The sequence below is a fragment of the Rhinolophus sinicus genome, linkage group LG04 (genome assembly GCF_036562045.2).
Source record: "Rhinolophus sinicus isolate RSC01 linkage group LG04, ASM3656204v1, whole genome shotgun sequence".
Taxonomy (NCBI): domain Eukaryota; kingdom Metazoa; phylum Chordata; class Mammalia; order Chiroptera; family Rhinolophidae; genus Rhinolophus; species Rhinolophus sinicus.
In genome coordinates this window covers 99,876,113-99,936,481 of record NC_133754.1, presented here as the reverse complement: position 1 = coordinate 99,936,481, position 60,369 = coordinate 99,876,113, and the positions used below count along the sequence as shown (strand labels likewise).

General features: G+C 39.7%; 2 protein-coding genes and 1 long non-coding RNA gene across 9 annotated transcripts in view; 2 read left to right on the top strand and 1 right to left on the bottom strand.

The window, feature by feature from the left end:
- The window catches only part of SLC46A3 (solute carrier family 46 member 3), a 22,261-nt gene extending 13,989 nt beyond the window's left edge, over positions 1-8,272 (top strand). For 5 of the 6 annotated variants that reach the window (XM_019736564.2, XM_019736565.2, XM_019736567.2 and 2 more), the window contains exons 5-6: positions 4,521-4,677; positions 7,024-8,272. In XM_019736564.2, coding sequence (XP_019592123.1) covers positions 4,521-4,677; positions 7,024-7,108 — 242 coding nt within the window. In that variant the 3' untranslated portion in view covers positions 7,109-8,272. Of the gene's footprint in view, positions 1-61; positions 192-4,520; positions 4,678-7,023 lie in introns of those variants that run through there. The other variant, XM_074330064.1, reaches the window with a different exon arrangement.
- Positions 8,273-22,739: 14,467 nt separating this feature from the next.
- POMP (proteasome maturation protein) lies at positions 22,740-38,712 on the bottom strand. The gene is made up of 6 exons (XM_019736574.2): positions 38,579-38,712; positions 36,016-36,113; positions 34,011-34,071; positions 30,650-30,751; positions 27,314-27,407; positions 22,740-23,544 (listed from the first exon to the last, which is right to left on the bottom strand). Exons 1-6 carry the CDS (start codon positions 38,579-38,581, stop codon positions 23,477-23,479), a joined length of 426 nt encoding a protein of 141 aa, XP_019592133.2. The 5' UTR covers positions 38,582-38,712; the 3' UTR covers positions 22,740-23,476.
- Positions 38,713-39,888: 1,176 nt separating this feature from the next.
- On the top strand, positions 39,889-58,539 carry LOC109449871 (uncharacterized). 2 transcript variants are annotated; one of them, XR_002137766.2, is made up of 4 exons: positions 39,889-41,482; positions 44,114-44,231; positions 51,815-51,977; positions 52,777-58,539. It is a non-coding gene; the product is annotated as an uncharacterized LOC109449871 (long non-coding RNA). The 2 variants fall into 2 exon arrangements; XR_012495598.1 differs by having other exon boundaries at positions 39,889-41,486.
- The last annotated feature ends 1,830 nt before the right edge of the window (positions 58,540-60,369 follow it).

Sequence of the window (60,369 nt, the reverse complement as noted above, 5' to 3'; positions counted from 1 at the left end):
AGGGAGAGAGCAGAGAAGAAACACCACAACCTTTCTCTCCTCTTTCATCCCATTGGCCAAGTGCAACAGGAAGTCAGACCATCAAGGAAGACCAAGTCATATAATTGGTGGGGTCAGAGCCTCCCAAACACAGAGCAAGCTGAGAGAAACAAACAGCTGAAGGAGAAGACAGCAAATCACCAGTACAAAAGGTAAACAAAAATTAGCTTTCTAGGGGCAGCCTGTTAGCTCAGTTGGTTAGAGCGTGGTGCCCTTAACAAGAGGTTGCCGGTTCGATCCCCACATGGGTCACTGTGAGCTGCGCCCTCCACAACTAGACTGAAACAACTACTTGACTTGGAGCTGATGGGTCCTGGAAAAACACACTTAAATAAATTTTTAAAAGTTTGAAAACAAAAATTGGCTTTCTAATTAGACCTAGTTACTAGTTAGATATCAGGCACATGGGGTCATCTGCCTTCCCCTTTGTAGCACAGGAGTATCATTAGACTTTGGAGCTTTCTTTGTTGCATATCTGAGCCTGGTGCAAATGTTCATGTTAATTGTTTATGAATAATTCATAGTTATGCTGTTCTATTTATGGCAGTATAGTCAACACTGGGGCAGACTGCATAATTCAGTAAATTAAAAAATATATTTCTTGATTCTTTTCCACTCATAAGATGTAGCTGTATATTCACACAACTGTTTATAGATTATGTGGTGATGATTAACTGGAAAACCACTTAGGAATATAAAACTGTGTAAGTATAGTATGTAAAAATGTACTTGCTTCCTTGGATTATGCAGTGACACCAAAAGCACAACAAAAGAAAAAATAGGTAAGTTAGACTTTATCCAAATTGAAAACTTTTGTGCTTCAAAGGACACCATCAAGAGATTGAAAAGACACCCACAGAGTGGGAGAATATATTTGTAAATCATACATCTGATAAGGAACTTGTATCCAGAACATATGAGAACTCATAAAACTCAACAGCAAAAAGACAACCTAATTAAAAAATGGCAGAGGATCTGTATAGACATTTCTCCAAAGAAGGTGTACAAATGGCCAATAAGCACAGGAAAAGATGGTCAACATCTTAGGCATCAGGGAAATGCAAATCAAAACCACAATGAGACCCACTAGGATGGCTAAAATGAAAAAGGTAGTGTTGGTGAGGATGTGAAGAAATTGGAACCCTCATACACTGCTGGTGGGAATCTAAAATGATGCAGCCATTTTGCAAAACCGGTTTGGCAGTTCCTCAGAAAGTTAAATAGAGTTACCTTATGACTTAGCAATTCCATTCCTAGGTGTGTACCTAAGAGTAATGAAAACATATGTCCACACAAATCTTGTACACAGTGATCATAGCAGCATTATTTATAATAGCCAAAAAATAGAAACAATACAAATGTCCGTGAACTGATGAATGGATAAACAAAATGTGGTCTGTGGAATACTATTTGGCAATAAAAAGAAAGAAAGTACCGATAGATGCTACAACATGGATGAATCTTGACATCATTATGCTAAATGGAAGAAGTCAGTCACAGAGGCCACTTATTATAAAATGATTCCATTTATATGAAATGTTCAGAAAAGGCAAATCCATAGAGACAGACATTAGACTAGTGTTTTCCACGGGCTGGGGAGAAAGGGACTGATTGCTATTGGGTACAGAGTTTCTTTTTGGGGTGACGAAAATGTTCTAAAATTAGTGGTGACTGTTGCCCAACGTGAACATACTAAGAGCCACTGAGTTGTACAATTTAAAAGAGTTTTATGGTATGTGAATTATATTTCAAGCTGTTTGGGGAAGAAAGAAAAATCTATCTGCTTTGACTTAAGAGTTAAAATAGATGTGTCAGAAGGTATTGTTTATTTTTGTTTACATTTGGTTTCATTTATGTATAAAGGCTTTTAAAAAGTTGTTTCATGCTGTTAAATGTAGTGACACTTTAAAATGTTTCGTTTACATTTTGGCATTTCCTATTCCAAATTGTGATAACTTTATGAATTGTGATTCCATTGTTCTAGGAGAGTATAATTACTTTGTTCTTAACTGCAAACTAAGAAATCCTTTTATGGTGTTGACATTTCCATAAGTGAATATATTTCCATCTTTTGTTATTTGTTTAAAATGGGATATTTTTGTGAAAATATTATGCTCTTTAAAACAATCAGAGAAGGGAAACCTGCAGAGGTTCTCACATGCCTCTCACTATCGCTATTATCTTAAATAAGAAAGGGAAGAAAACTGCATTGGGGTAATTCTTTTGAAATCTCTGTGCTCCATACAGCTGTGAGACTCGTATCTAATGCCATCTGTACTGCCTCTACCATCACCTGTGTATTTCATGCAATTGTCATTAGAACACAGTAAAAACAGATTTGACATTTGAGGTCCTTTGGACTAAAGAGAAGCTTAGCAAATACACTAAATTGCACTTCTTATTTAATCCAGTGTACCGCTGCCAACTATTAAACACTGAATTGTTCAGGGCAGTCCCACAACAAGCTAACGCTACTTCACAATAACATGGTTGTCGGTGTCAGGACAGACATGGCACTGCCTCACCAATTTTCTATCAACAATGGATTTGAGCTATTTGCATAATTGGACCAGGACTATGCAGTCCTCTGTGGCGCTATGCTTAACTGTAGCAAGAGACCAGAACTGTGAAAAAAATCATAAAGTAGTTAGACAAGTAGGACGACTCCCTCCTTATTAAGCTGACCTAACATATCCCCCAATCATGAAGGCAGCAAGTCTCTGTGCTACTTGGTGATTGATACCTGGGCCCTTGAGTTAAGCTTTTACTCATTCATTTGACAAATACATATTAAATGTGTACCGTGTGAAGGACAGCTGGGCCCTGGGGACACAGTAAACAGAGTCGCTTTGCATTTGACACTGACAAAGGAAGGCGTACACAAAAACACAATATTCTGCAGAGATATATTTATGTTTTAGGAACGTGTGTCTCACCATTCAATGAAGAATTTGAAGCAATGTGTGAGAAAATGTATATTGGGGCAAAGAGTTTAAGTAGATAAAAATCAATGCACAGTCTAAACAATCAAGACCTGGGGGGAATTAGAAATAGACACATAAACTATAAGCCAGTTATGAAAGGTGAGCCTCAAACTTGCTTTTCTTATCCATCCAATCAAACACAATTTTTTTACATAATGTGCACCATTTATAAGAAAAATGCGTTACACTTTATCTTGAAAAAGTAAACTTGACAAACAGAGTAGGGGACAGCACGATGGCTTCATGACAGGGTCTGCAGACACGACATGGGAACTTAACACTGAGGAAATCATGGAGGGCTGAAAATGGTCACAGGCTTTTTTAATGTGCTGATGCACAATTTGACAAAGAGGGAAAAAGATGCACCAAGATGACCAGCCTGACTTCCAGAAGTTTACCTCTTCCGTCAGTACGGTCTTGGATTCCAGACAAAATGAAAAATTGGTAGCATAATGGCCATTTCTCTCCGATTATGCACGTGGACTGACCCTGCAGCCACTTTCTGCTCCTTGAACAATGCTCCATGGCCTTCCCTTTACCAAACCTCGTGTGTGGCAAGTGTGAAGGGTGGCCGAGTCCCCACTCTTCTTCATGTGGTGAGCCACCTCTGGGCGGAGGCAATTTTAAGCAGGTTAGAGGAAAAAAAGTACGTTATGAAGAATAACTTAATGTCAAACTGTAGCATAACCTTCACTAGAGCACAGAGTTACTTGATGAGTCAAACACAGACGAATCTTGTGGTGACTGAATTTTTTTGTCACTTTGGAGGGAGGGATCAAACTCAAATTGTACAACGTATGATAAGATCATCTCGGCACCTGCCACTCTCGCCCGATTGGAGGATTACCTTCCCTTTCAGAAGCCTCTGGGGATGGGGAGGATTTTGCTGCTGTGTGTCACAGATTAGCCTGGGGACAGAGTGGGATACAGCCTCTTGAACATCAGGGGTGGTTGTGGCTATGCCTGAGGCTGTGGCAGGGAGGGGAGACAGTGCAGATTTCAAATGCGTCAGTTTCCTTGCCTGTTACGTTTATCCTATTTACATTGGAACTACTATGCATTGTTCTACGTATGCCATTTTATATAAGAAACTTGAGCATTTGCAGATTTTGGTATCTGCAGGGGTCCTGGACCCAATGCTCCATGACACTGAGGGACGACTGTAGTTATATTTTGGGGGAGTCAAAAGTTAAGTTATACGTGGATTTTCGACTGCACAGGGGATCAGTGCCCCTCATCTTCATGTTGTTCAAGGGTCACCTGTATTGTTTTCAACATCTCTCACGTCAAGTCCACGAAGAACCCCTGACCTCAGCTTCTTCTCCCACAAAGTGGGTCACTGGCTTCTCAGGGATTCTGAGGGAATGGCCTTCATTCACCAAGCAGGGCCCCATGTTTGCTCTTTTCAATGAATAACAACTTTCTCCATTAGTAGTTGTTTGTTGTTGTGTAACTTAGCCTTTTCTTTTTTTCCCTCTGTACCCGGACCCCAAACAGGTACACTGTTTGCTTGCATTGCTTTCTTAGAAACACTCAGCGGAGTCACTGCAGTTTCTACTTTTAATGGAATTTATTCAGCCACTGTCGCATGGTTCCCAGGCTTCACCTTTCTGCTGTCTGCGGGTCTCTTACTGATTCCAGTGATTAGTCTGTGGTATGTACTTACTTATAATCATTTTATTGAAGGATAGCTGGGTTAAATGAATTCCTAACCTTACATAGATCTGTTGAAGTTGGCTCCAGAATGTACTTTTCTCAAGAACTTTTAGATATGAAGACATCTGTCAATACAGAGACTTAAGAAGGAAGAGGCAGTGACATGGCTGACAAGATCTACTGTGTTTCCCCCAAAATAAGACTGAGCCAGACAATCAGCTCTAATGCATCTTTTGGAGCAAAAATTAATATAAGACCTGGTATTGTATTTATATTATATTATACCGGGTATTATATTATACTATACTATACTATACTATACTATACTATACTATACTATACTATTATATTATATTATATTATATATTAAGACCAGGTCTTACGTTATAGTAAAATAAGACCGGGTCTTATACTATATTTATACTTATACTATATACTATACTATATTATAATTATAATTATAATATAAGACCCGGTATTGTATTATATTATATTATATTACATTACATTATATTATATCCGGTCTTATATTATAGTAAAATAAGACTAGATTTTATATTAATTTTTGCTCCAAAAGACACATTAGAACTGATTGTCCGGCTAGGTCTTATTTTCAGGGAAACACTGTAGGAGAAAGAACGATTGGGTTTGATAGAGACTCTGAGAAGTTGCCCTCTGTCTCTTTAAATGTGAACAAATGATTAAATTAGCATCAAGAATAAATATATAGATATTCAAACTATGATTGCCTAGAGTGTAGTATTCCCCAATGGTCAAAGACATACTTTAATATGGATTCTTAGATAAATGATAAGAGCAGATAGAAGGCACTGAGTTTAGGAATTCTTTCCAGAGAGTTGGCTTGTTTAATGACTCCCCTTTTAAATGTCAAAATCCAAATGAATGCAAAGTACAAAATTCTTTTGATGAATAGTAAGTGCATAGAATGAAGAGAGAGACCAGAGGCATAAACATAAAAGAACTATTTATTTCTCCCTTTGCCTTTCAGTTAACACAAAGTGTAAGCTAGCGAGGTAAGAGGTTGCTAAAAGGCCCAAGCAAATATCCCTGACACTGCGTGGGGACCAAGCCTCCAGCTGAGAGCTCACTCACCTGTCCCCCTGGGCGTGGCCAGTTCCACGTGATGACAGCACAACAGCGATGGGCATCAGGAGAAGGGGGGACAAGGCGGGCGGCTTCTCAGCACGGTGGGGGAGTGGGATGGCTGTGGGTGAGGGGGCTGTACCTTTGCTCACGGGCTGTACGTTGTGCCAGGGCTGTGAGGTCCCAAGGGCTGGCCCGTGTCTTACTCCTAGTGCGACCTCAGCGTATATTGTCTCAGTTCAGTTCCAATAGCTACGTCTGTGTAAGGCCGTTCCACAGTAGTAGTTACAGTTCCTCTGTGATTTTGATGAAAGGTGAGTTTTACTAGGTATCTTTCTTTCTGAGAAAGAGACTATTCAGCTATGGAATTGGCAAAGTTGAAAGTTTCTGCTGTGCTAGTGAGTGCGCGATGAGACGACGAGACACATCCTTGTGCGTTGCTGGTAGTAGTGTCCTGGGCACCGTCACTTTTGGAAAGCAACTCATAAACACGTATCAATAGCTTTTTTCAAAAGTTCATAGTATCACCTAGTAATTCCTACTAGAAACCTATCTAAGGAAATGATCAGTAATGTCAAAATTTATATATAAAGAGTTCATTATGGCAAAAAAAAAATGTCCAGCAATAGTTTAATAAAGATGGTGCATCTGTATCATGCAAAATGACTTTAATAAGAATTGCCTACATGGGGAGTAGAATAATACGTACTTTTAATTTTAGTCTTCAAATATTTATAAATATTCTGTTATGAACACATATTACTTTTGTAACTAAAAAAATAGTGCAGCTGGATAAAAGGTAGTTATCCTTTTAATAATGCTTTTAATAATGTAAATGTAGATGGCCTTCTGAGATTTTTTTTAACCCTGCACTGTTCAATATTTTTAAAATTAAAATGACATGCTATTGTAATTATTTCCAGACGGCATCTGTGCTGAATTATAGCTATTGAACACGAACTTCAGTAATAACTTTAGTTAGAACTATTTTTTGTGGCCTACAGAGTAGACAGTGGGACAGGTGGACGTTTTAGGGAAATGGAAGAGAAAGAACTTCTGTACATTTTTCATACTTTTCAGAATGCTATGCATGAGTCTGTTGGAATCAAAATACCAGTATGTTCCTTCTACGCATAATCTGCATAATTTATTAGAAGCCGTGTGACCAGAGAAAAGGTGAAATACAGATTATTTATGTATGTGTTGCCTTAATTTTAAGATGTCTTGTTTGCTTTTGCAGTGTTATCAAGTGCACCAGCTGGAGGAAGAGAAGAGAAGTACTTCTTATCCAAGAAGAATCCAGTGACGATACTTCAGACAGATAATTAATTGTGATGCCAAAAAAACAAATGCTCATATCATATACTCTGACTTCTGAGACATGCAAACTAGCTCTTAATACTTCACGAACAGTCGATGTTATGGGTTCTCTCTTCTAGGAAGGACCTAGAAGAGCCCCTGGCTCCCTCCCTGCGGTACCATGCACTTTGAGCACTTTATGAATATCGTGTGATGTGTTTCCAATACAGAGAAGAACAAATCTCAAAATGCTCCCCCTTTCGGATTTACAAAAGAAACTGAAACTTAACAGTATTGAGAGGGATTAAGAAACTGGATATGATCAAAAGCAATAATCTCCTTGACATACTCGTCTCTCACACTGAGACCAAGGAAAACTCTTTACCTCAGTTTCTTCACCTGCAAAATGGGTTTCTGACCTCTCTCGAGGATTTGGAAGGCATACCTGTTGAAAATCATGATGAATCATTCACTGATAGGAAAATAATAGAAGTTTCAAATATTTGTAGTTTTAGCTCTGCTTGGGTAATGCTTTGTTTTATAGAGCCCGTCACGGTACTATTGACAGTGAAAGTTTTTAGTAGATGCAAAATCCTTAAAATGGAAGCACTTTAAAGAATACATATTTTCACTTTTCCTAATATGTTTCATCAGTGACAGGCATGATAATATTTTGATAGGTAACAAAGGGGTGATTGGAAAAAAAATAAGGTTATAAATAAAATTGTTTCTAAAGAAATGTAACAACCGAGCAAATAGCCAATCATGAAGCAAAGCCATATTATATTAGTAGCACCAATATTTGTTCTTTATTTCTGTCAAAGGGTGTCCATTTCTTACTGCCTTATACTCATCCTGGGATCCACCCTGCTCCCTGAAAACATTCTTTCCTGCCTCCCGTCTTTTGATACATCGTTCCATTTGTCCTTCCTCCCTCATGACCCTGAAACTTCCAAGTCCTAGGCAAACACTGCTTCCTCTGTGGAGCCCTCTTGTTGCTTCTCCCCCACTCCTGCCCCTCCCCCGTGTCCTTGCAGTACCCCACAGCTCTGGTGTCTCCTGCCATCCTAGCATTTTCCATGGCCTTGTAGTGTCTGTTTCCCCTGCTTGACAGGGAGCACCTTGAGGACAGGGACAGTCTTCGATTCCTCATTATATCCTCAATAAACGTTTGTTGAACCAAATACAAAGTTTTGTTTTTATTTGTAAAAAATGTAAAGTTATCTAGTTAATGCACCAGGAGGGTAACACTGATATGATATTGTTGTTAAGACAGCCGTGCAAATAAATTGAAAACTATGCTAGGCCATGTACTTTTTAGGTCGGTTTATAGTATTTTCCCAGGTCCTCCAATATTTCCCATTTTCTAAGTTACCGTATGTAATGACACAAATGCCTTGAAGTGCAACTAGGTGACTGATGTCTTTGTCATCTCTCATATAGTTTGATGGCTTATGGTTTTTTTCTGTAAGGAAATCAATGATTGCTTGACATTTAACATACTAGGAATTCTTGTTTCCAGCACCATTCCTTTTAGGTTTGGCTCATGTCTTCTGAGCCAGGAGCCCAGGTAGAGCTGCGTGATGCTCAGAATTATTTATTTTTGTTTTCCTTCCTGTGCAACGCTCTTCCCAAACCAAAAGAACAAGTACTTTCCTGTTTACAAAGTGCTTTCTGTATCAACTAATTTTATCCACTTAATAACCCTGCGGAGTAGAGCCTCATTTTCCTCCTTTTACAGACAAGGAGGGTGCGTCCCCGAGAGACGTGACGTGACCACTAAGCAGCAGCTTTGTACGGGGATGGACCTGGCACTGCTGAGCTCCTTCATAGCTAGGCAGACAGGTGACACGTTTTAAATCCAACACCGACAGTTGCGTCCGGCTGAGTATGAGGTGCTAGCACGGTCTGTACCCAACTACACGGCCTACAATATTGCCTGTTTTGAGCTTAGAGAATATGGTCTGTGATGGTGTCTCTTCCAGCTCAGCCTTCCATGATTTTGCACATTTTATCCAAACTGAAGAGAGCACAGATGATGTTGTTGAATACACTGCAGGACTGACAGATGCCTTCTCAGTGGAGCAAAGACTATGTGAGATGCAGTTCAGTGTATCAGGGACTGGCTGGAGGTGGCCCAGGGTAAAACTATCGCCTGAGTGAGCTTAGCCTCCTCCGAAGTGACTATCCTAAAAAATGATTAGTAAATGTGATGCCGAAGAAACTAGAGAAACACACCAGCTGATAGGGGTATATGGTCAAGACAGAACTAGAAAAAAAAGAAAAAGCTACCATCTCATGTCTCATAATGTGACCCATGTATCTGATTATCTGAAGAAAGAATACTAATGGATGACTTGTTTTTATGGCGTCCATAAAAAGAGAAACAAAAAACGGAAAACATGTTCCTTTTTATGCAGCACAATACAAGGGGGGTTAGATATGCCATATCTAGTAGAAATGAATATTTTCATCACTAGAGAGGGTGTACTTCTATTTCTGTGAGACTGGACTCCAATAGGATCGTCCACAGCCTGCCTCACACAGCCTCAAGAAGTCCCTTTTCTCCAATCCTACGCTCACTAAATGATCCTCTGGCTACTCACTCACTATCCAAAACGCTTGTTAACAAGAGTATGGTGCCCTAGCTTCTGTCCTCTTTTAAAGAAATGCCTGCATATCCAGACCACCGAGGAACTTCAAGTCCTGCAGATTCTAACTCCGTCAGTCTGGAGTGGGGTTTTGGGTCTATTTTAAAAAACTCCCCAGGTGACATACACACCCAGATGTGGAAACTACTGCCCTAGATGGGTGCTTCTCAGCCCTAAATGCAACCAGAAGAGGCAGGCGGGGTGGGCAGTAACACAAACATGAGTGCCAAGCCTTATTGGAGGCCAGCGGTTCTGTCTCGGCTGCCCGTGCCCCGCTCCCAGGCCAGGCCAACTAAGCAAGATTCCTGGGAGGGGAAGGCAGATATCAGTACTTTTTCAGATATTCTCTGGTGATTCCAGTGTGTGGTCATAGCTGAGAATCACTAGATGAGCGTTGGCAAAGCCTTTCTGTAAAACGCCAGAGAGTAAAAGTTTTAAGCTTTGTGGCTACACAGTCTGTCGCAACTACTTAACTGCCATCGTAGCACAAAGCAACCACAGACCACACAAAAAGGAAGGTGCATGGCTGTCCTCTGATAAACAAGGCAGCAAGCTGAATGTGGCCCGTGGGTGGTGGTCCACCCAACCCCGGCTCCACACAGAGAACAGACTATTCTGCTTACCAGATAGGTATGCCCCTCAGTGTAAATATGGGCGTTCTAGATTACAGAATACATAAAATGGTTCAATATAAAACTCTTGGTACACTGCCTGGCTCAGTGAGGGCTTAAAAAATCAGTCTCATTTGATTAGCTCGAGACAGTCCCTTGAGACAGACAGATTCTGGCTGCACTGACAGAAGTTTCTGGACCGACATGGCCTCCAATCATTCTTTAGGGACAGCTTTCTTGGGGATAATATGTAGCTAGAATACAGTCAAGATGGGACCTAGCCCAAATGGTTTCATTGCCAAACATTTAAGGAACAAACCAATCAATTCTATGTAAGCATTTCCAGGAAATAGAAGCAAGGAACACTTTCCAACTCATTTTATGAGGTCAGCATTATCCTGATGCAAAATGAGATGAAGAAATTACAAGAAAAGTCAATGCTGTTTAAAAAAATCATTAAAGAAGACATGTTAGGTGATAGAACAACCTTGAACACACTTCGTGAAGCGGACCGTCTCCACTTGGAGAACTGCAACTAACATAGGATGGGAGGCAGGAAGCTTCTATAGGTTAAAGAATGAGGAACAAGGAGGTAAGTGTACTGCCCAGAGCCGGCGTGGCAGCTGAGGACTCGCTGACTTGATTACTGCGCTTCCGGCCCAGTGGGGCATGTACAGTGCTGTGGAAGTGATCAAAGCTTAGGTCTGCTGACATGGCACTGCCGACAGGGGCAGCTCCATCTTGGGGCTCGAAGGTTGTTTCAACACTACAAATTAATATCCCTCGTGAACATAAACAAAAAATTCACAACAAAATATTAACCAGGCAAGCAAATTATAAAAATAAAAGAGAATGCATCTGACCAAGTGGGGTTTCTCCAGAGAATGCAAGGCTGGCTCAGCATTTGGAAATCACTCCAGGTCATGCACCATGTTAACAGACTAATAGCAGCAAGGGGGAAAAAAAAAACCCACATGATTATATATCAATAGGTGCAGAAAAAAACATGTAACAAAATTCAAAATCTGTTCATGATAAAACTTTTCAAGAAACTAGGATCAAGCTGATAAAGGGCATCTACAAACGCAAAAAGAACAAAAACTCCAGTCAGCTAAAACGATGCTTAATGGTAAAAAGACTGAATGTTTTTCTTCTAAAATTGGGAATAAGGCAGGGATATCCACCGATTTAAGTAAATTATACCTCAATAACCTTCAACATAGTGGGGCTTTGAAGCCAGCACTAACGTATGTTTGAGGCCCTTGATAAGATATAGTTTCCTAGCTTCTCATGGGAATGACAGTTAGGGGGCCAGTTAGTAGGGATTTACATAGGCAAAGCCAAAGGTCCACAGTTCCTGTGTCGCAAAGTATTTGATTTCCTCCCTTTCCACCAGTGTCCTGTGCGGTCCTTGGATTGGCAGCATCACCATCGTATGAGGACTTGTTGAAACCCCTTCTCAGGCTTCCACTCAAACCTCCCGAACCACAAGCTCTGGGGGAGGGGTCCCGCAACCTGTGTTTTTAAAAGCCCTCCCATGAGTCTCATGCACAAAAATGCAAAATGTCTGACAACCCGTTCTATACTATAGGAAGGACTTGTGGCATCTCAGCTTCGTTTCCTGTGGGCCTGTGTTGTCCAACTCTGGAAGCTATTAAAACCATATCTAGCTTCTTGAGTTCAATGAATCTAGAATTACTTTGTGTCAGGGCATCGAATCGATATTCTAAAAGCCCATTCAAAATCTGTTCCTTCACACGTTCCTAAATTCTTGGAGATATAAATGAGCAAAGCCCCCAAATTCTTCCTACATGTGAGATTTCTTTGGATTTGGCCCGCAGAAGGGAACCGCTTTCTCTGGTAAGCTTGACCTCCTCGGAGGAAAAAAGTCTTCAGGAAGAAAGAAACACCCTCCTTCTGAGAGAAGAAACTTTCTCCTTCCTTGATCATATCCCCACTTACTCAGTTCTCAGCCTCCTAATCAGTGCACCAATCTTCACACACTGCATCTGGCAGGGCGGGACCATTGTACTAACCTGGAGGCTCAGACTTGCTTCGGCCAGGGGCTCTGTCTTTAAGAAACGACATTCTTTAGGCTTTCTTAGGTTGGCTTGGGGATTCTGTTATTTACTTGCTTTAGATTTCCATTGCTGTCAGAAGCGGCCACCCCACCACCCCGACTTTTTCACATTCTGCTTGTCCGGAACCTTGCTATGAGCTGGGCATGGGATCTCAGGGGACCAGGGAGGGGCTGTCTTACCACTGCCTGCGAACGTGGCTCGATTCCCTACCTAGACTTACTGCCTGGCCTACCTCGGACAGATAACGGACCCCTCGCTGTCACAATCCTCTACGGGACGTGTTTCCTAAAACACCAACGGCCTGATGCCAATGACCGCACCGTTCAGAGATCCTGACTGCAAGCACCGAAACATGCTGTTGATCGTAAGCACACTGGCTTTTCTGGAATGATAGTAGAGGCTCACAGCCTCAGTAAAGAGCCTAGGGACAGCCCAAGGAAACAGTCAGGAGCCAGGCGCCCAGAGGCAAAGCGGCAGCACACAGCAAGGACTAAGGACCCGCTGCAGAACGCTCACTGCTTCTGCAGCGATGAGTCACCTCCTTCTCCTTCTGTCCTTGCTCTGGAGGCCCAGCCCAGGAGAGAGGTCTGATTGGCTGGCCTGGGTCACGTGCCTGCCGCCGGCGGCCCGGAGCAGAGAGGCAGCCCTGTTAGGTTCCAGAGAGGGAGGCAGGCACTGTGTCCTCTCAGGACAACACAAAGTGGAGGCAAGGAGAGTCCCCTAAGGAATTCAGAGTGTAGGAAGTGAGAGTGGATGACAAATGAGCCCTCCAACGTGGAAGGTAGAATGGAGAGTAATGGAATCAAAAACACCAGAAACCCTGATTAAACAATTTGCACCTTCATTATGATACTGAAAACAAAAATGAATTGGTCACTGTTATAGACTATGAAAAAAACCAGCTTGTTATTTTGAAAATGGTTAAAAATAAAAGGAAAGAGGAAAGCATATTTTCCCTGTCTTTCCTATATCGACTCTATCCCAGAGTAACCAAATGGTAGATCACAGTGAGTTTCCTTCTAAGGAAGTATATAGGCTAAAAAATGAAGAAGGAATGACAGATTTACAGTCACCATTTTGCAACCCCAAATAAATAAATGGATCCATACACTATACATCAATGCCATCCATATTACAAATGAGAGCCCATTAGGCATTTGGTGTCTTTTTATGGAAGAACATACCACTTATGAGGTGATCTTTCCAAAAATAATGAACCTGAATCTGATCAAGTCTGTAGATTCAACTAGCAACTTATAAGAAATACAGAGGTGACAAGAACATGTTGAATTATATCACAAGGATGCAAAATCTAGACTGCAGGAAACTCTTCAACAAATAGCAAGAAAAAGAAAAGAGAATATGGAGGGAGAACACACAAATTAAGAGACAACTGGCACAAAATCCAATCACGATGTGTGTAAGTTACTTGGATCTTGATTCAAACAAAACAGCTGGGGAAAAACAGACATTTATTGGACCATCAGAAATCTGAATACCAACTGGACATTTAATTATATGGAATCATTAACTTAGGTATGATAATAATAGTATTGCACTTATGTTACCTTTATTAACTGAAATAGTTACACATAGAAATGTCTATGATTTTTTCAAAGTAATATTTAGGGGAAAAGTAGATGAAATAAGGTTGGTTGTGAGTAAATTATGAAAGTTAGATGATGGGAACATGAGATTATATTGTATTTTTCTGCGTACTTTTGGATGTTTGAAATTTTCCATAATAAAAATTTTGAAAAGAACAATGCATCTCTCTTTGGGCCTTATCAGTGCCCTTTGTCTTCTCTTAAGTTTTCATAATATAGTGCCTGCTTGTAAGCCACAGAACAGAATGGAGCAAGACTATGACTGCCCTTGCTTGTCTTGATCGCATGACTTTCTCACGTGATCGGGCAAAACATCAGTAGTATTAAGGTCAGCAGTGTTTCCTCTGTGGCTGACATAGTATTTCCTTGGTGATAACTTCTGTGATTTCAATAACCATGATAACTAATGTACTGCAAATATATTCTGTGAAATATGATTAATACCATTAATTTTTAGCATTAATACCATTAATACCATTAATGCTAAAAACTAAATTTAGCACTTTAACCCCAATGTGATTGTCTTTTCAAATTGAAAGTCTATGTAGCCATTAAAACAACTAGGTTTAGGGCATCAAAAAGAGGAATGATAGAAATGGTTATAAAACATTAAGAATTTATGAGACCATAAGGATACCTTAGAGAAAGAGAAATTGCAGGCAGACATATAGATTTACAAAAACTTGTCAGCCAATAAATGTAGAAGAAATAATGAAATATCACAGTTTTTCAGCCCTCCACTGCCCCAACGACCATGTTATAAATGATTGAGGCAAAGATTTTTCATGGGTGCTAAAACCTCTGGGTGAAAGGTTCGTGGGGAACAGGACACGCACAAGGTCTCAAATTATTACTTCACAGATTACCTACTAATTACAAAAGGAAAACTGTACTTTTACAATGGAGCGCTCTGGTGGCCACCACCTGTTAACCAAGAGACCATACTTAGCAACACCAATAAATGGGACATCCTGACATGTGTGGCTCCCGATGTGATGCAGTAAGAACTACAAGTCACCACGTTTGTAGACTTCTTGACAAAAATATGTACCCTGAATCTACTGAGGAGGAAATTACACAAGATGTTGATAATTGGTAAATTTACATGTAGGTTATTTTTGGTGTTCTTTGTATTGTTCTTTCAGTTTTTCTCTAAGTTCGAAATTTTTCAAAATAAAAAGTTGGTAAAAATATAATGTGATTTATGTTTTGCAAGATTTCTATCTACTGAAAACAAAAAGGGTGGTTTAAATCTTGAGTTAAAATCAATCCATCTCTCCAAAAGTACGTAAGCCTAGCCAAAGTTAAAGCAGAATGCCACCTGGTCCTTCAATGACCCACAGCCATATCCTCTACGTGACCTCTGTTTCATCACAGAGATGAACAATATAGCTTTTCCTGTCTCCACAAGGTCAAGACACTAAAAAGATGCAAAAAAAAAAAACAGCACAACTGACAAAGCACGTCTACTGGCTCCAGAAATAAATTCATCTGGAATCAAACACGAAATTTTCAAAACTTGAGTTTTTAATCTTTAAAAGGAGAAACATTTTAAAGTCCCTTATGTATTTTTCAATTGGGAAAAAAAAAAACTTGCTGAAATTCTATTTAAAAAACAAATGGTATGTTCTCATTCTTTAATATGATTTAAGGATCTATAATAAAACAAACTAAAAGAACAGGTTCTTAATTAAGAATTTATTATACATGAAGGAACCTGAATTTCAATTTGAAAATCATGAGCTAAACAAGTTCAGTGAAGGGTCATGGTACTTCTGGTCTTGCTTTATTGAAAGAGCAAGTCGAAATTTATACTTAGATTTCATGTGTTTGAAAAAAAAATTTAAGCACTTGTGTAGATTACAGTGAAAGATTATACACCAAGTAGTCTTGCCATTTTTCAAAGTAATCTACTTGTTCAGATCATCTTTCACACTCTTAAATGCTTGCATTCAAAGGAATAACAAAGTGCAGGAACACTGGGCCATATTCATGTGTATTCCTAACAGAGGGTAACACTCCCTGCAAAGGACAAAACTAATGAAAAACAAAAAGCCTATCATTTATATTTTGCACAGCAGGTAAGAGTGAAGACGTGTGTTTAGGGAAAGAGCCACATGTTGTGCCAAACAGTGCTCAAGTCTTTGCCAAATCCCAAACACTCCCAGACAATAAAATCCACAAATTCCCTTATTCTAATACAGGTTAAAAGTCTTAATAGAGAATTAAGTTGCACCTTCATTAGGTATTTTTCTCTTTTATTGTGAATTTTATTATCTTAGTGTTAATAAAATGAATTTTAATTAGCCACCAACCTATAAATTTCCTCTTGAACCCAAATATTAGTGTTTTACAAGCAAAATAGAGATAAGGAAAATACTAAAGTAATTCTTCAATAAAATTATAGAATCTGAAAGGACAAAAAAAAAGCCTAATTGGAGAGTTTGGCACCTAGGCAAGTAACTCAGAGATCTGCAACAGACTCTTATGAAGAAACCTGAATAATTCCCCAACTCCTGTAGATTTGAAATTTTTCAAAACAAAAAGTTGGTGAAAATATAATATGGCTTATGTTTTGTAAAATTTCAGAAATATAATACAGAAAACAAATTAAAAGGGTGGTCTAAGTCTTGAGTTAAAATCAATCCATCTCCCCAAAAGTAAGTAAGTCTCACCAAAGTCAAAGCAGAATTCCACATGGTCCTCGAATAACCCAAAACAAACACTATAGATTGCAGAGATTAACAAATATTAGTAAACCAGAAGGTACACCAGAAGAATTAATCAATGCTAAAGAATGTCACCAATATAAAATCAAAAGCAAGCAAAGAAAGCAAGCATATACATCAAAGATTCTCAACCCTGAAGAGCTTTTCAAAAGTACACTTCCTAGCCGGCCTGGTGGCTCAAGTGGTTAGAGCTCCGTGCTCCTAACTCTGAAGGCTGCTGGTTCGATTCCCACATGGGCCAGTGGACTCTCAACCACAAGGTTGCCAGTTTGATTCCTCGAGTCCCGCAAGGGATGGTGGGCTGCACCCCCTGCAACTAGCAACAGCAACTGGATCTGGAGCTGAGCTGCGCCCTCCACAACTAAGACTGAAAGGACAATTTGAAGCTGAACGACACCCTCCACAACTAAGACTGAAAGGACAACAACTTGACTTGGAAAAAAGTCCTGGAAGTACACACTGTTCCCCAATAAAGTCCTGTTCCCCTTCCCCAATAAAATCTTTAAAAAAAAAAAAAAAGTACACTTCCTGAATATTTCCAGTCAAGATGGCGGAGGTAACCACTGTGCTTACCTACTCTCAGGACCACATTAAAATTACAACTAAACTACAGAACAACTGTCATTGAAAATCGCCTGAAGTCTAGCTGAACTGAATGAACTGAAGCCCTACAACTGAGGACATACAGAAGAAGCTACCTCAAGACTGGTAGGAGGGGCGGAGACGTAGAATGGGTTAATCTCACACCTACATGTGGAGGTTAAAAATTGGGAGGGATATCTTGGCTGCAGAGGTGCCCCTAGAGGAGTGAGGCTCCCCAGCCCAGGGCTTCAGTGCCAGGAAGAAAAGTCCCCACAACTTCTAGCTGTGAAAACTAGCAGAGTTGGTGTCTGAGTAAGAACAGGGCAGCTGGAGTCCCAGGTGATCCTCTTAAAGGGTCCATGCTCGCTGATGGCTTCACTTGCTCTGAGCTCTAGCGCTGGGGCAGCAGCTTGAAATGCACCAGGAATATATAGGGAGGAATTGAGTTTTCTGGCTTCTAGGCGAGGCCTGGAGAGGCAACTTTCTCCCAGACAGAAATGCTGGAAGAAACCATTGTTCCTTTGTTGACCCTCCCCCAAGCCAGCATGCAGACACAGCTGGCTGCCACATCTGAGTCTCCATCAACCTGGCTAACACCATTTACCCCGCCCTGGTGATTCCGAGACCCCCACTCTACTCAACTTGCCGGCCCACCCAAGCTACTTCCAGTGTTTTTTCATACAAACACCTTCTCTTGTTGGCTCATGCTGAGGACTTTCCTAAAACCTCTCAAAGTTTCATAACCCCCAAGCAAGCAGCCTCTGGCCTCAGTGTGCCCTGTACCTCTTGCTAAGAAGCCCCTAGCCCGGCCATTAGTGGTAACTGGCCTCAGTTTGCAGCTTAGCCTCTCCCTGGCACCTCTAGGCCCACCACAAGTGGAGACCACTTTGTACTCATACCAAATGGCCCCAGGCAGGGCACAGGCATTGGCTGAAACTGGCCTGCAACAGAGCCCCTCCCAAAGGGCCCCAGAACCCACACACCTGGTGGCCAGCTTCAGACTACAACAGAGCACCACACGATCACCTCCACAAATAACACATCCAAAAGGCAGACTGGGCAGGCACCAGAGCCCTGCTAAAGTGAATCCTGCTCCATAGGGTCAGCACCTGCCTGACAGCTACTCCACTGTAGTCATGGCCAGTCCTCACAGCCAATCAGCCTGAGGGTCAATCTCTGCCACTGACATGCAAACAGCAACCAAGGCTCAACTACAACCCACACAATGGACATAACTGGAGCACCCAGCTTAGGTGACCAGGGAAACTGCACCACTGGGTCTGATAGGACACCAACTACATAAAGCAACTCTACTAAGACCGGGAGACATAGCAGCTCTACCTAATACATAGAAACAAACACAGGGAAGCAGCCAAAAATGGGGAAACAAAGAAACATGTCCCAAATAAAAGAACAGAACAAAACTCCAGAAAAATAACTAAACAAAATGCAGACAAGCTATCTACCAGATGCAGAGTTCCAAACATTGGTTATGAGATGCTCAACGCTCTCAGGGAGAACTTCAACAAAGAGATAGGAAACATAAAAATGGACACTGAAAACATAAAAAAGAACCAGTCAGAAATGAAGAATACAGTAACTGAAATGAAGACTACATTAGAGGGAATCAACAGATTAGATGAAGAGGAGGATTCAATCAGCAATTTAGAAGACAAGTAGCAGGAAACACCCAATCAGAACAGCAAAAAGAAAAATACCTGACACATAGGCAGAAAGCGAAGGGATGAAAAAAAATATTCCATGTGAATGGTAGGTAACTAAAGGAGAGGAGGAGTAGCTATACTTACTATATTCACATACAAAGAATGAAATTAGACCTTTATCTTACACCACTTACAAAAATTAACTCAAAATGGATTAAAGACTTAAATGTAATATCTGAAACCATAAACTCCTAGAATAAAAAATAGGAAAACAACTCCTTGTCAATGGTCTTTGCGATGATTTTTGATGTGACACCCAAAGCACAAGAAACAAAAGCAAAAATAAACAAGTGGGATTACATCAAGCTAAAAATCTTCTGCACAGCAAAAGAAAAAAAGAAAAGATCAATTAAATGAAAAGGCAACTTAAAAAACAAAAAAGAATCCCCCCAAATGATGCTAGTTTAAGGTACCTCTGGGACATCAAGCATACCAACATTCGCATCACAGGGGTACCAGAAGAAGAAGAGAGCAAGGAATTGAAAACCTATTTGAAGAAATAATAATGAAAACTTCCCAAACATGGCAAAGGAAGTAGACATACAAGCCCAAGAGGCTCAGAGTCCCAAACAAGATGAACCCAAAGAGTCCAACACCAAGACACATCACAATTAAGACGCCAAAGATTAAAGACAAAGAAAGAATCTTAAAAGCATCAAGAGAAAAGCAATTATTTACCTAGAAGGAAGCACCCATAAGGCAGCTGATTTCTCAACGGAAACTTTGCAGGCCAGAAGGCATTGGCAGAAAAATATTCAAAGTGATGAACAACAAGGACCTACAATCAAGATTATTCTACCCAGCAAAGCTATCATTTAAAATCAAAGGACAGATAAGGAGCTTCCCAGACAAGAAAAAGCTGAGGAGTTCACCACCAAACCAGTATTACAAGGAATCTTAGAGGGACTTCTTTAAGGTAAAAAATTAAAAATTAAAAATATGAATAAAATGGCAATAACTACATATTTATCAACAATTACTTTAAATGTAAATGGATTAAATGCTCCAATCAAAAGATAGGGTGGCTGGATGGATAAGAATACAAGACCCTTACATATGCTGCCTACAAGAGACTCACCTCGGATTGATAAGGCACACAGACTAAAAGCAAAGAAATGGAAAAAGTTACTTCATGAAAATGAAAACAAAACAAAAAAGCTGAGGTGACAGTATTTATACCAGACAAAACAGACTTTAAAACAAAGGCTATCACAAGAGACAAGGGACCCAGTAATCCTACTTCTGGGTATTTATCTGAAGAAACCCAAAATGCTACTTCAAGGGGATGTGTGCATCCATATGTGCAGTGCAGCAGTATTTACAGTGGCCAAGATGTGGAGGCAGCCTGGGTGTCCGCCAATGGATGAACAATAGAGTAGGTGCTACATACATACAATGGAAGGAATACTGCTCGGCCATGGAAGGGAATGGGTTCTCACCATCTGCAGTGACATGAATGGACCTGGAGGGTGTTGTGCTGAGTGAGGTATGTCAGACAAAGACAGATGCAATGTGATTTCACTTATATATAGAATCTAAAGAACAAAATAAACAAACAAAACAGGAACAAACTCATAGATATAGAGAACATTTTGAAGATGGGAAGGGGGTTGGGGTGGATGAAAAAAGGGAAGTACAAATTAGTTGTTACAAAGCAGTCATGGGGATGTAGGGCATGGCATAAGGAATAGAGTCAATAATATTGTAATATCTATGTATGGTGTCAGATGGGCACTAGATTTATCGGGGTGCTAGATGGAAGGGGGTTAGAGAGCAGGGTGAAAAACGAAGGGATTAAGAAGTACAAATTGGTAATTACAAAGTAGTCATGGGGATGTAAAATAAAGCATAGGGAATAAAGTCTATAATATGGTAATAACTGTGTACAGTGCCAGGTGGGTACTAGATGAGTCAGGGGATCCTTAAATTATATAAATGTCTAACCACTATGTTATACACCTGAAATTAATATAATATTGAATGTCGACTGTAATTGAAAAATATAAACAGGAAAGGTAAAAGGTGAAAGGGAGTAAGGGGTTCAAATTTCCAGGTAAAAGACAAGTAAGTCATGGGGACGTAATACGCAGCATAGAGAATATAGTCAATATTGTGATACTGTGGCACGGTGTCAGATGGTTGCTGGACTTACCATGGTGATCACTTCCTTAACGTATATAAATGTTGAGTAACTATTGTGTATACCTGTAACTAATATAATATTGTATGTTAGCTATATTTTAGTAAAAATCCTCAAAGAAAAAGATAGATACTCAAGCTCTGCTATATCCTCACTCTGTAAAGCGGGGGAGGGGAGGCGGGGCGGGGCCATCTGCATACCCAGTGGGGGAAGGCTGGATGATACAGCCCTGGCAGCACTGGGCAGGCTGCAGTAGTGGTGATTTGTAGGGATCCAGCCTTTTGAATAAAATGATTTAATAGCAAAGAGAAAGATAAAAATGTTTATTTGCTGGACCTACCCCAAACTAGAACTACTAGAATTTCTGAGATTCAGACACCAAAATTTCTTCACAAGACTCCCAGGTGATTTTGTGCTTCTAGGGATGAAGATCACTGGTTAAGTAGAAAGAAGGTAAAAGAGGAAAAGGAGAGAGACAGGCAGCAAAATAACCTTCAGAAAGTAAGCACTAATCATCAATACCAATTTCTGTTTAAAACATCAGCTTTGCCATTTAAACTGTTATTTCATAGTGCCCTCTACTGATCAGGAAGGGTATTCTTAGAACTAACAGAAGACATCAACTTATATTAGTTGAAAGAGAATATACAAATCTAGAAACAATCAATTAGTGAAGCTTCATTATTTCTACATCTTCTCATAATTTTGAAGTATACAACGTGTTGGCAAATATTGTGTAGGCAAAGGTGGTTTTCAAGTTAATCGTAAGTTAGGAAAAATTAAAACGTGTCACCTGGTTCATCAAGGTTTCTCAACCATGACACTACGGACATTTTGAAACAAATGATTCTTGGTTGCAGGCAGAAAACCCTGGATGTAGTTATATAATATTCAGTAGTAACTTTTTTAAGACACGGAAGGCTACTGTTTCAATATAAATGAGGAGTATTGTACGTCATCTCCGTTAGTACTTTCATTACATAACCATAAGCCTGTCCCGTTGCAGGATGTTTAGCAGCATCCCTGGCCTCTACCCAATATATGCCAGTCGCATCTCCCACCCTCCAAAGTTGTGCCAACCAAAAATATCTTCTAAACATTATCAAATGTGCCCAGGCCCCTGAAGGGAGGGGCAGTATTGCCTTTAGTTGCAAATCAATGATGTATCCAAGAAAGATGTTTCTGGGGACGTAAAATTGCACAAGAATGTGAACTATCTGACTGCGGTTTTGATTTGCGTTTCCGATGCTGAGCATCTTTCCCTGGGCCTGGTGGCCATTTGCACGTCTTCCTTGGAAAATGTCTATTCACATCTTGTGCTCAGTTTTTAATGGGATCGTTTGTATTTTTGTTGTTGAGTTGTATGAGTTCTTTATACATCTTGAATATTAACCCCTAATCAGAAATAAACCAGAAATTGATAATTTAAAAATATTTTTTAATTAGTGAAAGATGACCCACTCAGTAATTAAATCTAGAAATCTTTCATTTTCATATACCGGGTTAATAAAGAATACCCTATAAAAAAGAACCACCATAGTGAAGATTTATTTTTAAATAAATTATAACAGAATTTGTTCATGGAAACGAGTGTGTACATGAATGACTAATGTTTTTAATTTAAGCATCTTGTGATATATAAACCTATGCAGTACAACAGTTTAATTGACATTTGCTGGTTACTTTATTTAATTTTTCACTGTAAAACCAAGATCCAAATCAAAACCTCTAAACTCATATTTTTCCACTTGAAAGAATCAAAAAATAGGCTATAATTCTAAAGTAAGTTCAATAAAGCAAATATTACTCTTATGAGCACTACAGAAATAAGGTAAAACACAAATATCTGATTTTATACCTAAATTGAAGAGTTGCCAGTGAAACAATTACAGATGTTTACTCTGAAATATGCTACTGTGAAGGCTGGAGACAAATAACGATAATTTTTATTCAAAATTAAATGTATGGACTACCCAGAAAATAGGATGACCTGGAACCTGAAGACGATTTTATAATATTCATTCACACAATGTTTTAAAGACATAGGCTATTGTTAATAGCCTTTATATTGTTAATATAAACCAGGAGTTTTAAAATCATCTCTAGTGTTTTCAACTGTCACATGGACATAAACCAAAGACCCAAATACTTTCAAATGATCAGATATTATTTAGGCAACAATTCTCATGTGTTGTGTACATAAAATTATAGTAAAAAGACGACTATAAACAAGATGTATCCCCTCCGTCTTCACGGACAGCACACTGCATTACAGTAAACCGAGTTTATATTCCACCATCAAGTGTGGTTCTCCCATTAGTTCACTTTGTGATGGGTCTGAAAATAAACAGAAACATATTAAAGATTCTCTAAAAAAGATAAATTCATTGATTCCAGTCATATGAAAATGTAGAAGAGGCAAAACTAATCTAATGAAAGAAAACAGACTGACTGCAAAGGAAAATTTCTCACTTCTAGATGACTCTAGAACAATCTCTAATAGATGAGGTAATCTCTTAATCTAAATTGCAAAAACGTTTTGTCTGTAGTGTTTTGTGCTCTATTTCATACACAAATGAAAACATAAATCAGAATTCTAGAGTAAAAAAACCTTAACAATCTTCACTCTTGTTTTTATGGATGAGTCAGACCAAAACTTGAACTGTTATAATACACCTAAAAGAGCTTTTTAAATTAATACTAATAGTAAGCTCCCTAAAAACAAAGCCTTTTTCCTTTTTTGCCACCCACTCAACACAGGAATAGAAACAGAATAAAAATCCAATAACTGAAATAATGATTGCCAAGAGTAACTGATCCAGTTGGGTGTTCGCTCACTGCACCTTCTAAGATTAACTAGAGACCACTGTGTCGCATCAGTTCAGCAATCTATGCTCTCGACACGTGTCACACAGCAAAGTAGCCTTATCAACAATTGATACTACTACAATTATTAATAAATTGCTACATATGTAACAGACACTCAAAATCTAAACTTAAAAGAACACGTCTACATATGAGTAGAAAGAATAGGCAAAGACCTATGCTGCAGCGCTGTTTCGAGTTAATGAGAAAAATGTAAACATCTGCCAATAAATGTATTGATACATCACATATACCGTAAGATACATTCAGCATGATACCAATTTTGTTAAAAAAATAAACAAACACTATGCAATGCCCAACATTTTCTGACTGTACATGTTTGTACGAAGACACACAGTGCAAAGCCTGGGAGGATGGCCGGGAACCAGGCAAGGAGGGAGGGAAACGGTCTGGGGGTAATCACGGAGGACCTGAGGTTCAGCTTAATGTTTTCCATTTTTAAACAAGACAATATTCACCTAGAGAACAACGATTTCTTTTAAACTCTAGTACAGTATGTACTTACTAAATCAATCACTTGCCCCAAAGACGTAAGCAAGACCCCGGCCTGTGTTTCCAGGCTGGCTGGCTGTGCTGTGAACTCGCTGTACTCGGGGCAGGACCGGGGCTCTGCTCAGCCCCTTACTCATCAAAGTGAGGGCGAGGGGGATAGAAGGCCCCCTCAGCAGTAAGGGAGAGTCCAGTTTGGACTTTACTATTGCCCTCCTCACATGCCCTTCGCTCGCTTGTAAAATGTGCAGATTTTTCTTGGCCAAGCCCTCTAGACGAGAGCACAAAACCCTCATCACCTCCAAAACTTCACAACACGTAATCTGGAGAAAGACAGACTTGCATCACAGTTTAATAGTCCTCATGCAGACTTCAAATTCCTCCAGCTCCAAGGTGGTGAGGACAGCGCTGAGCAGGCGCTTCCAACACTTCCTGTGGGCCGAGCGCTTTATCAGGCCCTGGGGGCACAGGCGCTGGCAGGACCGAGGCCCAGCTCTCACGAGGTGTGTGTGTAACTCGGGGCGACAACTAGAAGCAAGACAAATACCTGATATGTGGTGCGCAAAGAACTAAAGTGAGGTGACAGTGACTAGGGACTACTGTAGACTGGGCAGTGAAGGAAGGCCTCTCCGAAGGAGTGACATTGAACCTGGGGTCTGACCAGTGAGGTAGAAAATACCCTAAGCTAAGGCAGGCCCCAAGGTGAAGCCATGAACTGCCCATATGTTATGCCATCGCAGTTCCCATGGAGGGGCCGGGGGGTTACCCCAAGTGCCGTGTAATGGTCTCTTCCGGACAAAAATCACCTCAGCAGGGGATCTTTCTCACTCATTTCTACCTTACAGGGATGGAAGGAATGAATACAAAAAGATTTTCACAGGACAGTGACCTTTTTAAACATGAAATCATATCACATCACTGCTTAAAACCATTCAGTGGCTTTCCATTGCATTTGAATAAACTTCTACAAATCTCTGGCTCCTAGCTCTTCAACTGCTGCATTTCCTGAAAACACTCCAGCCACATGGACCTCCTGCACACGCTTGTGTGTGTGTGCATGCACGCATGCATGCATGCAGGTGTTGGGAGACAATTCCCCATGGGTCTCCCATGATTCTGTCAATCTTCGAAACAGATGCACTGCCTGCCTTGTTCTGGACTCTTTCCAAGGCCATTTCTAAAGTGAACAGCCTCAGAAGACCCATCGTGTCTCCCGTGGCTGAACTGCCTCTTATACAGACTCGGGTGCCCTGACCCCGGGTGGGGTTCTCCTTCCTGTAATGGAAGACACGGAATATGCAGGCGTCCCCAGACGCTCTTCTTGCTGTCTGTGGGAACTGGGGCTCAGGGAACTGAGAGAAGCTGACAATCTGGCGAGTGCTACTGCTGTAATAAACTGTCCCTTGTCCCTAAGAGTCTTGTCTTCTGCTAGCGCCCACGAAACCATGGCAGGCTAACTTGTTAGCTTGTAGATAGTATAAGATCTAAAACCCTTCAGAGTTCTGCTGTTCTCAGGTGGGAGACCCTGAGAGATTCTTCCCTCTGCTTTTAGATCAAGTAACTCATATACGAGTATCTTTTAGGAATCAACTTATTCCCAGAGGTGCCTGCCTCTCCTACCCAACAACAAACTATATCCCTATGCTTTTTATTCCTAGAATTTATTACAATTTATCATTACGTTTGTGTTTTACCTGTTTAACATTTACCTCCCCCATTAGAAAGCACAGATGTTTGTTTTTTCACTGCCTAGCCCAGAGCCTGACACCTAATAAACATCTGACTGACTGACTAAATGCTCAAGAAGTCCCCTTCCTTCTTTACACAGAATCAAAGAAGCTGATTTTTAAATGAATGCATTTTTGTAACTAATTAAAAGAATACACAAACTTGAATTATCACCTTACTAATTTTAAATGAGGTCTAAGTTCAAGGCCAAAACTTAAGAATTCCAGGTTTTCCTGCTTTAAAAAGCTCCCTCAGTGAAGATTCTCAGAGGAGGCTCACTAGACTTCTGTTGTGTCCACAGCATTTCCTTACCGGACATCGGCAGCCAAGCAAAACTAATGTAATTTAATCCTGTTGGGTTTTGTGTTTCTCCTGAGCTGCTGAGGCATAATGAACAGAGCCAATACTGGACAGAATTATATTTATTTATCTTCCTCAGAACCAGAAAAAACAGAGGATGCTATTATTATTAATAGAGGATGTGTGTATTGTTCTTACTTAAAACTCATGTATCTCGTACATAATACAATTATTCAGGGAATTTCATTACAGATTACAGTCTTCTTTCCTAGTTACCATCTACAGAAGCACAAAAATTAGTGGTGGGGGGGCTATTTTTTAAAGAAAACTTTAATCTTATTTATTAGAAAACTTTCATCTAACTTTTATCTTAAAAACTAGTCAGATCCCACAAACATCCTGAATACTGAAATAACAATCACTGTTTAAGCTACCCTAAGAATACTGTGTTAGACTCTCATTAGTAGACTTTATCCTCAGGGTAAGAACTGAATGACTACCATTAACTGACATGACTATAACCTCACAGCTCCATAAATAATTTCCCCTTTCAGAACCAGTTCAAGAACAGTTACTACCATTGATTGTATCTCAGTGCAGTGAATGACACACGTGAATCCAAGCAGCAGTCAAATCCATGAGCGCAAGGGTTTTGTTCGCTGCTGCTTTGTACGTTATTGAGGTTCCAGAAAATGACACTTACCATTAAGAATATCTTCAAATCCAATAGTCTCATCATTACCCCTCAAAATATCCAGTGAAAGGTTTGAGCTTGGAAGAAATGGAAGACGCTGAACCTTTGGGAAAAGTACAAAAGGGCAAGATTAGAAAAAACCGAGGGGGGGTGTAAAAGTATAACCTAATTCCATGTTCTTCATTCTTTATTTGGAAAATGCACAAAACTAAATAAAATATATTTGACCACGCAGGAGAAAGTTTATATTTCAGACCCAAACCAAGTTTTTAAAAATTCCTTAAAACTTGACTCAAATATGTAAAGACACTGAAATTGTACTTGTATTAACACTTAATAATCCTAGCGGGCTTGCACTAATTAGGGGCCTTTCTTCACAGCATATACCACTTGATGAAACGTAAAATCCCCGAGCCTACCACGTCTAGTTCCTAATAAATGTGGGATGATGAAATTCCGGGTGAAATTCCAACTCAGTGACATCATTATCCTACTTAGTAAACAGATTATTTTGTATGTTGTTTTGTACATACAAACATAGTACAAAGGTAAATTATGACCCTTTCATACAGTAATGATAACCAGAAATGAAGATCAAACTCATTCGTAGGACCTTTAAAAAATACCAAAACAAAACCAAATCTTAAAACAATAACGCAATATTATTTTGAGTCAGTGTCATCTACTTTTTTCAAGTATTAAACACACACATATATTGCAGACTGGTGCCTGAGCATAGTGGTGAAGGCATGGCTGTGGGGTCAGAGAGACCTGGATTCAAGTTCTGATTCTACTACTTACCAGTCTTATGGTTTTGTGTAAGTTCCCTGATGTGTCTCACCTGTTTCCTCATCTGAGAACCGGGTACCACCACCTCCCTCTCAAACTTGCAGTACAATGTGCTGTGAAGTATGTATATAGCATAGTCATTGGCACATAGTCGGTACTCAATAAATTTTAATGTAGCCAACCCAAATTTTCAATTTTTCTGTTCTTTGTTAGTTAGTTGTCTGGCAGTTATAATTTGACTCAATGCAGACAATTTTGGATATCGCCAAAAGAATACCAGAAGAGTAACAGGTGGTCAGTGACTAAACGATACTAGTATTTTGAAGTAATCATAACTTCAGCATCTAAGGGGACAGTTAAGATTTTTCCCCCCAAGAAAATGTATGCAGACTAAAAATATTTTCAATTACTAATGGCCTATAGCGATAGTTAAATCTTTGTAGCATGTAAAATTGCTCTAGGTTGTCAAAACTGGGTGAGGAGGGAGAAGAGTAAGTGGGAAGGATATAGGAGGAAGAGGATGAAACAGAAATGGAGCCTGTACGTGGAAGCAGACAGTAAGGGGATGATGGTAGATCCAGTCTGACCAGACAGAGTGCTGAGAAAGCATCAAAAGCAGGGCACACATCCTCCTGAGCAAGAACTGCAGTAGTACAGGGATCAGGGGAAAAGGCCAGGATTCTGGGAAAAGCTTCTGGGATTAAAAGTTTAGGCCCAGAATAGCAGCAGTACGTAGCTGGAATCTGAGTGGGATGGTAAAAATAGAAGCCAACAGTTTTGTACAAACACACGCATTTCATTTCATCTCCAGAATGACCCTAATAACCCTCCACTGTTCTTCCTGCTAACTCCATTTCACATTATAATCAACAAACGATCTGAGGCTCAGAAAGGACTCTAATTTATTGAAGTTCTTAAGACTAGGAGATGGTAGAGCCAAGATTCACACCCAAGTTATTCTGACATAAAGCCACGCATGTTCTTTTTAGAGCTTTCTCCTTGGAAAAAAGTTCTAAAACAGTTTCCAGAATGACTGAGTGGTGCCATTAATACCAGTTATGGAAAGACGCAGTTTGGGCCAGGTGAGAAAGGAAGTCGCGGTAGTAGGAAGAACACGTGCACAAGCCAGAAGGAGAGAGAAGAGGTGAGTCAGGACCCTGAGACCAGTCAAGGAGGCAGTTAGTTCATGAGCAGAGCACGACGAGGATGTGGCTTTATTGTGAGGGCAAAGCGAGGGGAGTGCCCTGATCAAACCTGTGTTTTACCGACGATTCTGGCTGGAGGGTGTACGGTGCACTGGGGCAGCGCGGTGGCTGTTGCCGTAACCCAGATGAAGCATGGGAGGTCAGAGCCAATGTAGTTGCAATGATAAGAAGAAGAGGTAACTGACTGGATTTTGGGGGGGGCAGGGTGAGATGAGGTGCTGGGTGAGAGACCCAATGCCAATGCTCCCATTTGTGCGTTAGGAAGAACCCTAGTCATACACGAGGAGGATTATGTGAGAAAGTTATTCTGGACTCGGACATGTGAAGTTTGAAGTGCCTGTGGGATTTCCAACTGGAGAAGCCTGTAAGTTTACTTGGGAATTAAAACTTGAGTGTCACCAATATATCAATGGTAACTAAAGCCAGAGGAATAGGTAGGAAGTAACAGGATGAGGAGAGGACCAGACGGGCACTAACGAAACTGGTATTTCAGGGAACCTGAGCGTGAGGTTTCAGAGAGGAGCAGACATCAGGAAAGTGCGATGTCCTAAAAGCAACGGGAAGAAGGCAGGTGGTGCCATCAGTGTTACACACCACAGGGAGACCAAGCAAAATAAGGAAGGGAGAATGTCCATATCTTTCAGGAGCGGTTTTACCTGTGTGATGGGAGCCAGAAAACTGGATTGAGTAAATAGGAGGTAAAGGAGTGTATGTAGCAAATGTAGGCAAATTTTTTAAAAGCTCAACTTGCAAAAGCACACTTAGTGAGAGAGAAGTTACTATAAAGGGACTTGGGATTAACACAATTTATGCTGTTTTAAAAAACAGGTTTGAGAATGTACAAATGCTGAGTCCCAGCAAGTGGAGCGGGAGGTAGAAGACATCAGCTACAGAAAGGATCCATGAACAGGAAAGTCCCGGAAGTCGTGTGATGTGACAGAATTCAGAGCACAGGTGGACGGACGGTTCTCACATACTTGGAAGGACATTTCTAAGATCTTACCCTGAGCAACAGGTATATTCAGCTATATACAAACTGCCTACTAGATATCGCCATTTGGATCTTCCCAGAGGCATCTCTAATTCAATGGAACCCTCCAAAAGGACAGACACGAAAGCGGATGCACGTTAAGTTTTCAGACACTGAGCCCATCATTTGAAGTTTTCCATGTAATGGCATCTCTTTAATCTATAAAGGAGGAATCAAGGTCATACCCTGAAAAGGGGGGAAGTAGCACAGGCGGTAGGCGAGAAGGCAAGGTCAGGTTTGTGCAGCCCGAACATAGAAGTCGCTACCACCCATAGCAACACACAGGTGGGATGTGTATGTAACTGACATCCACGCACTCACCTGCTGCACGGCCTTGAATTCCATTTGCAACTTGAGTGGAGCAAACAGACCCTGGATGTTTCTCAGTGTGGAGAAATTCATTTTATCTTGGTTGAGCTGGAACTACAAAAGACAACAATGTAACTTTAAATGGTACATTCAACATTCTGCATTCAAAACAGCATCGATAGGTATGGAATACTTAGACAAAGAATTTTAATATCCACAACTGAAATAAAAACAAAGTACTTTCACTAATTTCTTCAATTAATTTTTGGATATATATGTCTGTATTTTATCCAGCATGCTGGTATGCTTCACCAGTGTAAAATTACCATCTAAAATTTGGAATTACAAAACTAACAAGGAATGTTTTTCACATTGCAAAGGTATACTCATTCACAAAGTATAGTTACACCTCAGTGCTTTTGATGAGAATTACTGCCAAACTGGTAGAAGAAAGAAAAGATATAAATAAACTGAGACCCAGAAACAGGTATATATACAGTGACAAAAATTACTAGTGAATTTCTAAGTACGAAAAAATATATTTCAAAGGATTTCATAAAGAAATAATCAAACCCATTATACTATCCTGTTAATTAAAATGTTTCAACTCCACTTTTGGGGGTTATTGATTCCAGGGGAAAAAAGTCCCAGAACTCTGAACAATGTCTGTCCAATTTGTATTGCATATTAAATAAACAATTTTTTTCTAAAATCGTAGTTTAAGTACTGATATCACTTACAAAAACTTTTATCACAATTTAATGTATTTCAGGCAAAATTAATCAACTTGATTCAGTTTCCCAAGATAGCTATTAGGATAGTGTTTATGATATGCAAATAGATTCCTCAAAACTCTGAGGTAAAGTAATTATAACAAGGTAAAGTGACCTGTTGTCACTTTTTGTTATACTATACTCTCTTGATAAGATTTTTTTAAGTCATCAAAAAAAAAAGTAACTTTGATCCAAAATCTATTGAGAGATTAGTGCCCACCTGGGACATGACCTGGGGGCCACATACATGAAGTCTGAAGAAAGAGATCTAGCAATATGGTTTTTAATTACTTTACCTTGACAGCAAAATTCTGACAGATGGTCTGAATTTTGGTCCATATTTAGGGAAAACAGGCAATATTTTATTGTGAGTATATGGCTTGAAGTTCTAATTGAAAGGTTTCCTTTAACTACTGAATTATCCTCATGGTAACTAAATATAACCGTATGTAGAAAAATTCAATTTTATAAACTTTGATGACGATACCCACTTTGTAATGTGATGGCAAACTGCAAATACCAATCAACATATACCTCTTTACTAGCAACCACATGCAAAATTAGAATTAGGCTGAGTGGGGATATACAACAAAACAGGAGTCTACCCTGGAGGTAGACCACATATACAATCCAGTAGGGCAGACATTACACACAGGTCAGAGCTTCTCCACCCTTGGCACCACTGACATCTTGGGCCAGATCATTCTTTGCTGCGTTAGGTGCGGACCATCCTGTGCTCTATATGATGTTGAGCAGCATGCCTGGCCTCCACCCAATAGACCCTTCTCCCTGACACCACTTATGACAACCACACTGCCAAATGTCCCTGGGACAAAATAATCTCTAGCTGTATAGATGATGATGATGGCCACCTTCCTTCACCACCATCCCTGCAGTTCCCAATTGCCAGCATATGCCAACGGGTGGGCAATTACTAACTGCATTTTACAGAAGAAGAAACTAAGCCTTAAAGAGAGATTAAGCCACTTGCCCAAGTTTACTTAACTAATAAGTATGGCACCAAGAATTGAAATCTATATAGTTCCATTACATAATCCATGCTAAAGGACTTACAATGGATAAATGCCACAGAATTTTAAGAGAGAGACCTCCACGAGCTGGTTAAATGGCCAAGACAACATAGCGGCAATAGATGTAAGCTGAGTCTCAAAAGATCTACGAAATTTTTAGACTCTTCACCATTTTGGTCAGTCTCACTCAGATTTGTCCAAGATTCTCTTAACAAATATTGCTCAGAACTGAACCAATATTCCAAATCTAATGGCCAGATTAACACTTAGGAAAGTGAGGGTATAATCTCCTTTGATTTGAGCCCTATCATTATTAATCAAGTCCAAGATTGCATTAACTGTTCTGTTTAGTGTCTAAAACAATCTGCTGGCTTATCCTGACCATACAGTCAGTTAATATCAAGTTTTATGTAACAAGTCAAGTTTACCCCATCTACACGTGTAGAATTCATTTTTTGAACCCAAATGCATTTTTCGAATCTGTTTTTTAAAAAAATTTTGGCCTAGTCTTTTGGTCTATTTTGTCATCTGTGATATAGTTCATTTACTCATCAAAATGAGGCCTCCTTTGTAGCTTTTTTCCTCCATAAACATAATGTACATGCTTTTTATAGTTAACCTCATCTTTGAAAAACACCTAACCTTCCTAAGTCAACTTCTGAGCATGAAACCAGAATGCACTTAAAGCAACTGGGAGCCCTTTTATTTTCTCATCGAATTTAAACTTCAATTTTATCATTACATCATTTATTCTACTCTTTCTTATAGAAAGCTCTTTCCCCTTACTAGAGAGGAAGCAAAAAAGAAATAGGTCAGCTTTCTGTTAACTGGGTAACACTGCACCACCTTCCCCACATAATAAGATGCCACTTGTTCCTGCTCTGAACGTACATTTAAAACCCTTTACGTTGCTTACAGAACATGTATACGGGCTACATGCTCTTTAGAGCGATCGTTCCCCATCTATTATCTATTTAAGCTGGTGGATCCTAGTCTAAAACTGTTCAAATCCTCTATAAAGCCTTCCACAATCCACAAGCACAGATGTTGCTCCATTCTTGGTCCTCTGTAATATCTCATGAAGCCCCCATCCACCGCTTGTCCTCCCGTTACATTTGCAGCCCCTTAAGAATGGGGATTATATCACATTCATTTGTGTACCTACTGTGCCTAGCAAATGGATATGTCCCTCAGTACTTGGAGACGCAGGGCTTGAGAAAGAGGTCAAGGCGAGAGATACAGACTTGGAGGTCAACAGCAAAACAGCAGGGGAAAAACAGGGAAGAAAACAGGATCATAAAATGAGAAAATATGAGAGGAACGAGAAGGGACCAACACTTACAAATGTCCATAGAAAAGACAGAGAAGAACGTGTGGAAAGGGAACTTCAGTGAAGCAGCATAAGGATAATTCAAAGCCTACTCTAGAAGGATATGAAAAATAAGGCCTCATATTCCTCTGGTCAAATGCTCAATACCAGAACTGTCTTAATAAATGAAACCACAAGAGTATAACTGAAAGTACTTTTCTACTAGAAGACAAAAATAAAGATTCTGGTAACATACTTACATTTTTTTCCGATAATTCAAGAGGATGACTGGGCAAGAGTTCATTTTTCACACAAGAAAAACTGAAAATAAACATTTAAAAGGGAGATTATACATCACTCTATTTAAAGCTCAAAATCACGTCTACCAAGGTGTAACTTATGGGATGGCATGAGGGAGTTTTTGGGGAATGGTGAAACTTCTATATCCTGATTGTGGTGGTAGTGACAGGAAATGACACATGCATTAACGTTCATACAACTACCCACCACAAGGGGAAAAAAGTCAAATTTACTGTATGCTAATTGTTTTAAAATGCATCTATTATACTGGTAATCAAGACTTCAATTCACTAGGGAGGAAAGAAATTTAATAAAGTATGTTTATTACTATTACTCTGATGACACGCTTTTGTATTATATCAAATATTTAAGCCTCTTCTGCTCAGGTCTAACGCATATTCAGTATTTAATGTATCTTTAATATACCCATGTTGAACAGTAAGTTTGACGTTTACTGAATACCTACTATGTACAAAGGTGACACATAGCTAGAACCAGGCCACTGGTCTTTACTACTCCAGATATGTAAAGACGGCTACCTTATTGTCCAAAGCGGGATTTGAGAGCTGAAAGCAACCTTGGAAGTCATGCAATGATAGTTTATTGAATATTGTCTTTGTACATAAGTGGAATTTGAAAATGGTGCTGCTCATGGCACTCTTACAGTCTAACCAGGAAGAAAAAGGAGCATTTCATGAGGGGGAAGGGGGAGTCATCAGAGCTTGGTTACTGACTAGCTTATGAATTTGATTATACTATAAATCAAATTGTATCTCCAATTCCAAAGGCTATATACTGCATCTTTCACTACAAAATGGAGAGACAATAATGAGGCACTATGTCCCCCAGACACCATTAAATGATATTCTATTACAGCAAGACATAAATACCTTACAATTAGATGTAATTGTTATCTAATTATACAATTATATAATTGTATATGATTGGGGGGAGTATTATCCTTATTTGATTAAGCAGAAAAGTAGCCTGCCAAGAAAAAGAACTACCGTGTTTTCCCAAAAATAAGACCGAGCCAGACCATCAGCACTAATGCGTCTTTTGGAGGAAAAATTAATACAAGTCCCAGTCTTATATGATATTATATAAGATCTGGTATTTATATTATATTATTTTATATTATTTTTATATTATATGTATTATAAGACCCGGTCTCATATTATATTAAAATAAGACCGGGTCTTATATTAATTTTTGCTCCAAAAGACACAATGGAGCTGATGGTCCGACTAGGTCTCATTTTCAGGGAAACAGGTAGTACCAGAAACTGACACCTAAACATACAGAAACTTAAAGGAAACCACGTGAAGGGGTATAACTGTGTGCTGAAGGTAGAAAAGAAAGATCATAGCGGCTAACATTTACTGAGTGCTTACTAATGTCAGATACTGTTCTAAGTATTTTTCATATATTAACTCATTGATTTCTCAAAATAAGATATATATTATTAATAGCCCTATTTCACAGATGAGGACACTGAGACATATGGCTATTAAGTAACTTGCCCAAAGGCATACATCTAGTAAATAGCAAAGCCAGGATCAAAACCCAGGCAGCCCAAATCCAGAGTCCATGCTCTTAAGTGCTGTGTTCAAGCACTCCCAAAAGAAGTGAATGACTTCAACAGTTAATAAGATAAGGAGACAAAGGGCTCTCCAAGTTATCAGCAGCAAAGTAAAGAATCCTACCAAATCATGCTACTGGGTACTGTTTCCTAGGAGAGTGCCCTATCCTGAGAACCTACTACTGTGATAAGATGCTTTCTCCACAATCAAAAACATGTAAGCTTCTGCCCCCGCTTCTCGCCCAGTCTAAGGTATACTACTTGCTAACTCCCAAATTAAATATATATTTATGGCCTAGGAAAATATTTAAAGAATACTGTGAAAAATCATTCCCAGAAACATTTTATTATAATGAAATCAAAGGCACAACTCTCCCATATACCCTTTTCGAAGAAGATCATGACTTTCAAAAGGTCCACTTGCTGAAAGTTCAGTAACAGGAATACTGTCCTTTAGCTGAGATCCAAGTCCTCTGGCATTCTACAACACAAATAAAGAATGCTATTAAGTACAGAAAAATTCAAAATACCCCACAGGGAACATCTACGTACAAAATGTGGTTTACGACTAGAAAGAAAAGGTCTCTGCCCTCAAAGAGCCCCGGCTAGACAATCACAATGAGCCGTAGCATTATGCTAGGGGGACGCACATTGTACAGTGAATAATACCAAATCTGGGTATAGCAAGGACTCCCCAGTTTTCTCTGAATGTCGTCAGATTGAAAGGCATTCCAGGAAAAAAAGAACATGGGTAAAGGTATAAAAATATAAATGATCAAGTGAGTGTGGCAGAAGTAAAGGCTAGCAAAATGAAAAGGCTTAAACATGTAAAGAAATTTAGGTTTTATTTCTGAAATAGAGTCTCTGAAGGACAACGGCATGATCAGATTTACTTTCGTTGGAAAGATACTTCCCTTAGGTTGGAATTAGCACAAAACGAAAAAGCAGAGGACAGAATCTTGGGGAATACCATTCCTTCGGGACAAAGAAGAAGTACAAGGATTAAGGACAGACAGCACAGCTAGAAGAGAGTGGTCACAATAGCTAAGAAAAAAGGGAATTTCAGAAAGCGATTTCTATAAGCGAGTACTACCTATGAAAAATAAATACATCTAATCTGGATAGTGTCAAACAAAAAGAAATGGAAACAAAGACTCAGTGCATTGGTACTGATGAATGGTAACCTTATGCATTTATACTATAAAGCATTTAATCACCAAATATTTTAAGCCTCTACTGTGTGGCAGGTACTCTGCTAGATGCCAAAGATACACGTCTACCTTCCAGGGCTTAGTCTGATGAAGACAGATTAAACAAGCAAATAAAATGTAATAAAATCACCACAGGTAAAACCCAAGATGCTGACTTTCAATCATTTGTTGCTCAAGAAATGAGGCCAGCCTCATTTCTGCAATTTTGCAGAAAAAGGAAAACACTACAGGTACTTTGGTATCGGTCTTAGTGTTCTAGGAGAAACTATTCTGAAAAACCGGCTTTTCTTGTTGATTTCTTAATTCATCTGTATATTTTATTTGGGTAGGTACATTTTTCAGGGTTTCTTCAATCTCGCACCCTAGTCTAGGCTCTCAGCTGTGGATAACTTACACAGCAGTCTAGTGGGTCTTACTGCGTCTACACTTCCATTTTCCAACTCCACATATCAAGGTTTTCCTAACACACAAAATCTCCCCTACCAAAGATGTAAAAAAAACTTTTCACTGATTCATCCGTGTCCTGTGTTAAGAAAAAAGTCCAAGGTCCTTAGCCTGGAACTCAAGAACCTGCACAACAGGTTTCAATTCCCCCACATAGAAACCATGGTCAATGAGGAAAAGGACCTGGAAGCCAGTGTGGACTGTCGCTAACCTACTCCGTGACTGTGATCAAGGCATACACGCTCTCTGGCCCTGTTTACTCATCTTTCCAGGTACCTTCCCAAATGGATATCCTGTTGCTTTCCTGCCAAACATGCTTCTCCACCTCTGCTGCTTTACTGTAAAGAGATAGAAGGAAAGTTCTTCTATGCACAAAGAAATGGGGAATTCTGAGCTGAGTCCTTCTGTAATCATCTGCCCAGTTTCCTTCTGTAAAATATCAGGCTCAGTACTTGAGGTTTCTAACAAAGCAGCAGAGGAGAACAAGTCTATTGAAAGTTAATTATCACTGGTTACACTTGAGTGTTGATAAAACCTCTTTACAATCATCAGCAGTATTTACCCACAGAAGCCTTCCAGATGTGCTCGGCCTAGCAGCAGTACTAGTATCAGAGGCCGGGGCAATGGTGAATCATTAGTCTTTCCCAAACACCACAACTTTGAAGTTAAAAAGAGAGAAAGACAAAGAGGCGGAGGAGTAAGGAGGAGATGCACTAACACTGACAAACGGGCAGTAGCGACTGCCTGGTATTTTCTCCCTCCAACATCTGGCATGCCAGATTCCCAAAATCGTCTGTCAAGTGAAGCTGCGTGATCAAAAGCGACCTACAGGAGTGGGTTTGTTATCACGCCAGTTCCGAGGGTGTGGGGTGAGTGAGGGGTACGGGGACCCTGGAAGCCCAAAGGCTCTCCCCTCGGGGGAAGCGGCAGCAGCAGCGCCACCCGCAGGAGGCTGCACTTTCGATTGGTACTTTTCAGCTCCGCGCCAACCACGCGGAAGGAGCCGGGGTCTGCTGGGCGGCCTCGGGCCGGGAGGACGCAAACCGAGAGACGACAAGGAGGTGGAAGAGGAGGGAGCCGAAGCGCTGGTCGCGGGGCCCGCGCCGGAGCCCGGCCCAGGCAACAGCCGCTGTTCCCCAAGCCCATGACTCGGCAGATCGTGGCGCCCGGGGCCGGGCTCATCCTCCCGCCGCAGCCGCCACCAGAGACGGGCTGGGAGGCGGCGGCCCGGTCCTGTCGGGACACGGTTCCGAGCACGCCGGGAACTGGGGTCGCCCAGGGGTTCACTCACCATCTTCAACTCGCTCTGCGAACAGCCTCTCAGCCCAGTTACCGTCAGTCGGCCCAGCAGCTCACTTCCGTTTCCGGTGTTGCTCCCCCATATCCGCCGGAAGTGCGTCCGTCCGGGCGAGGAAGGAAGGAAGAAGGGCGCGGGGCCCCGGGAGGGAGCCGCGCGGGGCCGGGGCTCCCACGCCTGCAGTCCCGAGGGACCGGGGGCCAAGGGCGCAGTGAGGGTGTGGCTGGGAGGAGGGCGGGAAGGGACGACGTGTGCCCGCGGGGAGGGAAGACGCGGACCTCAGCTCCAGTAATAAACAGCCACGGGTCGTCCGACTGAAGATGTGCCTCAGCTAATACAGGGCCTCCGGCATAGATAGCACAGTTTTCACAAGGCTAAACGGGCATAGATGAGTACTTTGCCTGCAGCCGTTCACCTCCTAAAGCAAATGTGGAACACAAGGCTTTTGCCGATGTGATTTTATTTTTTAAAATCATATATCGAAGGTCTGTTCTGTCCAGGATGCTGTCCTGAGGCTAAGAAAACGACACGAACCTGGCTGATGTGGTTCCTGGGCCGGAGGAGCAAAGGACTATTGGGGGTGGGGAGGGTGACAGCCAATTAAGTATGGTCATTACTGACATATTCGGCTCTTACTATGGAGCAACTCAGTTCTAAGTGCTTTGCATGAACTATCCTTTAATCCTTTCCATCATCTTATGAAGCAGGGACTACTGTTACCTCAATTTTACAAGTGAGGAAAGCGAAGCATGAAAGAGGTTAAAGACACATGCCCCACGACCTATCAATCCGTTGTCATAATACTGTGCTGTGTTGCCTTCCAAATACAATGTGGTAAGATGAACTCATGCTCTGTCACCATATGATGGAACTGACTTAAGGAAGGAATCCTCGGGCTGATAACCAGAATGGACTAGTCAGGTAAGGGAGTATGTGAAGAATGTTACTGGCAGATTTGCTTGTGCAAAAGAAGAGGCAAAGAAGGCCTATGTGGCTGAGGTTTAGAGAGTAAGGTGGAGAGTAGTGTGAGGTGAGCTGTGAGTAGATGGACACACGTTTATTATGGAGGCCCTCATGCCCCAGGTTAAGGATGAGGCTTTATCTTTCAAAAGCCATTGAAAGATTTTAAGGAGGCAGGTGGTGAGGTCTTAATATGTGACCTATATCCACTGCTGTGGTCATACAACCTTGAAGTTCGGGGATAATCCAGCTGTTAAGTGTTCTGCACTGCTGTCCTTATGAGTCTTCTGGCTCTTCAGAATATCCATGTTTGCCTTGAGATCTGAGCTCACATGTTTCATTTGCATCTTCTTCCTTTCACTCAGCTCTATCTAGAGAATTTTTAAAACTGAAATTTTACAACTCTTTCTTTTTTTAATCATTTTAATGTTTGTTGATTTCTCACTATTCAGTCATTAAGTATTTGTTGAGCATTTGCTTGGTGCTAGAATCTGGAGCTACAGACAAGGAAAAGGCATTTCCTTATCCTCGAGGTGCTTGTTTTCCCAGGGGAATAAAGTAAACAGACATTTAAAATGCCTGTAGTAAATGCTTGGTAGAGAAAGGAGCTGGGCCAGGAAGTGGTTGGGAACAGGAGGGAAATGGCATTTGAGGAAGAGGAAAGGTGGAAAGGCAGAGATTTGCAAAAGAGCATGTTGCCATCTGAACAATGAAAACTGTTTCCATGTGGTTATAGTTCTGGGTGAGCAGGGGAGCGAGATGAGATGGAGGGATTGGTTAGGGCCAAAATGCAGGGCCGTTGTGTGGTGTGCTGAGGTTTGGGACTTTTCTTGTAGGAAACAAGAGATGATAGAGGACTTTTCACAAACCCTTGACCTTCAAAAAAAAAAATTCTGGTGGCAGCATGAGGGATACCCCGGGACTAGGGGAAATTGGGAGCCAGGATCCCATTTAGAGTGTTGCCATAGTCCATGCCAGAGACGATAAAGGTCTAAAGTCAGGTAGCGTAGCGTACTGGAAAGACTTTGAGAAGCCGTGAAAAGTAGGGATGAATGTGAAAAGTACTAGAATTCAGGATGCAGCCAGAAGAAGGGGAGCTTGCCATAGAGACAAAAAGAAATGGTCAGAGAGGCAGAAGGAAAACCAAACCCAAGTGCTGTCAGAATCCAAAGGGGATGAAAGTGATGAGACGTTGGAAAGTAGTTCAAAAGAAAGGTTAGAAAGTTTTAAAGTAGCTTTAAAAAGATGAAGTCTTGAAAATAGGTCTTTGGTGACTAATGTGAAGGCAATTTTAATAGTGTAGCAAAGAAAAGTCACCTTATTTTGAGCAGTACACACAGCCATATTTATGTTTTTTTAAAGGGTTGTTACAGTATTAACTAGTACAAGACAGTGTTGAGTATTCTGAAGTAATTTTTAAAATTAGATTTGATACTGGAATAGTTTAATATATTTGCTTAAGCTTTATGCTGTATAATTCGGAGACTAGACTATTATTCATAATAGTTAACCTGCTGTGTGCCAGGCCCTGCCCTTAGATGTTTACGTCCACTGCCGCAGTTACTCCTCAGTCAGGTACTCAGGTATCCACAGTTTATATAAACAGTCTTGTTACGTGCACTGTAGGAGAACAAGTGCCCTGTTTTTACTTTACTTTTGGGGGTCTTCCTTGACTTGACTCTTAAGCCTCTGGCACAAATGTCTGTTGAATGCATGTGGTTGCACACAGAAGAGACGCCCATCTGGCGTGCAGGCTGCTAATGAAACCTGGGTGACAAGCAGGTGAATAACCACAGCCAAGCAGCGGCTGAGTTTGGTCGTTAGAAGATGTAAAAAGCATGCTGAGTCGAAAACTTCCCGTGGCTGTGGTTGCCTCCGCATCCCCTGGAAGGTGGAGAAAGGGTGGTGTAACGCAGCTGCGTCCACTTGGAAGAAGAGGTAGGTGAGTGAAGATGTTAGTAACCAAGCCGTAATTCTGTGTTTCTCCAAAAAGAAGCCCTAGCATGATTTTAAACGATGCTCGTAATATAAAATAAGCCATAATGCATCTTTTGGAGCAAAAATTAATGTAAGACCCGGTCTTATTTTCGGGGAAATACGGTAGGACTTATTTTATATTATGAGCATCCTGAAAAATCATGCTAGGGTTTATTTTCCGGTTAGGTCTTATTTTCGGGGAAACAGTAGTGGGGAGCAAGAGGGTGTGCTGACGTTTTGTTGCCCTGTGAGTCGGGGAAAGTGGGAGAGAGTAGACCACTGGGCAAGCTTTGGAGGAAGGGGCATTATTTATGAGAGCTAGGTTTCAGTCAGGGCTAAGATGTGGACAGAAAACTGGCAAAGTAAAAAGTACTGGGAAGTCTCGTTGTGCATTCCAAGGGACACAGTGGCAGGGCTTTGTGAAGGGAACATGAGTGAATTGCAGCTTTAGGGGCTGAGGAGATAACGGCGTGGGGCAGAGATGTCAAGGTCCCCATTTTTGTGCCCTGAAGCAACCTATACACACTTTACCGTGACCTCTAACAGTCGATTGCGTTGACCTATTTCCACATCTCTGTTTCTTCTCTCCCACAAGCTCCTGCAGTCAGGCTGTCTTACGCATTATTGTCTCTACATCTGACACGTAGAAAGAACCCCATACGTGTTCATGGAATAAAAAAATGTGGGCGACAATGGATGAAGGGATAGTTGTGTCTAAGAGGCAAGACTGACTAAGATGCTTGGGAAGTAGGCTGGAGGTAGAATATGGACGATCCAAGATAGCTTAGTTGGAGAAGTTTCCAGAAGCACTTTCCTAGGCCTGGATCCCAACCCTAAAGCTCAGTTTATAAGCCAAGGCCCTAATTCCTTGTCTGTTTCCAATGATCCCCTTTCCCCCATGGCTAGACTACAAAAATTGGCATCCGACCAGAATCCACAATTCCGACATCCACTAAGCACAGATAGTGTGTGTGTGTGTGTGTGTGTGTGTGTGTGTGTGTGTATGTGTGAGAGAGAGAGAGAGAGAGAGATGCAGTAGCTTTCCCCTCCCCCTGCCAGCTACAAATTCTGGCCAAGCCTGCTTAATCTTTTTTACCTCCAGGTCTGAGGACAGTTCTCAGCCAAGTGATTCTTTTGGGCTTTGAAAGCAAAAGGAGAGGTTTGGGAGAGGGACGGTGGCGAAAGTTAATGTGATGCTTTTCCCTCAGAGTTTAGGGTTGGAGAAGCATGAGAGCCTCACTGTCTGAGAGAGATGGGAGGGAAAAATAGTAAGTGTGAAAAGTTTGTAAGACATATTCTCTCCAAAGTACCTAATAATTAGAATGTTTTATGGCAGTATAAGCTTCAGAAATCGTGCTCGCCTACAAGGCTGGGGAAGGGATTTCATGTGAGGGGGTGGCATAAGTCTCAACTAGTAAGAAAGTGACTGTGTTTCAGAGGACCTGGAAAGAATATAAATTATAAATAATACATCCAACTCTTCTCTAAACGATTTAAATTCTTGTAATGCTGGGAAAGGGTCAGTGTGCTCAATTCAAGATAAATCATATTTGCATATCTTTCTCTGCAAGGCTCTTCGTAAGTGTTAAGGGATGGAGGAGTACTTTGTATCAAGTCTATTTGACAGACCCTTTTGTTAACCCTAAGAGATGAGTGTTTCATATTTCTTCTGAAATTCTTTGCTGTCTATGATTTCACATGGAGCTGTTTTTAAAAGAGTGTCCTCTGATTATGAAAAGCTGGGTTTTGAGAGTAAGGACTAGTGGACCATTTTTTGATCAGGTGTTTTTACTATTTTACATCTGCATTGTATCAGACTCAGCGGGGGGGGGGGGCTGGCGGGGGGGGGGGGGGGGTTAGCATTCGGTTCCCATGTTTTCATTGTCCTGTTTCAGGTCTGTGTTTTTTAAAAAGTGGTTTATCTTTTCAGCATAGAGTTTTTAAACCATTTACCTGTGGAAGATAAGTTTGTAGATTACATGCAATGAATTTTAAATCGTAATCCTGTTTCTTTTACCATAGCCTTCTCCCTTCATGCCAGCGACCATGTTGGAGCATAAAGTCATTTCAACATTAGCTGAAGACAATCTTAATTCAAAGGGCCTATCCACCAAAAACATTGTTCAGCGCTATACAGAGCCCAGTATAATACACGTGTATACCTGCTGTTTTCACACGCTAGTGTCAGTATTCCCTCCACTGGCGTGAGTAGTGAGAGGGGAAGTATTCACATTTTTGAAAATTCAAAAAATTATTCCTTGAAAACGAAGATTTGAGGAGAGAAAATGTGCCCATATTCAAAGCACACTTGGTTACCTCAAAAGCAGTTTACATGAATTTTAGTCAGAATCAGAAAGCTGTTTAAGAATCTAAAATCTGAAGAAGACTGCCTTAAGTCTTCTGATTATACAATTGCTCTATTGACGTTTTTTTATTTTTCCTTCTAGAAGCAATGCATTCTCATTTTAGGAAATTAGGAAACACCGAAAGGCAAAGAGAAGGGAATACAGAGCAGAGATCACCACTGCAAATGTGTCAGCTCGCAGACATTCTTTTATATAACAGAATATATTTACCCTTTTTAAAAAATAGGTTGACCTCGTTTTCTAAATGAGCTGGGAAGTTTTCTCATGGCTTTTTCACGACCGTGATGTTATTTAATAAAAGATGGTATTAGAAGCCTCAGGAAGCATCCTTGACTTCAAGAATGGTGAGTTACACGTAGGCTATTTACTCAACATTTTTCATTCTGTCAGCATGGTTAGATGCCAAATGGCTGTTCTGAATAATTTTCAAAGGTATGTTTTTTTGATACTTTGCCAGGGAAGTCATAACTCTTACAATGCTCCACAACCCTAACCATACAATTGGATTTATGGACAGATACTATGTCCCATGTTTTGTTGTTTTCTCACTGTTTTAGTATCTGGGATTGATGCCAAAGGCTATTCAGCCTCATTCCATTTATTAAATTAGAGTGTACGACTAAATTTATACACAAGAGTTTAGAGGGGGGAAAAAGATGTTGGTTGTTTATCATTCTAGTTAGGTGTCTGCACATCAGTGAGAAAGTGTGTGAAATCAGCTGACAGGACACCGGAGCCTCAAGGGGAGTTCTGTGCCTTATCCCAAGTCCTCTGACTGCTGCCAAAGGCTTGGCCCTTAAAGTTCCAATCTGTTAGTTCCCTCCTCAGAGCCCTTCCATAGCTCCTTACTGCCTGCCCTACAGGATTCATTGCAGGCTCTTTAGAACGGCAAACAGGCCTCGTGTGATCTCACTGCCAAGCTCACTCAAGTCCTTTCCTCAGGTCATACTCAGTGACTTGGAATTCTCTGAAAATGTCATTAGTTCCATGCCCCTGTCCTTTAATGCCTGTTTCCCCTCCTTCTGGGAGGCTGTATTGTACTGTTGCAGGTCAAGCATCACCTCCTCTATGAAGCCTTCTCTGACTCACTGTATGATCCTGTGTCCCCCCTTTCCAGGGAGAACAGACCCTCTATGCCCCATTGCATACGCACACATAACTGTATCACAGCATCTGGGACATATTGCTGCACTTCTTGTTTTCACGTGTAAATCCCTTTCCCCATCTTTTTGGAGCTGATTGTATCCTTTTGTAGCTGTCATCTTTCATTAGGAACATTTAATAGCCTTTTTAAAAATTATTTTTTATTTTTCAATTACGGTTGACATACAGCATTATATTAGTTTCAGATGTACAACATAGTGATTAGACATTTATATATCTTACAAAGTGACCACCCAGACAAATCTAGCACCCACCTGGCCCTATACATAGTTACTACAATATTATTGACTATGCCCTATGCTGTACTTTACATCCATCCCCATGACTATTTTCTAACTACCAATTTGTACTTCTTAATCCTTTCATCTTTTTCACTCATCACCCCCAATTCCCCTCCCATCTGGCAACTATCAGTTTGTTCTCTGTATCTATGAGTTTGTTTCTGTTTTGTTCTTTTGTTTTTCAGATTCCACGTATAAGTGAAATCATATGGTATTTCTCTTTCACTGTCTGACTTAATTTCAGTGAGCATAATACCCTCTAGGTCCATCCATGTCCTTGAAAATGGCAAGATTTCATTCTTTTTTATGGCTGAGTAATATTCTGTTGTACACATGTACCACTTTGTCTTCATCCGGTCATTTACTGATAGACACTTAGGTTGCTTCCATAGCTTGGCTATTGTAAATAAAGCTGCAGTGAACATATGATTGGACATGTCTTTTCAAACTTGTGTTTTTGGTCTCTACAGATAAATATTTGGTCTCTACAGATAATTCCCAGAAGTGGAATTACTGGGTCCTTCTTTGTCTCTTCTTCTAGCCTTTGTTTTAAAGTCTATTTTGTCTGGTATAAGTATTGTTACCCTAGCTTTTGTTTGTTCGTTTGTTTACATTTTCATGCAATATCTTTTTCTATCCCTTTACTTTTCATCTGTGTGTCTTTCAATCTGAAGTGAGTCTCATGTAGGCAGTATATGTAAGGGTCTTTTCTTCTTATCCATTCAGCTGCCCCATGTCTTGTGTGTGTGTGTGTGTGTGTGTGTGTGTGTGTGTGTGTGTGTGTGTTTAATCTCAAAATCTATGTGCATTTTTATTTATTTATTTTTTGGATTCTTTTTTTAAAATTTATTTTGACATTCAATATTATTTTATATTAATTTCAGGTGTACAGCCTATGGTTAGACATTTATGTAACTTAAGAAGTGATCCCCTGACTAGTCTAGTACCCACCTGGCACTATACATAGTTATTCCCATATTATTAACTATATTCCCTGTGCTTTACATCCTCATGGCTATTTTGTGACTATCAGTTTGTACTTCTTAATTCCTTCACCTTTTTCACCCTGCCTCCCAACCTCCTTCCCTTTTATCACCTTGATAAATGTAGTACCCATCTGACACCACAGTTGCTACAATATTATTGACTATATTCCTTATGCTATACCCTACATCCCCATGACTGCTGTGTAACAACCAATTTGTACTTGTCAGTCCCTTCCCCCTTTTCACTCACCTCCAAACCCCTTCCCATCTGGCTACCATCAAAATATTCTCAGTATCAATGAGTTTCTCTTTTGTTTGTTTGTTTTGTTCTTTGATTCCAAATATAAGCAAAAATCACATTGCATCTGTCTTTCTGTCTGACATATTCCAGTTAGCACATTACCCTCCAGGTCCATCCATGCCACCAAAGATGGCAAGTATCCATTCCCTTCCATGGCCGAGCAATATTCCATTGTGTGTGTGTGTGTGTGTGTGTGTGTCACCTGCTGTTTATCCATTCATCCGTTGATGGACACCCAGGCCGCCTCCATATCTTGGCCATTGTAAACAATGCTGCAATGAACATATGGATGCACATGTCCCCTCAAAGGAGCATTTTGGGTTTGTTTGGATAAATACCTGGAAGTCGGATTACTGGGTCTTTCCTTGTCTCTGGTTATAGCCTTGGTTTTAAAGTCTGTTTTGTTTGGTGTAAGTATTGTTACCTCAGCTTTCTTTTTCTTTTCTTTTTTTTTTCATTTTCATGAAATATCTTTTTCCCATTCCTTTACTTTCAGTCTGTGTGTGCCTTATCAATCCAGAGTATCTTATAGGCAGCATATGTAAGGGTCTTGTTTTATCCTTTCAGCCACCCTGTCTTTTGATTGGAGCATTTAATCCATTTACATTTAAAGTAAGTGTTGATAGATATGTAGTTATTGTCATTTTATTGTTCATATTTTTTATCTTTTTTTTTCTTAAAGAAGTTCCTCTAACATCACTTGTAGTACAGGTTTGATGCTGATGAACTCCTTTAGCTTTTTCTTATCTGGGAAGCTCCTTATCTGTCCTTCGATTTTAAATGATAACCTTGCTGGGTGGAGTAATCTTGGTTATAGGTCCTTACTTTTCGTCACTTTCAATGTTTCCTGCCAATCCCTTCTGGCCTGCAAAGTTTCTGTTGAGGAATCAGCTGACAGTCTTATGTGGGCTCCCTTATAGGTAACTAACTGCTTTTCTCTTGCTGCTTTTAAGATCCTCTTTGTCTTTAACTTTTGGCATTTTAATTATGATGTGTCTTGGTGTGGGCCTCTTTGGGTTCATCCTGTTTGGGAGTCTGTGCTCCCTGGGCTTGTATGTCTATTTCCTTCACCAGGTTAGGAAAGTTTCTGTCATTATTTCTTCAAACAGATTTTCAATCCCTTGCTGTCTCTCTTCTCCTTCTGGTACCTTTATGATGTGAATGTTGGTATGCTTGATGTTGTCCCAGAGGCCCCTTAAACGCTCCTCATTTTTCTGGATTCCTTTTTCCTTTTGCTGTTCTGATTGGATGTTTTCTGCTACCTGATCTTCTCAATCACTGATTCAATCCTCTGTTTCATTTAATCTATTATTGATTTCCTCTAATGTATTCTTCATTTTAGTTACCATATTCTTCATTTCTGACCAGTTCTTTTTTATGTTTTCAATCTCCATTTTTATGTGTTCTATCTCTGTTGAAGTTCTCAGCCCTTTGTTGAAGGGCTGACCTTATGGAACAGAATTTGGAGTCTCTTCAGTCTGCTCTTCAGGTGTGTCATTTGTAGAGGTTGTTGGGAGGTGCTCTAGTGTGGTCTGAAGCTCGCCATGGTGTGGTGGTCATGGTGCCTCTAGGCAGGGGCTCTGTTGTAGGCCAAGTTCAGCCATGGCCTGTGCCCTCCCTGGGGCCACTTGGTATGAGCTACAAAGTGATCTGCAGATGGCTGCTACTTGTGCTGGGCTTGGAGGTGCCTGGGAGAGGCTAAGCTGTGAACCAAGGCCAACTGCCACTAGTGCCAGGCTTAGGGCTGCTCAGCCAGAGGTACAGGACACACTGAGGCCAGATGCTGCTTGTTTGGGATTTGTGAACCTTTGAGAGATTTTAGAAAATTCCACGGTATGAGCCTAGAGAGGCAGTTTGTATGAAAAATCCACTGGATGCATGTTCGGTAGGCCTGAAAGTTAGGTGGGGCAATGTCTCAGGAAATCACCAGGGCAGGGTAAACATTGTTAGCTAGGTTGATGGAGACTAGATATTTTAATAGCTGTTCAGCTAGCCTGACTGCCTTTATTTTCCCTCACCTGCTCCCTAATTCATTCTCTGTATCATCTCAAGAGTAAGTAGGCTTAATAGACAATGGCCATATGTTTCAAAGGTCTGGTGGTAGGAAGTGGGTAAAATTAGCTCCAGGACATAATTAGCCCTGGGTCTAATTTATTTCCTACAGTTAATATCAAGACTGACTTGACCCTAGCCTGCTTCTGAGATATTCCAGAAAAGGGTGAGGAGTAGGGAAGGAGTGAGGAATTAAGTAGGGGCTGTGAGAAACTAAGTGAAGAATCAGGTGTAGACAGCCATAATAGTCACAGATCCAAAAAGGTATATATTGTTAGCCAGAGTTCAACAAAAGCTGCCAGAACTTGCATGGGTGGGTGCTCCTGTAAGTGTTAACAGGGCTTTCTTGGTCCTGGGTCAGAGTGATGATAAAGTCAAAAAAACACTGTCCGGTGACCAAAAGTAGTTGCCAAGTTATTTGTTTGTGGCGGACATAGTGTAGTAGATACAAAGAACAGAAGTCAGTCTTATCAAAATATATTCCATGAGAATCTGAAATTTCAAAATAGTGTAGTTTGTGTATGATTAATAGCAATACAAAATAATTTCTTCCTTAAATAATATATTTATAAAAGAATTGTTGAGACACCTTTTAAAACATACGTGAGAAGTGATTCAGAATGTGTAAATTCAAATTTTTATCAATAATTAATTTTTCTGTTGATCTTATGGGTGAGAAATGACGGCTCTTGTTACTTTAGTTTGCATCTTCCTGATTGCTAGTAAGATTAAGCTTTTTTTTTTCCATATTTGTTTATCATTTAGATTTGCTTTTCTGGAAATACCTGTTCACAGTCCTTTGTTCATTTTTCAGTGGAGTTTTTCATCTTCCTATAAATTTGAAGGCACCCATTGTACATTATAGATTTAACCTTTGTGTTACACATTACAAATTTTTCCCACAATCTGTTTTTGTTTTTTTTTAATTTGCCGTTTTAATCTTTTTTTATTTTTTAAGATTTTATTGGGGAAGGGGAACAGGACTTTATTGGGGAACAGTGTGTACTTCCAGGCCTTTTTTTCCAAGTCAAGTTGTTGTCCTTTCAATCTTAGTTGTGGAGGGTGCCGTTCAGCTTCAAGTTGTTGTCCTTTCAGTCTTAGTTGTGGAGGGCGCAGCTCAGCTCCAGGTCCTGTTGCCGTTGCTAGTTGCAGGGCGCGGAGCCCACCATCCCTTGCGGGACTCGAGGAATTGAACTGGCAACCTTGTGGTTGAGAGCCCATTGTCCCATGTGGAAATCGAACCAGCAGCCTTCGGAGTTAGGAGCATGGAGCTCTAACCGCCTGAGCCACCGGGCCGGCCCCACCCACAATCTGTTATAATGTTTTTGTTTATGGTATCTTTGACCTACATATTTTTAATAAATTCTCTCTTCTTTTATAACAACCTAGTTTAGTATTTTAGTAGAAAATGTTTCCCTAGCTCTTAATGTATAAATTTATCCTCTTCAATTTTGTTCTAAAATATTTTTATTGTTTTGTAAATTCATTTATTTTTAATTCATATGGATTTTATTTTTGAATATGGATTAAGATAGGAGTCTAATTTTATTTTCCTCTAGATGTCTATATTAAAATCCTATTTATACTAAGATACATTTTGAGACTCTCCATTAAAATGTTCTAATTATTTTTCCAAATGACAAAAGTTCCTAAAATTTATTGGGCATGTGTGTGCCAAATACTGTCCTAAGCACTTTGCATATTTTAGCTCATTTATTTTTGGCAGCAACATTGTAGGTCAGTTCTGTTATTCCACATAAATATTAAAATGCTTTTATACAATTGAAAAGAAACCATTGGGATTATGATTAGAAATACATTAAATTTTTACATTGATTTTTGGGAGAATTGACACATTATATATCCTTCAATACAATTTTGTAATTTTCTTCATATGTCTTAAAGCTTGTCTTGTCAAATATAGCCTTAAGTATTTTGTATGCTATACTCTTAGTGCAGTTTTATCACTATTACAAGTGGAATATATGTTTTTCCATATATTCCTATAAGCTATTCTTATAAGCATTCTTACTGATCCAGTAAGGATGGTATGCATATTAGTTAGTTTAGGGTAAGTCCTGCTGAAGTGGCAACCTGAAATTCTCAGTGCTGTAGAACAAATAATTTCCCGCTCATACTACATGTCCATCAAAAACTGACAGCAGCTCCGCTTTACATCCTCTTCACTCTGGGACCCAGGCTAATAAAAGAACTGCTATCAGGCACATTGCAGCCTGTAGTAGAAGAAAAGGAATCAAGGTACAGCATCTTGTGGCTGGGAAAGCTTCTACAAAGAAGTGTCCCACACTATCCCCCACCCTCCCATTTTTTAATCCAAGGCAAGACATATGCCCATATCTGACAGTGAAGTGTCAGGAGCATGCATGTGCTCCCACAGGGAAGGGCCCTTCAAGTCACAATGCCAAGTCTGACATCAATGGAGTGGAGATAAGTAATATCCAACATGAGGAGCAGCAAATATTTTGATCAGTAATACAGTCTTTCTGAGTGTTTTGTTTTTAAGTTGGCAAGATTGGGAAATCCTAGAAAAATACATGTATACTAGACATTTATCACTGTTTCACAATATCCAGTTCCTCCCTACTTCCAAGTAGGCAAGAAGATCATACTTTCTTGTCTCTTAAAATTAGACATAACCATGTGAATAATCCTGGCCAATGAAAATGTGAATGGAAGTGATGTATTTCACTCCTGCATAGAAGCACTGAGGACTTGGAGCATGATTCTTCATGATCTTCTCCCTGCCATAGTGATTATAGAAGTATGTGTTAAAGTGAAAGTTCCAAAAGACCAAAGTGGCTAGAATGCTGGGCCATCATTAGAAGACAATTGCTCTGGTTGCCACCTGGGTTAGGTAGTTGCATTCTATGGCAGAGAATGGCTCCATACTCACCCAACCATTTTCCTTTTCTCCTGGGATTACAGCAAAATTATACTTTCCAATCCTAGTTGTGATTAAGTAAGCCCAATCTAATTAAATTTTGCTTGTAATTAAGTAAGCCCAATTTAACTACATTTTGGTCAAAAGAATGTGGATGGAAATGATTGACCACACTTCCAGTCCTGACTCAGCCTCCATCGTGATTCTCCATGTTGCCTTCCTTTCTCTGCCTGCCCGTCAGATGCAAAGGACCTGGTAGAGAATTCTGAGGTCGGAGAAGATGGCAGTGCTACTGATGGAAAGAGCCTGGATTTCTGAATAACTGTATGAGAGCTTCATTGCTGACCCACATTGGATTATGATGTGATGCAAAGTAATTTGTGTGACGCTACCGAGGTTCCAAGGTTTGGGGCTATTTGTAAGATAAGCTAGCCTATGCTAACTAATGCTAAATTTGATCTTCTAGTCATACTTTATATAGAGTTTTTTGTTTTTGTTTGTTTTGGTTTAAATTTTATTGTTTTACCGGGGAATATTGGGGAACAGTGTGTTTCTCCAGGGCCCATCAGCTCCAAGTCGTTGTCCTTCAATCTAGTTGTGGAGGGCGCAGCTCAGTTTCAAGTCCAGTCGCTGTTTTCAATCTTAGTTGCAGGGAGCACAGCCCACCATCCCATGAGGGAATTGAACTGGCAACCTTGCTGTTGGGAGCTCGAGCTCTAATCAACTGAGCCATCTGGTCTCCCCTCTGGAAGCTCAGCGGCAGCTCGTTGTCTTCAGTCTAGTTGTGGAGGGCGCAGTTCACTGGCTCACGTGGGAATTGAATCGGCAACTCTGTTGTTCAGAGCTCGTGCTCTCATCAACTGAGCCATCTGGCCGCCCTATAGAGTTTTAATTTGGAGTAACTGCTCACCTTTTCACATGCCTTTTCATCATCTATTTACACAATCATTATTTTTCTCCATTAATTTGCTGGTATAATGAATTATATTGACAGATTTTTTAAAAATTGAACCAGCCATATATTCCTGAAATAACCCTACTTGGTTGTAATAATCCTTTATTATTCTAAAATACTCTATTTCCTAAAATTGTATTCAGAGTTTTTACACTAATAAGCTTAAGTGAGGTCATTCTATATTTTCTTTAATTACATTGGTGGGTTGTTTTTTTTAACTTTTATTTATTTTAAGTGTGTTTTTCTAGGACCCATCAGCTCAAAGTCAAGTAGTTGTCTTCAGTCTACTTGTGGAGGGCGCAGTTCACAGTGGCCCGTAGTGGGATTGAACCAGCAACCCTGGTGTTACAAGCATCACACTCCAACCAACTGAGCTAACCAGCAGTCCCATTATATTGTTTTTAAAATCAGATATCAGATTAATATTTTGCTGGCTTTATAAAGTGTGTAATTTTCAGTTTTTTTCCTATGGTTTGGAATAATTTTTAAAACATTGAACTATCTGGTCTTGATGTATGAAAAAGAATTATAGATGATCCCCTTGCTTTGATTCAGAGTTGTACTCAATTTCTCTGTAACTTAAACTTATATTATTTAGTTTTGCCTATTTTTAACCTTTATAAAAATGAAATCATAAGGTATATTCATCCATAACTTCCAATTTTTACTCAACAGTGTTTTTGCAATTCATCCATGTTGATATGCAGTTGAACAATTTTTATTGTATAATATTATATTGTATAAACACACATTTAAAAAAAATCCATTCTAGTAGGTTCATTGGATTGTTAACAGTTTGGGCTAATATAAATATTTTTGTACATCTGCTGTGCAAGAGTTTCTCTGCCCAAAGTGGAATTGCTGCATTGTAGAATATTCACAGCTTCTAGATAATACCAAAATGTTAATGAAACTGATTGAAGCAATTTACATTCCAACTAATTTCTCCACATCCTTACCAATACTTGGTCTTCATCAGCTTTGACATTTTTCTCTATCTGTTGGGTCAAAAGTGTATCTCATTGTGGTTTTCATTTTCATATGTCATTGAAATTGAGTATACTTGTACATTATTGGCCACTTCATGTTTTCTCTCTTGTGAAAAGGCTGTTCATATCTTCTGCTCATTTGTCTATTTGTCTTTCTTTATTGATCTATAGCTAAACAATAGGTTTTTGTTAAAGAAACATCCTTAAATTTAATATAATCAAATTTATCAATATTTTTCTTCAGAAAATTTCCAAGATTTAGCTTTCACATTTATGTCCCTAACGTAACTGTAGTTGTATACACACACATAAATTTACACATATTGGGAGGAGAGGTAAGGAGCTAATTCCTTTTATTTTCCTCATAGAGAGTATCCAAGCTCTTTTCACATTGAGAAAGTCATCATTTTCCCCACTCATCTGTAGTGCCAGCTTCATCAGATATCTATTTCTGAGCTCTCTTTTCTGGTCAATTTGTTTATCTGTGTAAATTCTGTATTGTCTTAACAACTATAGCTTTATAATGTCTCTTGGTATCTGATAGGACAAAACTTTCTACTTCCTCTTTAGAAGCATCTTAGCTATTTTTGGCACTTTAATCTTCATATAAATTTCAATTCTTTAAAATGGTTATTTAGATTTTTATTGCATAATCTATAGAGTTCAGGGAAATTGACAACTTTGTGATGAAACTTCTGCATTCATATGGTATATTTCTTCATTTACTTATGTGGTTTTACTCATATTTCAGTAAATTTTTGTAGTATTCTACATGAAGTTCCTTAAATATTCTTGTTAGATTTACTCCGAGGTACCATATTTTTTGTACCATTTTAAATGGTATCCTTTTAAAATTAAAATTTGCAGCTATTTTGCTGGCATATAGAAAGGCAATTAACTTTTGCCTGTCGATCCTATTTCTAACCATCTTGATAAATTTTCTTATAATTTGTTGCAGACTCTTTGAGTTTTCTACATAGACAATCATTTAATTTATAAATAATGACAATTTGGTTTCTTCTTCTCCAATCCTTATACTCCTGTGTTATTTTTCTTGATGCTCTGCAATGGCTAGACCTCCAGCACAAAGTTATTAGGAATGGTAATAGTTTTGCTCCTTGTCTTGGTCCTTGTTTTTAAAGGAATTGCTTTTAACCTTTTTACTGTAGAGTATTATACTTGCCAGAGATGTTTTTGCATACACACCCTTTTTAGGTAAGCCAAGGGTGTTCTTTATTCCTTTTTGGCTGTAAGTTTTTTGTTTTTATTATAAATGGCTTGTGAATTTTTTTGAATGTTTTTTCTACCTCTTGTGAAATTACCATGTATTTTTGCTTTTTTAATTTGTTAATATGACAAATTACATTAATAAATTCTCTAATGATGCAGTGACCTTCCATTCCTGGAATAAACCCAAATGAGCGTTGTCCTCATATATATTTTGCTAGATATAGTTGCTAATATTTTAAGATTTTTACATCTATGATCAAGAGTGAAGTTGGACTATAATGTTTTTCTTGTCTAGTTTTCACATAAAGTTATATGAGCCTCATAAAATTAGGGGTTCCTCCTTTTGTGCTTTCTGAAGAAGATTAAGATTAGAATGATCTGTTCCTTGAATCTTGGTAAACTTACCTATTAAAGTACCTGGGCCTGGTGTTTTCTTTCTGGGAAAAATTTTTAACTACTGATAAAATTTTATTAATCATGATAGGCTGGTTGGTAATCAAATTATTTAATAACCAATGTACACTAATCAATCAGAACTGACCCTGGCCCTCAGCAAACAGTATGGCTGTACCATTGCATACAAGCTAAATATCAGCTCTGATATTTTAAATTTCAGATTTTAAATTTCTTCTTAAGTCAGTTTTGTAAATTTAGATTTCCATGAATTTGTCCATTTTACTTAAGTTTTAAAATTTATTGATAAATTGCTCATAATGTTTTACCTGTGTAATTGCTGTTGTATTTATGATTTCCTTTTCTTAAAATTGTATCTGCTCTCTTTCTTTCTTCATCAATTTGCTAAAGGCTTGTCAGTCTTACTAATTTTTTTTTCAGTGAATCAACATTTTGCTTTGTTGATCCTTTCTACTGACTGTTGTCTTCTGTTTCATGAATTTTTGCTCCTATTTTTTTATTTCCTTTATTCTATTTAGATATTTGTTCTTTTTGTAATTTCAACTCTTATTTTTTTATTAATGTAAGGATTATAAGGCTACTCACTGCCTCCATCTACCACTTTAGCTGTATCTCACAAGCTTTCCTATATAATTGTTATTGTAGGTTCTAAGTATTTTCTATTTTCCCTTTGTTTTCTTTTCTGACCCATGAACAATTTAGAATTATACTTTAAATTTCCAAAGGGTTTTTTTTGTTGTTGTTATTTTTTTTTTAATTAATTGCGTTATGTTTATAGAATGTGGTCTACATGATAGTGATTCTTCGACATTTGTTGGTTTTGCCCTATGGGCTAGTACATTGTCAATTTCTACAATTGTTCCCTTGAAGAGAAATGGTATTCTCCAGTTACTGGGTAAAGGTGTCCGTATACGAGTATTCATTATACCTGGTTTGTTTATTGTGATGGTCAAATTATCCATATTCTTACTTTTTTATCTTGCCAATTCCTGACAAAGATTTATTAAAGTCTACCTCAGTAATGGTGTACTTGTCAATTTCTTTTTCATGTTTTCTCATTTTTTGCTTGATTATTTTTTGAAAGCATGCTATTGGAAGTATGCAAGTTTAGAATTCTTTACATCTTTCCAATGAATGGACCTTCCTCAGTAGATAATGAACCTCTATCTCTAGTAATGCTTTTTGCCTTAAAGTATTATTTATTTATCTGATAATAATATATTCATGCAAGCTTTCTTTTGGTTAATATTTATTAAATGTTTTTCTATCTTTTTACTTTAAACTCTTCTATGAACTTATTTGTTTTACATGTGTCTCTTGTAAACAACATTTAGCAAGACTTTGCTTTTTATATAATCTGATAACAAGTTTGGTCCACTTACCCTTATTGTTATTTTAATATGTTTTGATTCCATTTCTACCATTTATTTTATGCATTCTATTGTTCCACCTTTTCTATATTCTTTTTTTTCTTCTTAACTTTTTTAGATTAAGTCTCATGTTTTGTTTTTCTGTTAATTTGTCTTTTCCCTTTTTCAGTTTGAAGCTTATGCATTTTTTAAATATTTAATGGGGTATCCTAGAATTTTTATTTTTTTTTTAAAGATTTTATTGGGGAAGGGGAACAGGACTTTATTGGGGATCAGTGTATACTTCCAGGACTTTTTTCCAAGTCAAGTTGTTGTCCTTTCAGTCTTAGTTGTGGAGGGTGCAGCTCAGCTCCAGGTCCAGTTGCTGTTGCTAGTTGCAGGGGGTGCAGCCCACCATCCCTTGCAGGAGTGGAACCAGCAACCTTGTGGTTGAGAGGATGCACTTCAACCAACTGAGCCATCCGGGAGCTCAGCGGCAGCTCAGCTCAAGGTGCCGTGTTCAATCTTAGTTGCAGGGGGCAGAGCCCACCATCCCTTGTGGGACTCAAGGAATTGAACTGGCAACCTTGTGGTTGTCGAGGGCACAGCTCAGCTCCAGGTCCAGTTGCCATTGCTAGTTGCAGGGGGCACAGCCCACCATCCCTTGTGGGAGTCGAACTGGCAACCTTGTGGTTGAGAGGACATGAGCCATCCGGGAGCTCAGCGGCAGCTCAGCTCAAGGTGCCGTGTTCAACCTTAGTTGCAGGGGGCAGAGCCCACCATCCCTTGCGGGACTCGAGGAGTTGAACTGGCAACCTTGTGGTTGAGAGCCCACTGGCCCATGTGGGAATCGAACCAGCAGCCTTCGGAGTTAGGAGCATGGAGCTCTAACCGCCTGAGCCACCGGGCCGGCCCCTAGAATTTTTAACATATATATTTGTATGTGTAATTTAATACATCTTAAATTGGTGAGTGTTTTACCCTCCTGAACAAAATACAGACCTTTGAATGCCTTATTCTCGATTACCTCCTTCCAACTTATATGCCATTGTTACCAGCATTTAATTTCTATATTATTTGTAACCCAATAATTAAGACATTATTGTTGTTTAACACAGTCTGTGATTGTTTAGATTTGCCCATGTGTTTATCATTTTCTTTGCTGTCTGTTTTGGATCTCAGACCTTCTTTCTGGGATGAGTTTTCTTCATCCTAATGTACATCCTGTAGAAGTTCCTCTAGTGAGTAATAGTGAACTCTCATTTTGTATATGTCAGACATGTTTTTATTTTGCCCTCATTCTTGAAAGATAGTTTTGTGGGGTACAGAAATCTAAATTATCAGTTATTTTCTCTCTGCATTTTGAAGATATTATTCTACTGTCTCCTGACATCCATTGTTGTTATTGATAAGTGTACCAAATGTCTGTTGCTCCCTTGTGGATAATCTATTTTTCTCTCTGATTGCCCTAAGTTTTTCTGTTTGTCTGCATTTGACCACAATATGTCTCGGTGTGAAAGCCTTTGTATTTATCCTGCCTTGAATTTTTTTGGCATCTGGAAACTTCCATGATAAAACAGGAGAGCCATTCTAAAAGTGTTGCATTTTACCCTTGCCTGTCCCCCAACCCCACACTTACTTTAAGTGCAGTTATGAGATCTGGAGCTGTGAGAATCACCTTGAAATCATGAAATGACAAACACAAGAATGGAGAAATAGGGGCGAAAGCACTAGATTGCCTAGACTGCACGTTATAGGAGAAAAAAGTTTGCCTTTTTTGCTTAATGTATACCTTTAGTCAGGTATTCTGTTGTATCCAAAAATAATCTTAAAACATGATATTTTTACTTTCCATGTGAAGTGCAACATACTACTATAACAGAGTAAGTGCTCAATAATGTTTTTCAAATGACTACTGTGTCATTTTGTGTCATGTACATGGTGAGATCTGTGTTTTCTCTTTGAGAATATGCCTAAATTAGTGACTAGTAAGAAGAGATTAATTGTTGATTAAAGACAACTTGTAAGATTTCTCTTTCAACTGAAAATTTATTTGGAAATCTATATATATTGGGATTACTTTTAAAACTTAGTGGTGTGACTCATTTTGTCATTTAAACAACAGTCTTGGGTCTTAAAAGTAAAAGGAATATCATTTTTAAAATTACTTCTGTTGTTGGCGTTCCCATGTCATGTCATTAAGTCTCAAGGAAATTTATTTTAAGTGGGAAACACTGAAAATGTAACTGTCTTCTTAGAACAAAAATCATGCAAGTACAGAAAAATAATTAATTTTATTGGTAAAGAGATATGGACAGTCTGATTTACATCTATGTATAAAAACTCCTCTCTTGTTTGAATGGCCTGGCACAGCAACCATTAAAATATTGGCAGTTCTGTTAAAGGCTCTGAGTGCTGGACTCCAAATACTCATTGCATTTTGTCTCCATCAATCTGCACACTGTATTCAAGTGACCTGCATTTGGTGTTTGAAAAATAACATCTCAACTAAGCACTCCAAAGAGAGCCTAATAATTGAACAGAGATTTAGTTTCACAAAAGTCTTTCGTGTGTATTAACTCATTGATGGAATTTATCCTCCCTTTGCTAGTGAATAACTACTTTATTCATTGGTTCACCAAATATGTATTGATTAAAGAATTTACTATTCCTGTCCTAATGCCTGCCAGTTATGGTTCCTGTCCTCATGGAATTTTACCCTTTGGGTGGGGGGTAGTAAAGCATCCATCAAACAAGCAAACGAATAAAAAAGTACAACTCCAGCAAGTGCCACAAAACAGAAATAAATGGCCCTGAAAAAAGGAAATTTGAACTAGTCATTGAGGTCAGGAAAGACTTCTCTGGTCTGATGAGTAGAAATTAACTGAGTGAAGAAGGAAAGAAGTGAGAATAGGAATGGGCACAGGTCCTGTGATAAGAGCGAGCCTGGCAAATATGAGGGACTGGAAGAAGCCAGTGTGGCTGGAACAGGAAAGTGAGGCTGTTTGAGGTAAGGATGGGGCCAGGACATGCAGGGCCTTCCAGGTAGAAGGGGCCACAGTAGGGTGCAGCATGGAATAGTGCAGCAGGATGAGAGTAGGCTGAAGATGGAGAGAAGATGGATTTGACAAGTTTGGGTGATATAGAGGAAAATGTCAAGGATAACTCTTAAGTTTCTAACTTGTGCAACTTAATGGATGGAATGGCACTTACTCAGATATGGAACATGGGAAAGAAACGAGGTTTGGGGTGGGGTGGGGGATCATGAGTCCTACTTTAGACAAGTTGGGTTTCACCTCTGAGATATCCAAAAGGAAATCGCAAGTAGGCAGCTGGTTACACAGGCTTTTGGTGCCCAAAGGAGATCTATAAACGAGTGAGACGTCTGCATACAGGTGGTAAGCCTGGGCTTGGAGAAGATCCCTCAGAGACAGCACTCAATTTACGAATAGGAAAGAAACAGGAGCTAAGAGGGAGAGTACCAATCACCTAACAGTACTTCTCCCCTGAAGAACTAAAAGCGGAGGAAAGTGAAAATGAACAGAGGTGAGGGTGGAGGGCGGATCTGTGGTCACGATTCAGAACTCTTGGCTATAGTCATACAATCTGTGCATACTTAAGGAGTCCTTTATATATCCTTGTTTGATTTATGTAATGACAGAAAAGAATACCCTCAGATTATTTACCCTCAAGTGAAATTGATACTCTAGAGAGATATTTCTCTTTCGACCCTGTACATCCTCTGATACAATCCTGAACGCTTCTCAGATTATGGATACCCCATTTCAAGAATCATGAAAGTACAATTCCTCTTTAGAAAGCCAGGAAATTGTAAATCCAGAGAGGCTAGGAGACTGTC

Coding starts and splice junctions, on each gene's coding strand:
- POMP (XM_019736574.2), bottom strand. Junction 34,072..36,015: donor CATGATCTTCTTCGAAAAGG/GTATATGGGAGA, acceptor GTTTATTTTCAG/TTTTTCTTGTGTGAAAAATG. Junction 23,545..27,313: donor ATTTGAAGATATTCTTAATG/GTAAGTGTCATT, acceptor GTTTATTTTCAG/ACCCATCACAAAGTGAACTA.